General features: G+C 44.6%; 1 protein-coding gene and 1 pseudogene across 3 annotated transcripts in view; one reads left to right on the forward strand and one right to left on the reverse strand.

Annotated features, from left to right (window-relative positions):
* LOC109760844 (putative acyl-activating enzyme 19) overlaps positions 1 to 6,194 on the reverse strand; it is an 8,885-nt gene extending 2,691 nt beyond the window's left edge. For 2 of the 3 annotated variants that reach the window (XR_012205709.1, XM_020319647.4), the window contains exons 1-12: positions 5,847 to 6,189; positions 5,349 to 5,759; positions 4,888 to 5,081; positions 4,055 to 4,255; positions 2,520 to 3,239; positions 1,639 to 2,363; positions 1,358 to 1,433; positions 1,192 to 1,278; positions 718 to 761; positions 343 to 451; positions 196 to 255; positions 1 to 10 (exon numbers count right to left, since the gene is read on the reverse strand). The exon at positions 1 to 10 is cut by the window's left edge and continues 75 nt beyond it. Coding sequence is in view for 2 of the 3 variants with exons in the window: in XM_020319647.4 (XP_020175236.3) it covers positions 1 to 10; positions 196 to 255; positions 343 to 451; positions 718 to 761; positions 1,192 to 1,278; positions 1,358 to 1,433; positions 1,639 to 2,363; positions 2,520 to 3,239; positions 4,055 to 4,255; positions 4,888 to 5,081; positions 5,349 to 5,759; positions 5,847 to 6,081 (2,872 nt within the window). In the remaining variant the exon portion in view is untranslated. Of the gene's footprint in view, positions 11 to 195; positions 256 to 342; positions 452 to 717; positions 762 to 1,191; positions 1,279 to 1,357; positions 1,434 to 1,638; positions 2,364 to 2,519; positions 3,240 to 4,054; positions 4,256 to 4,887; positions 5,082 to 5,348; positions 5,760 to 5,846 lie in introns of all 3 variants that reach the window. The other variant, XM_073511255.1, reaches the window with a different exon arrangement.
* Positions 6,195 to 24,983: 18,789 nt separating this feature from the next.
* LOC109755634 (uncharacterized) lies at positions 24,984 to 59,960 on the forward strand (annotated as a pseudogene).
* Positions 59,961 to 61,690: the final 1,730 nt, after the last annotated feature.

Here is a 61,690-nt window from a genome sequence, read left to right on the forward strand (position 1 = left end):
ATGATGGAACCTGCTACCACCAAAAGAAACCAGTGAAGACTCTAGATACTCACTCGTTGCTAATTATTTTACTTTCTATTACCAGCTTTACTGCAGACAATTCCCATGGAAACAATAGACAGAACGATAAAAAGAAAAGAAAAACATGAACATTTTCTCCTTTAAAGTTATCACGGGGAATATATCGTAAGTCACCTCAAGGGATATTGCAGTTACAAGGCCACTCGTACAAGCAACATAGATCCTGTCGTGTGCCTGCAAGGAGCAATCCAGATGACACAAGATCAATAGAGCCCTTGCACAGATTTAAGGCAGATGCATGCTGTGAATCAGTAAGAATACCATGTCCACAGCAGGAGAACCATAGATGCTTCCACCACAAGATACTTTGTAAGCGCAGCAACGATCTTTGTAATTTAGTGCATATAAATGATGATCATAAGAGCCACACCTGATAACCATACACAGCATATTGTTAACAAAAAAATTAACAGCAGTACAGCCATCTATTATGCAAACTTGTGTCTCTGTATGATTGAAGAGTGAGTAGACAGATCATTGGTTCACTCATTCTAGTTGAAAACACACTATTTTATTATCGCAATAACAAATGTGCTTTCATCTAAACAGAGATAAAATATATATACAGAGAGAACTGTGAAAAGTGGTGGTAGTGTACTATGATGAAGGAACAAAAGAAAGATTATGGAATGGTACCATATTAAATTCCTTGTCCTGTCAACAACTGGTTGCATTTTTACCTGAAAGAAGATTCTTAATTTGGTATATGAAATATCAACAACATTAGATGCTTCTCAATATGTTCCATCATGTACACTGTAACAAAATAATCATCGTTGTAACTTAGTAACTGCATCATCAACTTCCATATGCTAGAAATACTACCATCATGGGTCTTTGCATAACTTAAGCGTGACATTTGGCCCCTTTACTATTTCACTTGCAGCAGTTAAAGAACTATAGCCTACTCAACATGAACATACAGTCAGGAAGATTTTCTTAAAATCAAACATCCCAAAGCTGAGATCTATTATAGTTTTATTTACGTCTAGCACACAAAATAATCAGTCCCTTGTCATTCTTAGTGTTCATCAGAGATGGGATGAAAATACATATGCCATATTTCAAAGTGAGGTTTAAAAGATATTTCAAATAATGCAGCAATTGTACCTCCCCATCTGTTTGAACTGTCCAAGATAGTTTACCAGTCAACATATCATGAAAGTAAATTTTCCCTTTATAACATCCAACCACAACCTGTCCAACAGATTAATGATGAGCTAGACGCAAAATGATTGGGCAGTTGCTATGTCAACTAGTTCAATAGTCAGGTCACCTCTGAAAAATCACCAGTAATAGCAGCAGAACACTCCACACGTCCTTCCAATTTGACACTCCACCTCACTGAACCACTGCATAATAAATTGGAAGTAAATTTTAAAAATATTCAGTATGCATATGTCAGATCGGAACTACTATCTCATTGAATCAAATTCAAATTAACTGAATCAATAAGAGCATGAGAGTATATGTGGCGCACCAAACCGAGGATTTAGCATTCAAAGTAATAAGAAAAATAAAAGAAACAATGACTAAGAACTAGCAAGCGAAACTCACTTGCAACCATCGATGCAGAGAAATAAATGTGAATGGGACCCAATAAATATGTTTATCATCCCATTGTTCAGGACAAGCAAAGGTGAGGCATCAACACATGAATCCAAAGGAATGTTCCAAAGTTCCTGAAGATAACCTCTTTTGTTGTATGAAACATGTAAGCAAACATCTTCAAGTTGCAGCTTCCCTTCATCGTCATGCATAAATCTGTTGCAACGCCCAATAGACCACTTCTTGTGTAAACAGAAGTTCAGGATCCACTGACTCCCTATGACACTGTTTCTGTCCTTCAAGCCTGTATCCAAGTAGAGGTCGTTTACCTGGTATCTATCATCAGAAGAGAATGGATATTTATTAAGCTGGCCATCTGTTTCATCTCCATAACTCTCTGCAATTTGATAATGTGCACGCTTTCCATTTATCTGTGCTTTGCCTCCATGATAACTATCATCCGCATTCGCAGCACTCAGGTCAAATAGTCCATGTATGCTTGTAGATACGTTCAGGTCCTTCTTAGGCTGAGGCTCATCAGTAGGAGAAACCAAATTACTATCCTCCACAACTAAAGCGTGCAAAAGCTTAGAAGGGGTTGGATAGATATAAAGCAGTCGCATGTCAATCTCCAACTTGTGGGCTGCATGGGCGGCAGAAATTGAGTTACCACCCAAGGTGAAAAAATCATCAAACTCGGAAACTTCATCAACAAGCAGGGTGTCACAAAATGCCTATTGTAGATAGAGACGGCATCAGTACAACATGAACATAAATAGACACTATCCAAAAAAAAAGAAGAAAAAGAACACAAATGCCAGATTAAAAATAAACAAGAAGTTTTCAGGCAAAAAAAAAACAAGAGAAAACACTTAGAATTAAGAACAAACCTTTTTAATAACTTGTAAATATGGATTAACTGGACCACTTCCAGACTTAATTTGCTCATTTCCACATGGTTCCAATGCACACTCCAAACTTGATAACTTGACATAGTCAACCTTTCCTGAAGAAGTCAAAGGTAAGGACTTCACGTGGAGAAAGAAGCTTGGAATCATAGCTGGTGGAACCTTCTTGATGAGCCAACTTCGAATTGATGCCATGATATCTTGGGAAGAATTTACTTCTCTATACTGCAGGCTGTCTTTCACAATTCCATCCTTATTCTTAAACACCAGGTACGCCTTATAATCTGGAGACCCTTTACTTTGGAAAGTAACTGCAGCATCACTGACAGCAGGATGTTCCTTTAAAGTGGATTCTACCTCTTCTAGTGAAAAACGCTGCCCATAATTTTTTACTGTACGGTCCTTTCTCCCAAGGAAAACAAGTTCACCAGCCTTCAGCCGTCGAGCATAATCACCTGTTTTGTAGTATGTTGAACTTTCACTGCCTTCAGTGTGATTACTCATCAGAAACTCAGCTAAATAACCATTGAATAAACATGCTCCACTGACACAAATTTCACCTTCATCTGCCATCCCAGCATGCGTCACAAGAACAACTTCACAATTTGCAATAGGAAATCCAATCGGTACACTGGTTATTTCTTCACACTCTAAAATTGCAGGGAGATCTTTGCAATCAAAGAATGTACAATCACCAGAAACCTGAAACACAAGTACAAATTTTGAATAAAGATACATAATAAACACCAACACTTTACTTTCAACCAGTCCCTGTGTGGAGTAAACTGAACAAAAGATAGCACAAAAGAAACAACAGTAATTTCAAGCTCCCAGTGAGATGACACAACGATGCAACTGAGCTCATAGATTGATGGATATTAGGGACAGAAGTATGCTATTTCTGTTCTTCTATTTAACATGTTGCTCAGATTGTGACACTATGTATCTCTTCTGTGTCTTAATTCCAGACCAATTTAACATCTCAGGATGCAAAAAGGGACACAAATTCAGTTTTAAAGTTTTATAGGCACCGGACGTAAGAGGCAGTAGGGAACTCGAGCACTTAATCCTTATGGCATACCAACTCATTACGATGATTCCCCAAAATTTACATTTAATAGAAATAGCACCAAAATTGTGGTCAGTAAATGATGTACCCATAGCAGGAGCAAAGCCCTCCCTGTCACGAGCCTATTTTGGGGGGAGAAAATGTACATCCATAGCAGGAGCAAAGCACTCCCTGTCATAAGCTTAAATTTGTATGAAATCTTAAGAACATTTTAAACTTCTCTGCACAAAGATGGCACAGATAACACTGAACGCGACGAAAATATTTAAACATCCTCTTTATTAATAGTCAAGTCAGAAAAATTCAGCTGGCTGGCCAAAGTAGTGTTGATTTGCACTAGCAGTGTCTAGTGAATCAATGGGTAAGAGTAAGAATGTATTAGAGAGAGAAAATAGACTTGATCTCATCTGGAAAAAAACAGAAAATATTGGGTGGGTAACTTTCTTACCTCTGTTGTTCCATACAGATTTACGACAGTAGTCTCTGGCAGAATTTCACGAACTCTCTTCCACAGCACTAAGGATAGAATCTCCCCACTAAATACCAGGATCTTAAGAGAGTTATATCCACATGAAATATTTTTCTCCATGGTAGGTAGTATCATCTCCATTAGCGACGGAACTATAGTCATCCTTGATATACGATATGTCTACAACAACGTGAGCCAAATGCAAGGGTAATGAATGGCATACCAAAGAAACAAGGGAGTATGATCAATGCTGGACCAAGAAAATCAGGAACATTCTAGAAGCTAATGTTTTGTCAATTATCTATTCATGTCAAACAGGAAAGAGCCTCAGACTATCTTGATTACAACAACAACAAACTATAAATACTGTTTGCTGCCATAATAGTATAGTGCAGTATCTCTGACAATGATAACGAGAAAGAAATCTTATGCTAAAATACATTAGGAGCTACCAACACTTGGGCATACATGAACAGAACAGATGCCTTGAGTTAGGAAGCCGGAAACCCTGACTATCCAAATTATGCAAGTTCAATGGAAAGGTAATACCAGTCAGCAAGCATGCGAACAAAATGTGTATCCTCACTTATATGCTATTTTATCAGTGTTAAATGGTAATTCCACAATATGAAACTGAATACTTGAAACGGTAGTTTTGTTTCTGAGATTACTTATGCAATATTATTCAAGTAATAAGCTCTGGAGATTTTGATCGGATACTTTTTGGAAAAAAAAAACTGGATAAGGAAACCAAACACATAGAAGTAGTTTTACTAGAACAATGGCTAATGCATATATGAAGGCCAGGTAACCTTAATCAAGTTGGCCAACGATGTTGGATTAGCTCTCCAATCAATGGGGGGAATGACCAGTGTTGTGCTAGTCAACACAGCAGAAAGAAATTCCTGAAGATGGTCAACAAAGCTGACAGATGTCTTAAACAACAACACATCGTCCGAACACAAAGGATTCCTTCTTTGCATCCACAAAAAGCGATTCAGAAGACCTAAGACATGATAGTAAAAGAAGCATGTCTTAATACGTTGGTTGCTCAGCCAAACCTAAAATTTAAGCGGAACAACCTAATGAGCAATCCATCATAAAATCGCAGAACCACCTAATAAGTGCAATTACTGAAATATAGTAACCTCGAAGTCTAGAACAAGAGGCTAGCATCTAGAAACATGTCGATCGATCCATTTGTCATTTTCAGAGGCAGAGCAACAAAATACCCTGATGACTTAAGTAATTTCACAACAATATGAACATTTACCTTTCTCCGTTCCACAAACGCCTTTGGGTCTTCCAGTAGAACCAGACGTGAACATCACGTAGCAGAACTCTCGCGGCCTCTCGCGCTCGCACGGCCAAACAAGCTCATCTCCCCCTACTACATCATCGAACCCTTGCCGGATGTCGCCGTTCAATCGCAGAACAGGGCAAGAGCAGCCCTTAAGAACATCGTCTTCATGCGAAACCCCTGCCGATACGACTAGCGCCGCATTAGAGTCAGAGACAGCTGACCAGACCCTGTCCTCCGGCCACGAGGGGTCCAGCGGCAGGAACGCCTCCCCGCACCTGAGCACAGCGAGGACCGCGGCGACGTACTCCGCTGACGGCGAGGCGTACACCCCCACCAACCTAGGCATCGCGCCCGTGCTTCCCCCGTGTCTATCCAAGCAGCCTAGGGTTCCAAATTCAGAGTCAGATTGGGGCGAAATTACAGCGGACAACAAATGTCAGCCGAGCGCATCGCAGCTCACGCACGCACCTGGGGACCCGTCGTCGCCGGGGTGGTCCGTGGAAGGGCGAGGAAGCGCGGCGGCGATGCGGCGGGAGAGCGAGGAGACGGCGGATAGGAGGTCGCCGCAGGCGAAGCGGCGCCTGCCGTCGCCCGCGTGGACGACGGCGAGTCGGGCGGGGTCCCGGCGCGCGGCTCGGTCGAAGGCGTGCGAGATGCAGCACGGCTCATCCACCTCCGCCGAAGCCGCCGCCGCCGCCGCCATTCCGCCGCCGAGCTCGGCGCGCGCCAGCGGAGAAGGAAATTAAGCGGACACCCTAGCGAAAGCGGAACGTGCAAAATCCGCCTCCGAGCTCAGTTTGCGTACCGTGCGGAGCCGTTTCCCCAACGCCAAGACGCGCAAATCTTCACTTTTTTTGTTTCTTGAACCGGCAAATCTTCAGTTTGTTACGGTACATGGTTCGAGTCGAAAATACATTTGCACTTCGTATACTCCTATAGGCGAAGGGCATATCTCAGATACCTTTTGTGTTTCAAATTAAGATTTATACCAAGTCTAAATGGACAGATAAAAGATGCTAAACCTAAGTCCGGTGCCAACTATATCGATGGTGATCAGACCAACAAACTGATGACATATTGTTCCATCCAAAGTTGATCTTCAGCAGTTCCATGTTGATGAGCTCATCTACAGGCTTGTGAACATTATATACCTTGCAGATCGGTTGCATATCACCGCAGTCGATTTTATTGTAAACCATCTTGGACCGGCTGTAGGACTCGCACTTGTAGAACCTCTGGCACTCACACTTTTTTTTAGAACGAAGGCTCAAGAAGAGCCCGCTTTGAATTAACAAAGTCATCAACCGGCCAGGATTACAAGATCACCAACTTACAAGAAAAAGCAAGAAGAGAAACAAGCGGCTGATACAAGGAGCAAAGCGAAACAGACTCAAAAGCAGCAGCGATAGCAAGCACGCCATGCTGCCGCCATCACCCTACAGGACGACCTACACCAACCAGACAAGCTACAGACTTGAGAGGATGCACCACCGCGCAAGCTTCGTGATCGTAGCCAAACTCGAAGGCAGAACTGACACTCCTCTGGAACTGCCACCGCAAAGGGCCCCTGCTCTCTCATCCTGGCTCGAAGGATGCCGCACCGGCAGGCGGCAGCTCGGTTCACCCTAGAACCCAGAGGAAGACGTCCAAGCTGCGCATGAAGAAGGAACTAGGAGCAGACCTGCTAGCACAGAGCACACCATTCCGAGCACCGTCGTCGTCCGCGGTTAAGCCACACCGAAGGGCTAGAGCTGCCGGCCACAGTCGTAGCAACAAGGGTAACAGCGATGAGCCACCGAAGAAAAGGCAGTGAAGCGCCGAGCCAAGCTGCCACCCGCCACCATCACACCCACAACCCGACTCTCTCGTCGCCCCTGCGATCCCCGGACTGCGCCTCCAAGAAGGAACACGACACGGATGTGTCGTCGTCGCCCGAATCAGGGGACCTTGGCTTTCACCTAGCAGGGAACGGGAGGAGGGGGAGAAGGACCCTCACGACAGCCTCCAGGAGGGGTACGGCGCCCAGGGCGTCGCTTGCGATGTGGCTGCGCCGGCCAGGGGTTTCCCCCGGATCTAACCCCACTCGACGAGATCCACATTGCCGGTGCCCGGGAAGAACGGCCTAAGCCACTAGGACCCGGATCCAGCGATGGAAGGAGCAGATCGGGGCAGAGAGGATGAAATGCATCTAGCGGCGGCAACCCCGCAGGGGAGGCCGCACACCAGCGACCGTGGACCGATGCCTCCGCGTCCCCCGCGAGACCGAGGGAGGCGCCTCACCAGCTCCGGCCGGAATGGCCCGCCGCCCGGGCCACCCGACGCTCTCCGCCCGGGGCCGCCGCCCCAGATGCTGAGGCCCTCCACGCTATGTGGAGCCTCCAGATCCCCCGCCGCCACCTTCATCGGTGTCGAGCGCACGCCGGCGCACACCTCTGGCAGCGGCGGAGGGGAAGGGGAGGGGCGGAGGAGGGGTGCGGCGGCGGCGGTTAGGGTTTCCCCGAGTCGCCTCGGAGGAGACGACGCGGGGACGGGGGGCTCCAGAAATGCCTCCGTATTGATAACTACCTAGAAATTGTATCTCGAACCCCTGGCACTCACACTTCTAGAACCAACTCGGTGCATGGTCCACACATAAATGCCTCTCCTTTTCCCGGTGTCTCTTATTCCCTGATACAACTTTTACATTATATTTGTGTTCATCTACCATCTCTCAAAGACTAGCTCCTCTTTCATCTTCACCTTTCATAAATTCGAATGTGATGGAAGAGTGTTCCAACTAGTAGAACTAGATGTCACTGCTTGAGTCACGATGGGGGCGGTATATATCACTAGTAGAAAAAGAGGTTTCCATACGCCCCCATTAGTCCCCAAAACAATCGAACCGCGACAAAAGGGGCCTTTAGTCGCGGTTCGGGAGGAGACCCGCGACCAACTATCTGGGCCCAGCGCGCTCGGTCGACAGCTGGCGGACGGGAGGGGCTTTAGTCCCGGTTGGCCTGGCCAACCGGGACTAAAGGTCCCCGAAGGCCTTTAGTCGCGGTTGGCCAGGCCAACCGGGACTAAAGGCCCATCCCTATATATAGGACTCAGCTCACTTCACTTCACTCAGCTCACTTCACAATTTTCAGAAGGGGGTGGTGGGTTTGCTTTTGGTTCCTCCTATGCACACAAGGTGTTCGATGAAATGCCCGAGAGCCTGAAACAAACATGATATGAAGTGTCCGAGCCACACTTGAGCTTTCTCATTTATTTTTCCTCCGCGATCGCGATTAGCAACTTGAACCTTTCATGTGTCATTGATAAAATACGCATGTGTGTAGTTCATTGTTTAATTTGTATTATTTCTAGCTAGTTAGTTTAACAAATGCATGATGGTTAATTATATACTTTATATAATAATAATGCAGATGAATCGGCAATGGATGTACGGTCCCCGACTCTCCAGCGAGTTCACTACGGGTTTGAAAGATTTCCTCGTAGTGGCAAATGCGAACAAGCAGCAAGGTTTTATTATCTGTCCATGTGCTGTCTGTAAGAATCAGAAGGGTTACTCCTCCTCAAGAGACGTTCACATGCACCTGCTTCGGCACGGTTTCATGCCAAGCTATAATTGTTGGACCAAGCATGGAGAAAGAGGGGTTAGAATGGAAGAAGATGAAGAAGGGGATGATATCGATGACAACTATCATGATCATTTCGGTGATACTTTCATGGAGGATGATGCTGAAGGTGGGGAAGGGTTAGGTGAAGGTGAAGAAGAGGCACATGATGAGCCCGCTGATGATCTTGGTCGGACCATTGCTGATGCACGGAGACGCTGCGAAACTGACAAGGATAGGGAGAATTTGGATCGCATGTTAGAGGATCACAAAAAGTCGTTGTATCCAGGATGCGATAATAGTCTGAAAAAGCTGGGCTGCACACTGGATTTGCTAAAATGGAAGGCACAGGAAGGTATAGGTGACTCATCATTTGAAAATTTGCTGAAAATGTTGAAGAATATGTTTCCGAAGAATAACGAGTTGCCCACCAGTACGTACGAAGCAAAGAAGGTTTTCTGCCCTCTAGGTTTAGAGGTTCTGAAGATACATGCATGCATTAACGACTGCATCCTCTACCGCGGTGAATACGGAAAAAAATTTGAATGAATGCCCTGTATGCACTGCATTGCGTTATAAGATCAGAGGCGATGACCCTGGTGACGATGTTGAGGGCGAGAAACCCAGGAAGAGGGTTCCCGCCAAGGTGATGTGGTATGCTCCTATAATACCACGGTTGAAACGTCTGTTCATGAACAAAAAGCATGCCAAGTCGTTGCGATGGCACAAAGAGGACCGTAAGTCCGACGGGGAGTTGAGACACCCCGCTGATGGAACGCAATGGAGAAAGATCGACAGAGTGTTCAAAGATTTTGCAGCTGACGCAAGGAACATAAGATTTGGTCTAAGTACTGATGGCATGAATCCTTTTGGCGAGTAGAGCTCCAGCCATAGCACCTGGCCCGTGACTCTATGCATCTACAACCTTCCTCCTTGGTTGTGCATGAAGCGGAAGTTCATTATGATGCCAGTGCTCATCCAAGGTACAAAGCAACCCGGGAACGACATCGATGTGTACCTAAGGCCAATAGTTGATGAACTTTTACAGTTGTGGGCCAGACCTGGTGTACGTGTCTGGGATGAGCACAAAGGAGAGGAATTTGACCTACGAGCGTTGTTTTTTGTAACCATCAACGATTGGCCTGCTCTCAGTAACCTTTCGGGACAGACAAATAAGGAATACAATGCATGCACGCACTGCTTACATGAGACTGAAAGTGTACGTTTGGTTAATTGTAAGAAGAACGTGTACCTGGGTCATCGTCGATTTCTTCCCCGAAATCATAACGTAAGAAAGAAAGGCAAGCATTTCAACGGCAAGGCAGATCACCGGCCGAAGCCTGCGGAACGTACTGGTGCTGAGATATTTGATATGGTCAAGGATTTGAAAGTCATCTTTGGAAAGGGTCCTGGCGGACAATCAGTTCCGCGGGGAGTTGACGGGCACGCACCCATGTGGAAGAAGAAATCTATATTTTGGGAGCTAGAATATTGGAAAGTCCTAGATGTCCGCTCTGCAATCGACGTGATGCATGTTACGAAGAATATTTGCGTGAACCTGCTAAGCTTCTTGGGCGTGTATGGGAAGACAAATGATACAAAGGAAGCACGGCAGGACCAGCAACTTTTGAAAGACCCAGATGACCGGCATCCGGAATGGTTTCAAGGTCGTGCCAGCTACGCTCTTACCAAAGAAGAGAAGGTCATTTTTTTGAATGCCTGAGCAGTATGAAGGTCCCGTCTGGCTTCTCGTCGAATATAAAGGGAATAATAAACATGGCGGAGAAAAAGTTCCAAAACCTGAAGTCTCACGACTGCCACGTGATTATGACGTAATTGCTTCCGATTGCTTTCAGGGGGCTCCTACCGGAAAATGTTCGAGTAGCCATTGTGAAGCTATGTGCATTCCTCAATGCAATCTCTCAGAAGGTAATCAATCCAGAAGATCTACCACGGTTACAGAACGATGTGGTCCAATGCCTTGTCAGTTTCGAGTTGGTGTTCCCACCATCCTTCTTCGATATTATGACGCACCTCCTGCTCCACCTAGTCGAAGAGATTTCCATTCTCGGTCCTGTATTTCTACACAATATGTTCCCCTTTGAGAGGTTCATGGGAGTATTAAAGAAATATGTTCGTAACCGTGCTAGGCCAGAAGGAAGCATCGTCAAGGGCTATGGAAATGAGGAGGTAATTGAGTTCTGTATTGACTATGTTCCTGACCTTAAGCCGATTGGTATTCCTCAATCGCGGCACGAGGGGAGACTAAGTGGAAAAGGCAAGATCGGAAGGAAATCCACGATATGTATGGACGGTCATTCTATGACTGAAGCACACCACACAGTTCTGCAAAATTCCAGCTTTGTGGCTCCGTACTTCGAGCAACACAAGAATATTTTACGCTCGGACAACCCGGGGAAGCCTGAATCCTGGATTAGAAAGGCCCACATGGAGACTTTCGGCAGTTGGTTGCGAAAACATTTAATGAATGACAATGATGTTGAAGATCAGCTGTACATGTTGGCCAAGAAACCATCTTCGACTATAATGATTTTCCAAGGGTACGAGATAAATGGGAATACATTTTACACCACCGCCCAAGATAAAAAGAGCACCAACCAAAACAGTGGTGTCCGCTTTGATGCAGCAACCGAGAATGGGCGAAAGGTCACATATTATGGTTACATAGAGGAGATATGGGAACTTGACTATGGACCCTCCTTTAAGGTCCCTTTGTTCCGGTGCAAATGGTTCAAGCTAACAGGAGGTGGGGTAAAGGTGGACGAGCAATACGGAATGACAATGGTGGATTTCAACAATCTTGGTTACCTTGACGAACCATTCGTCCTTGCCAAAGATGTCGCTCAGGTTTTTTATTTGAAGGACATGAGTAGCAAACCGAGGAAACAGAAAGATAAGAAAACGATCAGTACATCATGCGATGATCCAAAGCGCCACATTGTTCTTTCAGGGAAAAGAAACATCGTGGGAGTGGAGGACAAGACAGACATGTCAGAAGATTATAATATGTTTGGTGAAATTCCGCCCTTCAAAGTGAACACTGACCCAAACATTAAGTTAAATGATGAGGATGCTCCATGGATACGGCACAATCGTAAGCAAGCAGGGACACAAGGGAAGAATTGATGTGTAATAATTTATTGTACCAAACTTTGTATTTGGTCGATAAACTGAATGATGTATCAAACCTTTTGTCAAACCTTCAAGGGATTTTAAAATGAATTAGTTTTATTTTTCTGATTTTTTTGATATATATAATTGTATTTTTAAGATTTTAAAATGAATTAGTTTTATTTTTCTGATTTTTTGATATATTATTTGTATTTTTAAGATTTTAAAATGAATTAGTTTTATTTTCTGATTTTTTTGATATATAATTGTATTTTTAAGATTTTAAAATGAATTAGAAACAAAATAATATAAACTTTAATAAAATATATAAGTACAAACAAAATAACATAAATTTTAATAACATAAATAAAATTTATGAAACTAAAATTATCAAAGTATTTTCTGTTCAAAACACTATAAGCAACCTCTAGTATTTTTGAAACTAAGATTATATAAAATTGATTCAACTAAAATTATCGAAGTATTTTCTGTTCAAAATCATTGAAAGCTAAAAGAATTTTCATAAAGAACTTTTTTTGTTAGAAACTTTAATAGCAAAAATAATTATCATAAAGTAAAATAAATAAGTAATTAGAAACAAAATAAAATAAAATAAATAAGTTTTTTGTTGTAAGTAGAAACAAAACAAAATAAATAAAGCAAAAAAAAAACAAAAAACAGGCAAAAAATAAAAAATATGCCACCTACTGGGCGACCACGGCCTGAATACGACTAGAAACCCATCGACGGGCCAGGATTCAAGCCCGCAGAAGGCCTAGTAGGCCCATCAGGCATAGCAGTGACAATTAGGCCCGTAAGCCTGCAATGGAGAGGAGCTCAAGAGGGGAGCGGCAGTGGGGCTTATAAACCACTGCGCGCCCCTCTCAACTAGCGAGGTGGGTACCTTTAGTTGCGGTCCGCCTCCCCAACCGGGACTAAAGGTATGTGTATATATACTGCACTTAGCAGTTTCCGCCACTTCCCATTCTCCTCTCTCGACGCCGAAGCCCTGCCCCGACGCCGATCGACGCCGAAGCCCTGCCCCGACGCCGACGCCGACGCCGAAGCCCCGCCTCGACGCCGATGCCGACGCCCTGCGCGCCGCCGCCCCCGTCCCCAGTGAGCGCCGCCGCCGCCCGTGCCCTGCCCTTAGCGCTTCGCCGCCGCCGCAGCGTGCCCCTGCCCTTGCCCGCCGCCCGACGCCCTGCGCGCCGCCGCCCCCGTCCCCAGTGAGCGCCGCCGCCGCCCGTGCCCTGCCGCCCGCCGCCGCCCGCCCGCTGCCCCTGCCCGCCGCCCTGCCAAAAGAAACCAAAAAGAAAGAAGAAAGAAAGAAGAAAGAAAAAGGAAGAAGAAAGAAAAAGGAAGAAGAAAAAAAGAAAACAAAACAAAACCAAAAGAAAGAAGAAAAAAAGGAAGAAGAAAAAAAAGGAAGAAGAAAGAAGGAAGAAGAAAAAAAGGAAGAAGAAAAAAAGAAAGAAGAAAGAAAGAAGAAAGAAAAAGGAAGAAGAAAAAAATGAAAACAAAAGAAAACCAAAAGAAAGAAGAAAAAAAAAGGAAGAAGAAAAAAGGAAGAAGAAAAAAAAAGAAGAAAAAAGGAAGAAGAAAAAAAAAGGAAGAAGAAAAAAGGAAGAAGAAAGAAAGAAATAAAGAAGAAAGAAAGAAGAAAGAAAGAAGAAAGAAAAAGGAAGAAGAAAAAATGAAAACAAAACAAAACCAAAAGAAAGAAGAAGAAAAAAGGAAGAAGAAAAAAAAGGAAGAAGAAAAAAGGAAGAAGAAAAAAAGGAAGAAGAAAAAAAGAAAGAAGAAAGAAAGAAGAAAGAAAAAGGAAGAAGAAAAAAAGAAGAAAGAAAAAGGAAGAAGAAAAAAATGAAAACCAAAAGAAAGAAGAAAGAAAAAGGAAGAAGAAAAAAAGAAGAAGAAAGGAAGAAGAAGAAAGAAAGAAGAAAGAAAAAGGAAGAAGAAGAAAGAAAGAAGAAAGAAACCAAATGAAAAAAGAAGAAAAGAAAGAAGAAAGAAAAAGGAAGAAGAAAAAAGGAAGAAGAAAGAAAAAGAAAGAAGAAAAAAAAGAAACAAAACAAAAGAAACCAAATGAAAACCAAAAAGAAAGAAGAAAGAAAACCAAATGAAAACCAAAAGAAAGAAGAAAAAAAAGGAAGAAGAAAAAAAAGGAAGAAGAAAAAAGGAAGAAGAAAAAAAGAAGAAGAAAGGAAGAAGAAAGGAAGAAGAAGAAAGAAAGAAGAAAGAAAAAGGAAGAAGAAGAAAGAAAGAAGAAAGAGGAAGAAGAAAGGAAGAAGAAGAAAAAAAGAAGAAAAAAGGAAGAAGAAAGAAACCAAATGAAAACCAAAAAGAAAAACAAAGAAAACAAAACAAAATACTTGGCAGTGCTCAATAATCTTATTTTTTAATTCCTCCTCCTCCATGTCCCCTTAATCTTATTTTTTAATTCCTTTATACTTAAAGAATTTTTACTACATGCAGGAGTGACATATGGCGGACGATAGAGCTGAGCCGCTTAGGGATCCGGAGGCTGAACGTTATTTAATGGGCATCATCAACAACGAGATTCCTTATGTGCCGGGCTCAGAATATGAGCAAGAAGAGGATGTAGTCTCTTCTTTTCTGAACCTTGACGGTGGAACAGAGATTGTCGATGATCAAGAAGGTGAAGGAACGGACATTGTCGACGGAGGTCAACCGTCAACAAACGACGACCTCGAATTGCAAGTAGCAACCACCTCCGGCGAGGTATATATATACATTGAGCCTCTCGTGATACAAACTTACTGAAATGTGAATACATATGTATTAACGCGCGCGACTCTCTTTCTTTTTTTAGCCCTCCGGATCGAGTACGACAAAGCGTGGCAAATCCAAGGCGATGAAAACAGGAGAAACATATGCCATTGAGTTTGTCAGTGAAACCGGCAAGCCCCTACAGCACACCTCAAAGTTTATCAACCAATGCGGAGTCGTTGTTAGAGACAACGTCCCGATCACCGTCCAGGAATGGAAGGAGCCAAAGAAGGCACGTCTTGGTTTCAGTTTTGTCGACAAGAGAACGAAAAAGGATTGCTGGAGAAAGCTTATGGAACATTTCATTCTACCTCCGGAATACAACAAAGTCGATGAATTCGGTAACGAGGTTCCGGGTGGACGTCAAAGGAGGAGGCTAGTTAAAGAGTTCGCTCTTCAGAAGATGGGCGAAGCATTCCGGAACTTCAAGAAAAATTTAACCCGTGACTATGTCAACAAGGGCAAGACTCCAGATTTCAATGGACAACATGAGAAACTGAAAGATGATTGGCCAGAATTTGTGAGGCAAAAGCAATCGGAGCATTTCAAGGAAATATCGAAAAAAATAAGGATAATGCGAGTAAGAAAAAGTTCCATCATATTATGGGGCCAGGAGGATACCGCCTTTCGGAGCCTAGGTGGCAGAAGATGGAGGAGGACCTGAGGGTGCGAGGAATCCCTCTAGGTACAGAGGGATGGGACCCAAGGGCCAAAAGCTGGTGGTACGGGCATGGGGGATCGCTAGACCCGGAGACAGGGGTGTGTGTTCACCGGCAGAGACAGTTTGCTCCCACCCAAGCCCTTATTGACGCAATGACCCAAGTTCAAGAGGGCTTGATCAAGTTCAACAGAGAGAAAGACGCACTGACAACAGCCCTCGGGAATGATGAACACGGAGGACGTGTACGAGGCAAAGGCAAAGTTCCGTGGAAAGTAGGGTTTTCCCAGGACAATGACCCGTACTGTTACAGAAGCCGTAAGAGAAAGACGGACCGGGATGCAGATCTTATGACGAAGTTTGCATCGGAACTCCATGAGTTGAAGCAGACCGTGCATGAACTAGTAAAAGAAAAATCGGCTGCAGGGCCGCATGAAGATCATGAAGCGGATCGCGGAAGCCAGCAGCGGAGAAGCAGCGTGGCTTCCACGGATGCCCTGCCTGGTGCTAGTGCACCGATAATCGAGATTCGTGCACCGGAGCCTCACTACCCCGTGGATGATGTAAAGGAGATGAAAGAATGTGATCTGCATTATCCCGTGGGGAACGTTTCCACGAAGGTAGCTAGCGGCAGTGCTTTACCCTGTACACCTGGAGCACTCCACCACAACAACCCCATTGCATATGGCTATGCTCGTGTCACGGTGGAAGACATAGTCCAAGGGTTTGAGGACCTGGAGATTGACAAACCTACACCCGAAGGGGAGAGAAGACTTGGAGATGTCAAGCGCCAGATCATTCTATGGAAAAAGAAGTACATAGTGTTTCCAGGCGAGGCGCCAAGGCTAGCAAGTCCACCCCCCTCCGATGGTGGTGGTGGTGGTGGTGGTGGCGGTGGTGGCGGTGGTGGTGGTCGTGATGGTTCACCTACACCTCCTTCACGCCATTCGACGCCGTCCCCCGATCCACAACCTCCGGCGGGTACGACGCCCCCCAATCCTCCTCCGGCGAAGAAGCAGAAGCAGGCGGACAACAAGGAAACCCGCTCCTGGACTATTAACCCGGACCCTTATGTACCTAAGACCACAAGGGTACCGGAGCCATCACTGAAGCCTCTCCTCCCAAGGCCTGGGGAACTTAGTGAAGCTGAAACCAAATTGGCCGCGTCTGCTGATTATGAGAAATGGAAGGCGGATATGAAGGCGATAAAAGAGCCTGAGCCCAAGCAAGTATTCACTGAGAAGCAAAAGAAGTGGGCTAAGGATTTTTTGACGACACCGTCCCAAGCCGAGCTGAATATGCCTGACGACTATGGACATGAACTTCGTAGGCAAGCAAAAATATTGAAGGAGGAGAAAGAAAAAAGTAAAAAAAGCGGGAAACAAGTTGACCAGCTCGGGATGCAGAAGAAACAATCGATCCCCCCGCTCATAGTGAAAGCCGGTCCGGAAGAGGACCCCGAGATCATAGCAGCTGCGGCAGCACTTGGATTGACTGTAGCGAGTGCCATGAAACAAGCGTCCGAGATGGGTTTGACTCTTCGTGCCTTCTTAGGCCTTGAGGATGCGCCAGTATGTGAGATAGCATTACAATATGTGCGGAATGGGCCTCTCGTCGAGCCTGCGCGGGAAAAGAGTCTACCACCACAAATGCGAAATCTGCTACGTTGGTGCAAGCAATTCATAACATGGGCCGACAAAGAATATGTTTATGCGGATGTTACAGATGAGCATCACACCAAACGGTACTCTGTACAAGTTCATATGAGTGAATTGTTCCAGCTGTTCAATCTACGCGACCTCGACAAATCTATGCTGAGTTGCTACGTTCTGTAAGTGATTTATTTCTACCTCATCTCGTTCTTCATTGCCTGCACTATATATATATTGTCCTAACTATATTGTTGCGTACGCTATTATGCAGATTGAAGATTTGGGAATGCAAAATAAGAAACATCCATGATGTTGGGTTCATTGACCCACATATCGTTAATGGACATGTGTTACAACATCACCCCGAAGACGTGGAGAAAGACTTGTACAAGTTTCTTAGAAAGCATCAACTCAAAAGTCATATTCTATTTCCTTACCATTTTGGGTGAGTGTTTCCCTCTTGTGCCCATTCTCTTTTGTTTACTCCATGCATGGTATGTCTAATCGATGAGTTATGCATGACTGTGCATGTAACGTGTCCGCAGGTTCCACTGGATTCTGCTAAATATTGAACTTCACACCTCCAGAGTTCTAATCATGGACTCTATGGATTCGGATCCAAAGCGTTAGGCCGACATGAGAAAAATGCTGCAAAAGTAATTATTTTCAATCATTTGAGCTCTATATCGATCGGTCTCTTTCGTTCATTTCCTAATATCAAGTAACTAATAACTCCCTTGTTCATTTAATTTTCTTTGCCCTGTAGGGTTTGGAGACGGTTCTCAGAAGAAATTGTCGGTGAATTCAAACATGAGCTAGATTTCAGAAGGTTAGTTAATGTGGATAAGCAGCCACCGGGGACCAATCTATGTGGATACTATGTTTGTGAGAACATCCGGAGACACACCTCTGAGCGGAAGGCATCGGATAGCGTGCGGAACGCGACGGATAACTTGCGGAGGAGGCTTAGTCCAGAAGCTCGCTTCCGACCAATTCAAGAAGAATTAGCAGGATTTTTCATGAGGGAAGTCATCAATCCTAAAGGAGAACACTATACCGAGGACGAAGAAATTTATATGCATACCCGAGATTGAAACTTGTTCAAAGTTGTATATGGTCATCCATCCTAATTGTGTATGGAAACTTGTTCGAAGTTGTATATGGTCACCCGAGATTGAATATATATTATATATTCCTCTTGAATTCTTCTTGTTTGAAATTTCATATGCATGTATATAGTAGCGTAGAATATGTGTACTGAAACTTCATCAAAATTAAAATAAAACACAAAATAAAATATAAAAGAAATAAAACACTCCAAACTAAAAAGAAACCAGGTTTAGGGGGGCTAAAACCCTAAACCTGCGGAGGAGGCCTTTAGTCCCGGTTGGCCACGAGAACCGGGACTAAAGGTCCTCCGCCCCGACGGACCACTGGCGCCCACGTGGACGGGCCTTTAGTCCCGGTCAGCCACAAGAACCGGGACTAAAGCCTTTAGTCGCGGTCCGTAAGAGGCGCGACTAAGGGGGGGGGGGTCTTTAGTCGCGCATATTTAGTCCCGGTTGCACAGCCGGGACTAAAGGCTGTTGCGAACCGGGACTAAAGGGCTTTTTTCTACCAGTGTATGCACACGCACATACACACACCAAACATCATGATGTTCATGGTTGGAAGTTGTTGGCTCGGTACAATTGTCTATTTATATATGTAAAGGTCTAAATGATATATTTCGTAGCCGTCCTTATTTTTCAAGTTAGACGTGATATTTTTCAGCAACCATGAAGTAAAGCCTAAGTAAATATAGTAGTACATGCATCGCGGTTGCTATGCGACCTTTTCCAGGGTGATGGCTAACAAGTTTTGACCGATATTTTTCTTTGAGAGCTCATGTATGGAGTTTGGCATTGTATTGTTCATACAAGTTACAATTAATGTTTGGAGATCTTATCTTCTCTTTTATGTAGGACAATGCGTTTACACAATACTATTAAAATGAGTATTAATGGCATAATTTTGGTGAAATTGTGATGCATAATTCTTTGTAATTCACATATATAAACTGAAATATCAAGAAAACAATGACTGGGTTTGAACACACTTTAAGTAAGGGATATGTCTAGGGCACATTTTGTTTAGGGCACATCCAGATGTGCCCTAATTATTGCCAATTTAAGTGACTCAATCATACTATAAAGAAAAAAATAAAAATTATCAAGACAAATCTTCATGTAAAATCAATGGCATATGACTTAGATGTGCAATACTTAGTGCACATCTAGATGTGCTTTAGCATAACTGTCAAGAATAACTAGTAAATGCACCTGCAATGTCCATTGATATTTGGTGAAATATTAATTGCACACTAATATTAGCTAAAACAATAATTACATGTTAAATATGGGATTAGAGTTGATATTAACATTTAGTATGACATTAATTGCATGCTAAACATGTTGAGAGCAATCCAAATTGTTGAATCGGGCCGAGATTAGGTAATACTATCTCCATTTCAAAATGTAGTGCCTATTTGTTTTCTAAAAGTCAAACATGTCTTTGTTTGATCAAGTTTAAGGAAAAAATTGTCGACATCCATAATACAAAATTAGTTATTCCATTCACTATGAAGTGTACCTTTATATTTTATCTATTTAATATTTCAGATGTTGACAGGTTATCCTAAAAACTTGGTATAAAAATATGGTGTGAATGGTACAATAAAAAAGGGACCTTAGGCGATTGTTTTTTTATATTTTTTTCAGTTACACCACGGATTGAAAACAAGCCCGACATGGCTTCTTCTTACTCCAACCCGCCTGCCTCACCTCCGGCGAGTCCTCATCCGAACCCTCGCCGGGGACGCTGCGTCAACCCCTAACTCGGCCTTATACGCTGCCTCTCTTTCCTACTCAAGCAAGCGAGTAAAAACAAAGCCAGTAAAAACATGAACAGGTGGGGCGAACATCGCTTCTCTTACCAAAAAAAAAATGGACGTTGTCAAAGATACCAGACACATTGGAATTTGGCAGCAACAGAATTTTGTTAGAATAATATGGCACGCCATGCACAAACACATGCGGAGCATAGGCATCTGGGAACACATTTTATCCATACATAATTTCGGACGACGAAATCAAGCGAATAACAATAGTTTTCTTCTAGAGTTGATCAATCACATGGAAGTAGTGGAGAGAATACTAACTCCCGCACGCACGCACCTAGGGGCCATCATTGCCGCGGGGGCCCGGTGCAATGGCGAGGACGCACGGGGCGATGCGACGGGAGACGACAGAAGGCCGAGATGTGGTCACCGCAGGCGAAACATGGACGGCGACGAGTCAGGCACGGTCCCGGCACGCAGCGCTATCAAACGCGTGCGAGATGCAGCACGGCTCTTCTGCCGCCACGAGCTTCTGGCTCGGCACTCGCCAGCAGAGAAGGAAAGCAAACCAAAACCCAAAATGGAAGCACAGCCGCGGACCTACTTTCGCGGCTTCTCCGGCGCATAGAATACGCCTTCGAGTCTCAGTTTGCGTAACCGTTTTTCCCAGCACCAGGGGACGTGCAAATCTTCATTGTGTTACATAGGTTGAGTCGAAATTTGCAAACACATTTGCTCTGTCATCTCTGACTGGACTACAACTAGGCCATCCCAGGTTGTATACTTAGTAAAGGAAGAACTTCTTAGTTCACGCCATGTAACGTGATGTTACCGTATGAATGATCATTCTTGGAAGCCCTAACATGCTCATCCATCAGCCCACTAAAGGATCGTTCAGTCCAAGGACACAAAAATGGTAGGAACATCCATAGATAGCTCCGCAACATGTTGTGTTGTCCCTTTTCTGGCTCCCTTCATCTATATCTCGTCCAAGACCTCGTTGAACAAGGAGCCTTCACCCCTGGTCGACGACAAGTATGCGACAGTGATCTCGAACATGAGTTCAGGAGCTCACCCTTGTGCCACCCAAAGAAGTCCTTCTATGGGTCGGCGTTTGTGAGGTTACCAACATGCTTGAAAACATGATATGCCTCACTGATCTCTTGCATGTCACCATACGGAGTAGTGGTGTGCACCATCTTGACAAAGATTCTAGATTCACCCTTCCTGAAGCAACTCGATACATGGTCAGCATAGAAACGTTCTTCCTTTTCCCGGCGTCTCTTATTCCCCAATACAGTTTTTATACTCTATTTATGTTCAACTCCTATCACTCAAGACTAAGTCATCTTTTTTCCTCAGCTTTTTCAGTTTTGAATGTTCCAACTATTAGATCAAGTGGATGCTACTGCTTGAGTGATCATGGGTTGCTATATATATGCGTGAGAGCGCGCGCGCACACACACATACCAGATGCCATGATGTTCATGGGTTGGAAGTTGTTGGCCTGTATAATTTTGCATTGATATTATTTAAAGGTCTATGACATGTTTCGTCACCGCCCTTCTTCTTTAAAATTCAAAATAATATTGTGCAGTAACCATGATGTGAAACCCAAGTAAAGATAGTACATGTAATGTGTTTTCGTGGCACTTTTAAGATAGTTTTGACTGATTTTTTTTTCTTTGAGAGCTCGTGTCTGGAATGTGGCATTGTGTTGCTTTTAAGCTGGAATTAATGTTTGGAGATCTTATCATCTTTTTTACATAAGACAATGTTTTTCATATGCAATGATACTAAAATTGGTTATTATAATTTAATAATTTGATACTGTGATGCATAATTCTTTGCCATTCACAGGTCGAACATAAACCAGAATATCAAGCAAAACATTGACTGATATATTGGACGATACGTCTAATTCTAAAACACAATTTAAGAACAATTTAAAGGGTTGATTTTTGCGGACCGCTGATATTTAGGACATTGATTTATTTTCTTCCTAAAATTCAGTAGTTTTTTCTTTTTACTTTCCTCTCTCTTCATAGTTAGGCACCAAGTGCATTATTCACCGGCAAGGTGATGCTTCCTTGAACGAGTTGCCGTTTCCATATTTTCTCTACCCAACCATGTAACCTAGAAGGAGGTTTCCATCCAGATAAAATTATTATTTTTGCTCTTTTGTATGATTTTTCGGCAGCATTTATTGGGTGCAGTATTGGATGATTGTTTGTATTTCTTATAGCAGAGGTTAGATGCTTAATTATTCATGAAAACAGATGGTACACGACTGTTACACAAAACAGGCGATTATGCAATTCTCCTAGGAGAGCATGCATGGTTAATGATTGGTGTATGAACCGAAGAAAGCAAAGGCCATGAAGAAAGAGGAAGCCTGAAGGGACACGAAGTTGGTGCTCTTGGGTGCCAGCACACCCTATATGCGCCAAATAATTTAGTAATTCCAAAAAAAGTTAAAAGAATCAAATGTGATCAAGTATTGTACTCGTGTAAAATGTTTGGCCTCCCATGGACTTCAGGGAAAAAAGAAAAAAAAATTATGATGACAATATAGCATGAATAGTACTTGTATGTAGCTTTTTTTCACGAATCTTTAACCCGCGATATAATGAAAGTCATTCTCCAGCGAATCTTTTTATACGAGTACAATACTTGATCATGTTTGATTCCAAAAAAGTTTCTGAATTTTTGAACTTTTTTTGAATCACTAAATTATTTTTGCATATAGGGTGCTCTGGCACCCGAGAGCACCGAAATTGGTAAAGCTATCTGGATGGCTGATGGCACACATGGGCTTGGTCTCTGAGCTATTCTCAGCTCCTCTTAGATCAGATCAGTGTTGAAGGCCGAGCAGAGCAGCAGCTGCCTCAGCTTCTTCAGTACCAGAACAGGTGTTCAGTCCTGCAGCAAGCAGATCACAGGACAAACGGCTTGAACGTTACCAACGGTTTTTGCCCATCCATCGCCAGGCCTCTATCTCCTTGCTCTTTGGTATTTTGAGACTTCGGCCACATCTTAGCAGCAAACAGAGGCTGTTTGCAGCAGCCACATCTAATATGGATGGACGAGATTCTTAAGCAATTAATTGCCAAGAACGCCATGACAGAAGTAGGGTACTATTGTGGTTCTTGCATCTTCACCAAGGAAGATAGTGGCACCAACAGCCAGTCCGGTCCTGCAAACCCAAGGTAAAATCCCATGCTTTGTGCATTGCATCCCCGAGGGCAGCGAACAATGGCAATGGCATGGTGAGCATCTTCAGTTTCATGGCCACAAATCTTGCAAATAATCGGCGGCGGTGGCGAGGCGGGTGGGTGATACGAACCTCGATCTAGGATATATGGTTCACTCAATCGCTATGAATCTGGGATACAATATAAAGGTAGTAGCAGCAAGAAGGGGATCGGGGAATCGAGAGCCAGGGGGTGGGGGAGGGGAAACGCCCAACGGCGGCCGGTTCAGTCTTCCGTTCTTCGATGCCTCTCTCAGAAATGAAGCGCAATATATATATGCAGGACACTCTCCCCTTGGGCCTTGTGGGCTGGTCTTGGGCTCCTCGTGGCAAGTTATATTCCCGTGACAGTGGGGTGTGGTCAAATGCATGTGAGATCCCATCTGTTGGCTCGGGCTGATTAAGGGGCGATCCTGGATCGCTTCCCGGCCTTGGCTAACGCGTGAGGGTTGAGAGGGGAGTTAGGGTTCCTTCGCAAGGCCCGATTCTGTTTTTCGGGCCAGGGTTCAAGGAAGATAGATGGCGGCGGATGGATCGAAGTCGGCGACGTCGGGCTCGGGATCCGCAGCTACAGAAGAGATTGACAAGATGATGGAGGAGCTAGGGCTCCGTGATGAGGATCTGGATGATGTGGTGTTTGACGAGAAAGAAGCTCCGGCCAATGCTGCACGTTGGATGGCTGTTGCAAGGGTACACATCGATAAACCCTACAGCCAATACTGGTTCTTCAAAAACATGCGTGCAGCCTGGGATCTAGCGCATGACGTGAAATTTAGGCCTCTCGAAAGCTATCTGTATACGATGCAATTTTTCTGTTTGGGAGACTGGGAGCGCGTGATGAATGAAGGCCCATGGAACTTTCAAGGAAACGCTGTCGTGATTGAGCCGTATGATGGGATTACTCAACCCACAAAGATCCCTTTGTACTTTCTGAACATCTGGGTCCAGATCCGCGACGTCCCTGAATTGTATGCTCACCTTGTGCCGGCCCTTGGAGGGAAGATCGGCGAGGTGCTATTCACAGAAACCCACTCGCAGGATTTTGCCTGCAACTTCTTCAGGGTATGGGTGAGGATAGACGTCCGCAAACCTCTGAAAGACGATGTATCAATGATCAGGAACTCCAAGCGCTAGATATACAGAGTCCGTTATGAGAAACTGCCGGACTGGTGCGCTGTCTGTGGTCATCTAGGGCACATGTATAAGGAGCACGGGGATGGTGTTCACCCTCTGTCTGCGCTGTACTTCAAGGACCTCCGTGCATCATGGGCAATGCGCACAGGGGAAGGCCCAGGTGGAGGCTGAGGTCACCGCGGTGGAAGGAGAGGAGGACGAACGGCTCATGTTGGTGGGCGTTCAGAGGGAAACAGGAACAAGGGGCTGTTTGGTGGTGAGGAAGACATGAATTCAACATCACTGGATGTGGAGATGGAAGAGGCCAACAGGAAGAAGTCTGATCGAGTGGATGTGGACCCCAAGAATCAGCTGGCATTGGTTCCTCATGTGGGTAACCCGGTTAGCCCTCCCCCGAAGAGGGATCCGAAGAGATCGTGCACTGATGGCAAGGAAGGCAAGGGTAGTAGCTCAAGCGTCGCAAAACCAGAATTGGCGGGCTCCCTGGAGGAGCGCCGCCAAGCACAATGAGTGCCCTTTGTTGGAACTGCCGCGGCGTGGGCAAAGCCGCGACAGTTCGAGAGCTTCACGACCTCGCGAGGAAATTTGCCCCTATCGTGCTATGTATTGTCGAAACCCAAATAAATGGTGCATGTGTAGAAGCGCTAGCTAGTACTCTTGGTTATGATAGAGCTTATGCTATTAATAGTAGTGGTAGAAGTGGAGGCATTGGTATTTTTTGGAATAATACAGTGGATGTTGAAATCTTGGGTGACTCGGTGTACCATATTGATGCTAAGATAACTGAATCAGGTACCGATCCGTGGAGGCTGTCCTGCTTTTATGGAGAGGCTCAGACACAGTTGAGGCACCAAACATGGGACCTCATGAGAGGTATTTGCAGTCTGAGCACCCTGCCATGGTTATGCATAGGAGATTTTAATGAGGTGTTATGTTCGGAAGAACATCAAGGAGTTGCTAATCGGAGTAATGCACAGATACAAGGATTTAGAGACGTTGTTGATGATTGAATGCTTATGGACGTTGGCTATCAGGGGAGATTTTGGATCTTTGAGAAAAAAGTCACCGGAGGAACTTATACTCGGGTGCGACTGGATCGGGCTCTAGCAAACGCGGATTGGGTGACCAGGTTCCCAATGGCAGAAGTGACACATCTAACTGTTGCTACATCTGACCATGGCCCAATACTGCTGCTTACAGAGGGCGGACAGAGCCAAGGGGTACCGAAAAGAAGCTTCAAGTATGAAACAATGTGGGAAACGCATGAGGCCTGGAAAGAGACCATAACAACAATGTGGGGTGCGGGAAACCCGGCGATTAATATTCGAAGAATAAGTTGGCTGCAGTATCTCAAGATCTAGACCGGTGGAATGTTAATACTTTCGGTAGTGTCAGAAAGGAGATAAAGCGTATCAAACTTGAACTGGAGCAGTTGAGGAATGACCCTTTGCGTGACAGACCTAGCCATCAGGAGCTGAAAATGAATGAGAACTTGGTAGAATTGTACCACCGCGAGGAGCTTATGTGGAGGCAGAGGGCCAGGTTAGAGTGGCTAACCGCAGGGGACAGGAACACCAGATTTTTCCATATGAGGGCTAGTCTCAGGAGGAGAAAGAACATGATTAAAGCCCTCTCAAATGCCTTGGGGGTGCAGGTTGATGATCCAACGCAACTCAAGGCTATGGTCCAAGAGTTTTATGAAAATCTATATACCACTGAAGGGGTGCAGGACATAGAAGAGGTGACGAACCATGTACCTTCCAAGGTAACTCCAGAGATAAATGCAATCTTGTGTGCTCCCTACACAGGCGAAGAGGTGAAAGTTGCTCTCTTCCAGATGTTCTCGACAAAGGCGTCTGGGCCCGATGGATTTCCTGCTCATTTTTACCAGAGGCACTGGGACCTGTGTGGAGATGAAGTAACCAATGCTGTGCTCCGGATTGTCAAGGGGGAGGAGAGTGTTGAAGCTATTAATGAGACTTTGTTAGTCCTCATCCCTAAAATAGCAAGTCCGACATTGATGTCTCAATTCAGGCCAATAAGTTTGTGCAATGTTCTTTACAAAATAGCTTCTAAGGTGATAGCTAACAGACTGAAACAGATTTTGCCTGATATTATCTCCCAGGAACAATTGGCCTTTGTGCCGGGTAGGCTCATCACCGACAACATCATATGCGCGTATGAGTGCCTTCACTTCATGAAGAGGAACAGGTCGAAGAGCAATAGCTTTTGTGCACTAAAGCTTGATATGATGAAGGCCTATGATAGGTTGGAGTGGCCATATTTGCAGGCCGTAATGGTTAAACTGGGTTTTGACCAGTCATGGATCAACACAGTGATGGGTATGATTAACTCCGTATCATTCTCTGTTTTATTTAATGGAGAGAGGTTAGAACAGTTTAAACCTACGAGAGGTATTAGACAGGGAGATCCCATTTCCCCTTATCTCTTTTTGATTGCAGCAGAGGGCCCCTTTCGTTCCTTTTGAAATCTCGTTCTCAATCATCAGCTCTTCAAGGCATTAAGGTGGCACCTACGGCTCCGGCAGTAAACCACCTATTGTTCGCAGATGACAGCCTGTTGCTTTTCAAATCGAGTATTGAGGGTGCTAATGAAGTATCAAACCTGCTTAATGCTTATTGTGCCGCCTCGGGGTAGATAATCAATAATGAGAAATCATCAATATTTTTTAGCACAGGCTGTCCTCAAGCAATGAAAGAAGGCATTATGAACTCCTTGAATGTACACAATGAATCCCTCAGTGACAAATACCTGGGACTGCCTACAGATGTTGGCCAATCAGTCAATGGAACATTTAGATATCTCCGAGATAGAGTTTGGGAGAAAGTCAGAGGGTGGGTGGAGAAGTTATTATCTGCGGCCGGAAAAGAAGTCTTGATTAAGAGTGATGTTTATTCTGTTAAGTTCATTATAAGGAGGCGATGGTTTGTGGCTGGGACATATGATGGTTTCATCCATGTGTATAATTATGAAACAAGAATGGACTCCATAAAGAGATTCAAAGGTATTACCTTCAATTCCATAAGTAGATCCATTCAGTATTTCTTGGTTTTATCCTAAATGGATATAGTCTTACAACCTGCCAACAGTTCTACAATGTTTCCCTCCATTAATTCCATTACATAATGAACTATTTTCTCATATCTACAGTACGTACACCAGTCTAGGATTACAGACACTGGTATTTACTCGTCCAGAGCACTGGTCGTCCATCCAACCAAACCATATGTGCTCTCTACTTTTAACAAAATGAAACTTTGGGACTGGGACAAAGATTGGGAGTGCATACAAACATTTGATATGGAACACTCTGCTTCCATACGTCAAGTAGCATTTAGTCCAAAAGACACAAACACTTTTGCTAGTGCTTCAAGTGATCACACAATAAAGGTTTCAGTCTCTCTCTCTCTCTCTCTCTCTCTCTCTCTCTCTCTCTCTCTCTCTCTCTCTCTCTCTCTCTTCTACCACAACATTGATGGTATATGAAGGTAAGTTTAATTTTCTTCTAGACATTGACTTCGAATTCGTATGCTATGCGTGCTGTTCAGCTTTGGAGACTTAATTCTTCCAAATCTGAGTATACGTTGTGTGGCCATTCGGACAAAGTGAACTGCCTGGAGTTCTTCACTGGTGATGGTCAGCAATATTTGATTACTGGCTCTCAAGACTGTACTGCCAAGGTATATGCATGCCATTTTCATTAAAATATACTACAGTACGCGCATAGCATTTCTAGTAATCCATGTTTTTGTTTTTGCCAATTGAGATACGGAGCTTGCAGGAAAAGACATGTGTTCGTACAATAGATGTTTTCATGTCGCCAGTTGTTTCTGTCATTTCCCTTCCAGATACTCCATATTTAACTACAGGTTCAGAAGATGGCACTGTTCATTTGTGGAGCCGTTCTAGTTTCAGGTATCTAATCAGTGAAATATGATATTATGAGATATGAGTCAACTAATGTTGTCAGAAATTGTCGCACTGAATGTACATTTATGCCTGTTTTACATTTGTCCACCTTATTGAGAGTTTCCCTGTGGGTTAATAACATTTTTATGAAATTCGTACCGATTGGTTTATACTCAGGCTTGAGAGAATATTTAACATTGGCTGCGGTGGACCTGTTCGGAGTCTATGTTTGATGGGGTCAAATAGGTAATCAACACTATCCTATCTTATTTTGATTGAATATATTTGTTGAGACTGCCTAAGATCATTACTGTTGAAACCAAGAGAGTATTAACATATTGGCTGAACCTGGCTTATGTCCCTTCTTTTAAATTCATTTTTGTCCTAAACTGTCGATGTTAGAGCATCTCCAGCCGCGCCCCCAACAGCCCCCCAGGGTGACTTTTTTCGCGCTGGCGCCGAAACCCCCCCCCCCTCCCCAGTCGTGCCCCCAAGACGCCAAAATCCGCCGGCTCGGCCCGTTTTTGGGCCCGGCGACCCTAGGCCGAACCCGGCACACTGGGGGGGGGGGGGGGTGCTCGGGGGCTTCAGCCGAAAGGGAAAACACACTTGGGCCACACTCTCAGGCGAAAAGTCAAGGCAATCGTCCAGATTCGCCCCCACCCCCGCGCGCTCGGCCACCCCCTGCCGATCCCGGCGTAGCCCATCGCCTAGCACAGCTAGATAGGCCATTCCCCGCCGGAAAAGAAAGAAGGTTTCGCCGCTGAAACGTCTCGACCACATTCTGGGCAAGTTTTCCGGCGCTCCGGCCGCGCAGGGCGGCACACCGGCTGCTGTGCACCCACAACGCCTGCCAAGTGTTTGGCGATTTGTCAGCTCGGTGATGGACTCAGACGACGAGTAGGCGCTCGCGGCGTTGCTGGAGGAGGAAGCCGATGCCGACGTCCAGGATGAGGAGCATCTCATGGTCCTCGCCGGCCTACTCGCGAGCAATGAAAAGCCGCGGCGAGGTGGCTCGGCGCCGGGGTGGATGAAAGCAAAGATCCCGCACCGTCTGGAAGGCTATTGCATGCTCTACTCCGACTACTTCGCCGACGCTCCATTGCACGGCGAGAAAGTATTTCGGCGCCGTTATCGGATGAGCCGAAAGCTTTTCCTCAGGATTGTGAATTCCACTCGGGTGTTCGACCACTACTTCAAGTGCAAGAAGGATTGCACCGGCAAACTTGGATTCACCTCAATCCGGAAGTGCACGACAGCTATGAGGATGCTTGCATATGGAGCTCCCGGTGATTCAGGCGACGACTATGGGCGCATGGCCGAGTCCATGACCATTGAGTGTTTCTACAATTCTGCAGGGCACTAGTGGTAGTGTTTGGACCAAATACTTGCGATCACCCAATGCTGAAGACACTGCTCGAATCCTAGCACAGAATGCAGCAAGAGGATTTCCTGGGATGCTTGGAATCATCGACTGCATGCATTGGAAATGGAAGAACTGTCAAAGGCGGTTGCAGTGTGGTACTTGAGGCAGTGGCCACACAGGACCTCTGGATTTGGCACTCCTTCTTTGGTATGCCAGGAACTCACAATGACATCAACGTGCTGCAGTGCTCCCCTGTCTTTGCCATGCTTGTTGAAGGTCATTCTCCTCTAGTGAACTTCGAGGTCAATGTGCGGCACTACAACAAGGGGTACTACCTAGCTGATGGCATCTATCCGAGATGGTCTACATTTGTGAAGACTATCTCAAATTATGTGCCAGGAGGCAAGAACTCCCACTTTGCGAAGGTTCAGGAGGCTTGCAGGAAGGATGTCGAGCGGGCATTTGGTGTGCTCCAATCTTGATTTGTTGTTGTCCAGTACACAGCTCGGACCTGGTCGAAAGATCAAATGTGGGAGATCATGACTTGCTGTGTCATCTTGCACAACATGATCATTGAGAGCGAGCAGGAAGAGCCAATGTTTGACACAAAACCATATTATAGGCAGGGTCCTCTTGCGCAAGTTGATCACCAGCTACCGGCAACCTGGACTGCCTTCCTCAATATGCGTCAGGAGATCCGAGACTCACAGGTGCATCAACAACTGCAGCAAGATCTGGTGAAGCACCTATGGAGGCGCAAGGGCAACGCCTATCTCGACGTGTGATGAAATATGAGTTTTTATTTGTTGAACTATATAATTTGTATTGAACTATTTGTTGTTGAACTATTTGCTGAAAAATTTGATTTCTATTGATTTTCTGTGATGAACTACGTGATAAAAAATTTACTTTTGTTGAATTTGCGCCGAACCACAGTGAATATAGGCCGATTTGTGCCGATATCGGGCCGATTTTGCTCGGAAAGTGGGCCAAAAAGTGGGCTCATTTGCGCCAAAAATGAGCCGATATCGGCGCCTGGGGGCGGCGGCTGGGAACCCAATCGCCCCCAAAGCCGATTTTAGCGTCGGCTCGCCCCCAGGCGGCGATTTTTAAGCCTCCTAGGGGGACCAACGGCTGGAGATGCTCTTACAGTTGACGACTTGATCCTGTGCCTATATACACATGAACAAGGTCCTGGCTACAAAAATGACTTTGTTCCTAACTAAGTACTTACTAGGAACTAGTAACCGTGTACATGCACACTCGTCCAGTTTGACGGTAATATTGTTTCCAAGATTAGCCACAATTATTGTTGATTTCAAGATTAATTGTGTTTAATGCAATTATCACGTTTCAAAATTATTGATGATGTGATAGATACATCATTGAAGCAGCGTGAGACGTTAGATATAAGTGGTTGGATGGCTCGTATCATTTGGATTCACCAAACTCATGCTTTTATAAGTAGTGGTAGAATACTAACACAACTACAACACTACCGTAACCAGCAGCTAGCTAATTACATAAGCACACAAGGCTCTGAACCAACCAGTCCTTTGATTCTGTCCAAAGCACTACACTTGATCAAACTGGTACGAATTCTTGTCTAGTATCGTGTTTGCCTAATCCAACTTTGCCACGTGTGACTCTAGGACTCAGCTAGCATACTGACTCTTATTTCAGTACTAAATGAACATGAAATTAATCCTGACTTAAGATTGTTTCCAACTCTTATTATGAGTATGTAAATGCAGTATGGATGTATAGATTACCAGCTTTCTAGAATAGTTATCACTTCATATTATGCCAGACTTTTGAACTGGTCTTTTTATCTTGTAGGGTTGTAATTCAACAGGAGGGTGAAATATCAATCATGGATATTGATGCAATCTCTGAGGTAAGTCCACTAAAATGAACTTACATAGCTGCTAACCAAAATTTTGAATTCATCATGTTGATAAATTTTGCTAGCCCTATTACGTGATGTATATGATGACACAAACAGAATATACCAGTTATTCTCATTTTTTTTATACTTCCATTCATACTACATATTTATTGTTTTGCTTTTAGGAGGTAGTAGGTTTAAAAAATAACCAACAAATTCCGTACATTATAAGCCCAAGTGAATCTCTGATGGTGAATAATAAGGCAACAAAGACATTTTAGAGTTAGAAAAGAATGGATCAGGATTTATGGTACAGGGAGTTTAGGCCGACTTAGTATAGGGTGGTGCATACTGTAAGCGGGTCTATATGCTGGAACCACCTCTGATATTGTATGCCACAGTCAAGGTTGTGGTTTTCGGAATAAAAAAACATCAGTCCCAATAGAGAAATTTGGCGAATCGCGTCTGTCCCCAACCGAATCCCAAATAGAAAAAATTGAGAATTTTAAAATTTCGTATTCCTTATCTAGTTAAATAGAATTTGATTGCTTATTAGACGTGAAATCATTGGTCTTGCGGTACTGTGCCAGCTACAATGGTCTAGTTGAGGTTATGTGTTCGATTTCACTGTGGATTTTTTGTTTTTTTAATATATGTAAATCCTATTTTTTTCACGATAACTTGGTTTCAGATCCCACCAAAATTCGCCCAGATTTCAGACCGAATCCCAAAACTATGGTCATCGTGAACTTACTCGATTGTGGAAGCCCCCATGGATGATATCTTGGTAACTTTAAGGGGTGGGGTCACTTTGCATGGCCTAAATAGATGGGCTTTCTCTTGGCACACATTTCTCTTCTTTAGGTCAAGTTGCATCCTCTCTTTTATTCTAGTTGGCGTTGGCAACATTGTTATAGAGTCTAAAAGGACATTTTGGATTCACCGGTTACAAACCTTGATGACATGGTACTCACTATGTCTTTGCGAACTTGCCTCTCCTCGTGCTCCCGTGTTCAAATGTAATTGCTATTTTTATTAATCGAAGTGGGCACACTCTCCTCATTATAGGTAATAACATGCTTCAGAAAAACAATAAGTTTCTTTGTGTGGAAGAAAAACAATAAGTTATGTGAAACCAAATATATTTATGATTGGAGGGCTCGTGCTTACACATTACAGTATAGTTCTATTAACTTGATAGAAGTCATTCATGTTTATCGTTACATAATCTTAACATAATCATTTGAAGTGTTTTTGAAAACTGGTCAAGATTGTCATGTATAGCAGAATAAGTTAATTTTCACCCGAGATTTTCTTACAACGTTTCGTTAAAATTTTACGTTTAGTTTACAAAATAGTTACGCACTACGCTAAACTTTCTTATAAGGAAATCAAAACGTAAGTCATCAGAAATCAAATGAGAACCTAAGAAAAAAATATAAACTAATTTTCTGTACTTCTGGGTGTATGTACTCCCATCTTCGATATACCTTGTGCACGTGTTGATTATACCTCTTTATCATTCTCAATATACTTCATTAAATATTCTAAGATACCCCAATTTTGTCAAGAAAATAATATTTACGATGTACTTTTGGTAATATACACTTTTCATGTACGAACAAATCACTATATACATAAACCTTTAGAAAAATGTAGACTCACTTCAATTTTTTCATGAAACTCATTTTTGGGTCTCTAGTAATTATTAATCAAGTATATTAAAAATAATAAAAAGGTATAAAAGATTCATCAATGTGGTATATACTTAAGCATTTTCCTGGTGATAGTTATCCTCATGTCTCATATACTACCATGTGCTATATATACTAAAAAATAATGTACTACCAAAAAGTGCTATATATAGTAGAAAATATTCTTATATACTACTCCCTCCATCCCGTGATAAAAGATGTTATTATATAGATGTAATAACATCTTCTATTCTTGGACGAAGGGAGTACACCGCCAGCCAGCCAAACTAGTGCTTGTTCCACCTGGTCGTAAAGGCTCTGCTAATTGTATAAAGTAACTCCAGGTAGTTACCACCTGATCATAACGGTTTTCCTAATTGTGGTAAAAGAAAACTCCATCTAGTTACGACCAATGCCTAGGCAAAAACTAAAGATAAAAAGATATAATTTTGTACTAGTAAAAGAGGGCACGTGGTGTGTGTAGTGAGAGACTTAAATAACAAAATTAGCATTTGCTTGTAGTAATTACCATGTACTCTGTAGTTCCTTACTACACATGCCGTGACTCTCCACACCATCCAACTATGATTGCTGTAAAATGTAAAATTTGTGTAGTAACAATGTGTAGTGGTTTAGAATTTGAATAGGACATCGTCAACAATCTATCTCTCGATAGTAAAAGTAATATGAAAGATCTAAACCAACACACGATATTATTGTGTTCACATTTTATATTTTACGGTAATATTACCATGTGCCCCATTTTTTACTATAAAAGTCTATCTATTTACTATTGACCTTTTGCCTAAGCACTGATGGTCACTAGCTGCACTTGTTTTACTACATTTAGTAAAGCTCTTTACGGCGAGGTGAGAATAGCAGTGATTTTTTTAACACAAGAATAGCAGTGATTTGGCTGCCTGGATGTGCACGTTGGGCTGTCCGGAGTGTAGAATTAGTATTCTGCGCTCTGGCTAACTTTAGCGCATCCATATATATATGTATATACTAGCACAAATGCCCGTGTGTTGCAATGGAAGAAAATATCGCACATTTCAACCCTAATAAAAAATCTAAAAATATACACTACATGTCGGCTAGCTTACAGAAGGTAAATAAGAATTGTGATAAATTTACAGATCAGTATTTACAACCCGTCTCACGTCAAATTGTTATAACCAGATGTAAGGAAACATCCTTTTGGAAAACATTGCATAGAGTACAAAAAATAAGTAAATTGGAATTAGCAAGTTGAAATAAAATTGTACACTGTAATTTCAAATCCAAATTAGACAGCTCCATCAAATATATATATATATATATATATATATATATAAATAATACAGGGTTCAAAGAAATAATTATGGTATGATTTTTTTCAAATACAAGTTAGACGGACGACCGTATTAATGATTGATTTAGCAAAAAAACTCCCTCTGTTTCTATTGGAATCTCTAAAAAGTCTTATATTTAGGAATGGAGGAAGTAAATGATAAGAGAACTTACAGAGTAGACATTTTAATTCTACAGCCCAAGATCAGTTGTCAATCATGAACCCTAAAAGAGGGGATCATCGAATAGATGAAACATTTTGGTACGTGCATGTAGCTGCAGGAAACCTCTGTACCTCTCCGTAGCACATAAAACCACCCAGAAGCAAACGAACCAGCTTTGAGCCTTTGACCAGTCAAAATTAGATCCCAGATGAATGCCCTGTAAATCAAATACGTATATGCATTGAGCCCATGACACCGCAGCAGAACACGCTCCACTGAAGTTAGTAGCAGGAGCCCTTGCATCCATACTTTGGGGAGGCTGCGAGGAGCTCGTCCACGGGAAGTTGTCCCTAGTCCCGGCTGAAGAATGTATTTAGTCATTTAGTGTCGATGCAAGGCAGTAACCATTTCTTGTCTTCATCCTCGTATTGTATAGCATATAGAGGTACAAGGGAGAGAGAGAGAGAGAGAGAGAGAGAGAGAGTTACACTGTAACAACATACATTTGGGATCCTATCTATCAGGGCGCGGGCACGTAGTCATACTGCATGGATAGGGACGTGCGTTTAGCATCCAGGAGAAGTTGTTTTCAGCATAAAAATATTCAGTCTAACACCGATGACCACGACAACAATGTCCTTCTCTTCTTCCCCTACTTCTCTTGGGCGTCATCATCGGCGGCTGGCGAGCACGGCTGAGTGATATATGGTCACGGGCTCACGGCCTAGTTGTTGAACTTGAGGCATGGGCGGGAGTGGTTGCAGGGAACCGGCGGGCGTGTGTATCCGAGACCTTGCCCAGGAGGAAGTTGGACGACACGTAGAAGACAATCAGCTCGCCCTACGATACCTGTTGTCCAGCAGCTCGCCCCGTGACCTGCAGATTATCCTGGAGCTTGAGCACCCCGAGTGCGGGGAGCACCACCACGTGTCGGAGCGAGACTGGGCCCAAGAATCAGATTGCTCAATTACACGATGAGTGATTGTTGGATACCGTAATCAGGCAGGAGTGCGCCGCATGATATGAATCCCGTCGAGCGTGATGCCCACCATGACGGCTCCGCCCAGATCGAGTACATGTCCTTGATGATCAACCACAACTTCGTAGCGGATTGATGCGGTGTTGGTCACGTAAAGCGGCGCGACGACCACCACGGTGGCTCCGTCCAGATCGAATACATGCCCTTGATGATCAACTACAGCTTCGTCCTTTTGAGGAGAGAGTCAGAGTCTTTTGTCTAAGTCTAATGATGATGATGGGCCAGGTTGAAGCAGGCACATCAAGTTTGCAGAAACGTTTCTGACCAGATAAAACTCCACGTGGGCCAGATGAGATGATGGGCTTGGGCTGATCGACCCTATCGAGTCCACCTGAGCGAGATCAGATCAATCGATCGATCCGGATTCGTCCAGCCATCGGAAGAACAAACGTAGGAGAGAAAAAAAGTAGGAGACAAATCTCAGCCATCAATCTTGAGGTTAACACAAAATTGACGGATAAAAAAGGATGACATATGAAGAACTATGAAAGCCTCTGTCCTTTAATATTAGGTAAAGATGAAGGTTGTCTGCAGAACTTGTCAAGACTCATTAAGTTTTTAACGGTTTAAGAGTTCTCAAATAATATAAAATAAATAGTAGAACATCACTGCAATGATATAAGATGATCCAACAGAACGATTGTGAAAATATGGTTTTATGTGCCCTCAGCAAAAAAAAATCATCTTAGCTCAGTGTGACAGACTCAAATATTTGTTTTTTTCCTTGGTACATACCATCGTATTTTCCCAATCCCTCCATTAGATCATCTTACATTATAGTCCTAGTGTTACCGTATCTTTTTCCGTAATTTATGGAACCTTCCACACCATCAAAACTTCAAACGGGTTCCATGGTTACTATTGATAAAAAGTCCTCCTCCTATATCCACACACACACAGGGGGATGAATAGTTCGACCCTAATCCAAAAATGCTCAAAGAATTATGTCACAACTTTGTACCGCATGGTAAATATATTCCACAGAAAATTATGTCACAACTGAAATGCTCGAATTTTTCCACTTATCCAAAAGTGCTCGAAATTTTCCACAGAAATTAAATTTAGCAACTGAATATGTAGTTGTGTAAGTGTGAGCTAAAGTGTTTGGAATGCATGTGTATCTGCCTCCCATTAATCCAGCGCTTTCTTCTCATTATGTTATAGACAAGCACATCAGCCCCCTCAAATGAACTGATCCAAGTTGACCCCCCAGAGTTGCGGTTCCTAGTTGTCCAAGAGGTGTCAAGCCCACTGAAGATCACCAATATTACTGATCACCACGTAGCTTTCACTATATGGTCATCAACCAATAGAGCGGACTACAATGCATTGCCTACCAAAGGAGTTCTATCACCTAATGCGACGGTACAAGTTGTTGTAACAAGAGTTGCACATGACTGGGTACCAGCAGACCTCGCACCTGAGGAGGTAGTCTACGTGAAGGGCATCGTCGTGGTCGAGGGTTTAGATGCCAAAGATGTCACTTATGACATGTTCAAACCAAAGACAGGCCGAATTGTGCATGAGGTGGAGCTGGATGTTGTTTCTGTAGCCTCGGAGGTATGTCCAACTCTTGCCCAATTTTCATATGTATCTACCTATATATGGACAATTTTGATATGTTTTTAACCGTACTGTTGGGTGTTTGTCATCAGATTATACCAAACATAAGGTTACCCTGGACCTTAGATGTCCATCCAACAGAGCCATGGTGAGTGCATATTTCCCAAAGAAATTGCACAATATGAGCTTGTTGCTAGCATATGACGGTATTTGCAAGAAATTTCTTCACTGCCATCACAGGATAATGACCACTCAAGGAGATTACCACGTTCATATATGGAACTATGAGACACGGGTAAGTACTAAGCACATAGTTAATAAAATATACTATGCATGCAGGAACGAATTATGTGCTCCCAAGAGTTTTAGAATAAATTCATGTATTTTGGAAGATTACACCAGCGCGTAGGAAATTTGTAATTTGTTTGTGATATACGTATAGCTAGTACCAACTATATGTGTAAAAATCTATATGATTAACATATATTATACAATAGAGAAATGATCCACATTACAACCCTTACCTTGCTAGGTGGTTTAAAACTAACCACCAAGCTTCAAAATCGGTCGACATACACCCCAAACTAACCACGTAGTCCAAAAATCAACCCTCGTCTATGTTTTGACTCAGTTAAGGTTTTTTTGACCACATTGACTGCTGACTAGCCATGCCAACTCAGCAGCCCATGCCAACTAAGCCCAGTGCTGGGAGTAAAAAGGTATTTTTGCCTTTTGCAACTCTGTTTTTTATTGGCAACAGAACCTCACGTTCTTCTTCCATGACATGTGGAGATGCATTGCAACCTATTGAACTTCTGTACCCACATAATCTCTCCTTGATTACACCTCTGGTCAGTAGAATCTTTGCAAGGAAGACAAGTTAATAGCTTCGCGCATGAACAGAGAACGAAAGGCAAGCATACTTCGTTTTCCCTCATTGCAACCTAACCATCAGGGAGCCGCAGACTAAGACACCAGCAGAAAAACTCGCTCGTCCTCTCGTTCAGCAGCACAACCATGACCCCGAGCTACTCAGGACACAGCAGCCGCCGCCGGTGATCGGCAGTGCTGCTCCTCTGCCACCCTCTCTCCTGTCCCTGCAGGCTAACACGAGCCCAGCCCACCTCACCCCACCAGAGCCGCCTCCCCTAACAACCTCGACACCTTCTGCCATTGGAGACCGAAGAACGGCAGCGCTGCACCTCACCTCTGCCGGACCCCGACCTCTCATGCTTTTCCAGTAGCCTCCTGGACCCCTCAATTACGGAAACCGTGCGCCAATTTCCTTCATAGATCCCTTCTTCCCCATCTCCGGCTAAGATGCCAATCCGTGCAGTACCGACAACCCCTGCTCAATTCCTCATCTATTGAACCTTCCCAGGGTTGGGTTGGGCTAGAGATCGAGTTCAGTTGGCTGCCGTCGTCTGTCGGGAGCAAAGCCGCTGTCATAGAATAGAATGCATGCGCCAGGGAGAAGAACCAGTACTCCTCCGGTGAGTAGGGGACACAGAACAAGCACCTCCCCGGTGCCAAGGACCGCAACGTGCCAAGTGTCGCTGCTGGTTACGATGTCCTTGCTCCCTAGTTTTTCGGCGCGCTGCAGGGTTGGGTTGGCATGATTGTGTCGACCATCTACTTCTTGTGCGGGTCCCTGTTGTCAAAGACAGCCAAAAACCTCTCGCTGTGCAGCTTCCACTCTCGAAGCCCCATCTTCTCGGGTCGCCGGAGTGGCTGCTAGGGCTTGGAGTGAACAGAGAGCGTATGGACTGAAGGAGCTACGGTGTGTGCTCGTGTTGGCTTTGCTCATGCGAGCCGGTCGTTGTCGGAGAGAGGGCGGTGGAGGTGAAGCACCGTCGGTCTTCGGTATGTAGTGGCATACAGAGTCAGGAGTGGCAAGGCGGTCGCGGGACTTCTGTGTCTTGACGATCTCAGGGCAGGGTCATGCCAGTGAAGGAAAAGAACAGAGTTGCAAAAGGCAAAAATACTTTTTTACTCCCAGCACTAGGCTTAGTTTGCTTGGCCTGCTGAGTTGGCACTACCTAGCTAGTCAATTGTCAAAGTGGTCAATACCACTCGACTAAGGCAAAATCGGGACCGCGTGGTTAGTTTGGGGTGTATGTCGACCGGTTTTGAAGAGTTATGGATTACTTTCACAGTGTATTAGCTCACAGATTGAAGTTACATATAAAGGGGAGAACCCCAACGGGCTCCCTGGAGGTTAGGCACAACCTGCCTAGGCGTGCGGGACTAGTACATCTAGATCCTACAGAACAGGGAGGAGAAGATTACAACGAGTCCATGTCATAGAAGGGTTGTTACAACAGAATAATATACAACACGCTAACACCGTCCCGCAGCCGAACTCCTTCTGGAAGGATGTTGAGGCTGAAACGGAAGTCTTGGAACACGACGGTGGGAAAGCCTTTGGTGAAGACATCTGCAAACTGTGAGCTCGATGGTACATGAAGGACGCGCGCTTTGCCAAGAGCCACACGATCACGAACGAAGTGCAAATCAATCTCCACATGCTTTGTCCGTTGGTGCTGCACAGGGTTCGTTGACATGTATGTGGCACCGATATTATCACAATAAACCATGGTGGCACGAGCGGGCGGTCGATGCAACTCATAGAGGAGCTGGCGCAACCAACATGACTGCGTGACACAATTGGCAACAGCTCGATACTCGGCCTCGTCACTGGAGCGAGAAACAGTGGGCTGACGTTTGGATGACCAAGAAACAACGTTTGATCCCAGGAAGATACAGAAGCCCGATGTGGACTTGCGAGTATCGGGGCAACCAGCCCAATCAGCATCGGAATGGGCAACGAGATCATGAGTGGTTGATATATAAAACCGGAGCCCATAGTGGGATGTGCCCTTGAGATACTTCAAGATGCGTTTGATGAGGTTCATGTGAGAGGAACGGGGATCATGCATAAACATGCATAATTGTTGAACGGCATAGGACACATCTGGCCTCATCAGCGTGACATACTGGAGGGCCCCAGCGAGGCTGCAGTATAGAGTTGGATCGGAAATGGGAGGACCATCTGTGGCGGACAACTTGGCTTTGGTGTCAATGGGTGTGGCGATGGTGTTGCAATTTAGCATGTGTGTGCACGCTCTAATATCTCTAGGATGTATTGTTGTTGTGACAAAAAGAGGCCGTCGGAGGAACGGGTGACATTGATCCCAAGAAAGTGGTGGAGATCCCCTAAGCCTATCATGGAAAATTCGGACTTGAGGGAGGAGATGACAGAGTGGAGGGTAGTGGTGGTGTTGGCCGTGAGTATAATGTCATCGACATATAAAAGAAGGTAGGCCACATGAGGACCACGGTGGTAAATGAAAAGGGATGAGTCACATTTGGAGGCAATAAAACCTAGAGATAGAAGAAAGGACTTGAAGCGAAGAAACCAAGTCCTAGGAGCTTGTTTGAGGCCATAAAGTGATTTCTTAAGGAGGCACACATGATTGGGATGGGTGGCATCAAGAAAACCTGCCGGTTGAGCACAATAGACTGTCTCACCAAGGTTGCCATGAAGGAACGCATTTTTAACATCAAGTTGGTGGATGGGCCAAGAGTTGGAGGTGGCAATGCTGAGCACAATACGAATGGTGGCCGGTTTGACAACCGGGCTAAACGTTTCGGTGTAGTCAACACCCTCACGTTGTGTGAACCCACGGACCACCCAACGGGCCTTGTAGCGAGCCAACATGCCATCCGAATGGAACTTGTGGCGATAGATCCACTTCCCGGTCAACACATTAACACCTGCGGGTCTAGGTACCAAACTCCACGTCTCATTCTTTAACAAGGTATTATATTCATCAAGCATAGCAGCATACCAATGGGGGTCCTTGATGGCAGACCGGTAAGAAGAGGGAATGGGAGAAATAGAAGTGGTAGAAGTGGAGACAGAAAATAAACGTTTCGGTTAGGCAAAACCAAATTTTGCACGCATTGTCATTTTATGTGAGTTATGTGGGGGAGGAATGGGGACAGTGCGGGGTGGAACACGAGGCCTAACAGGAGCTGAGTTCGAGACATATTCGGTGGGGCTGGGCGCGGCAGAGCCAGTGGACGCTGGTGGGGTCCACGGGGAGGGAGAGTCATGGTTGGTGGGTGGGGAGGCGGACCCGGGGTGAGGGGAGGGAGCAGACCCGCTGGACGCATGGGAGGGGGTGGGAGGCTGTGCGGCGGGTGCGGGATCTGAAAACGATCCGCTGGATCCGGGGGCGGCCAGTGGACGAGGTGGTGCGTAGATCTCGGAGCGGATCACACCTGGGGGCGGGTCAGACGCGGGATCAGATGTGGGAGGAGTCCGTGTGGCCGGTGGTGTGGGTGGTTCATCGGGAAAAATAGTTTCGTCAAATGTAACATGACGAGAGACAATAACTTCGCGTGAAGTGAGATCGAAGCAGCGATATCCTTTGTGTTCGAGAGGATAGCCGATGAAGACGCATCTAGTGGAGCGAGGTGCAAGTTTGTAGGGACTTGTGACATATAAATTTGGAAAACACAAGCAACCAAATACACGGAGATGATCGTAGCGAGGGTGATGACCAGTGAGAAGAAAGTGGGGTGTGAGGGAGCGGATGGCCGTGGAGGTACGTCGGTTGAGCAAATGCGTGGCGGTGGGGCTTCAACCCAAAATTGGGGAGGAAGATTGGCTTGGACAAGGAGGGTGCAAACTATGTCGTTGGTGGTGCGTAGCAAGCGTTCGGCCTTGCCGTTTTGAGGGGATGTGTGGTGGCAAGAAATACGAAACGAAATCCCATAATTAGAGAAAAAAGAGCGAAGGGCCGCGTTGATGAACCCCCCCCCCCCCCCCCCCCCCCCCGGTGTCACATTGCATACATTTTATAAGAACATGAAATTGAGTGAGAATGTATTGAAAGAAGCGTAGGAGAGTGGAGGAGGTGTTTGATTTTGCACGAAGGGGAAAGGTCCAGGAGTAATGCGTTTAATCATCCAAAACAACAAGATAATATCCAAAGCCTGAGAAGCTTGTGACCGGGGAGGTCCAAAATCACAATGCACTAATTGAAAGGGAGCAGTGGTTACATTATTGGATGAAGGAAAGGCCAAACGAGGTTGGCGCCCAAGGTGACATGCCTCACAAAAGGAGGGAGCAGAGTTTATTACAATCTGAAAGAAAAATGCTAATAGTGCTGGCTAATGAAGATTTGCCTGGATGCCCGAGCCACCGGTGCCACAGATCGCTTGTGGTGATGGAGAAAGCGCGACTGCCGGTGGAGTTATTGCTGAAAATAGGGTAAAGGTCGCCGGAGCTACTGGACGTCATGAGTACCGTCTGAGTGCGAAGATCCTTCACAGAAAAGCCATAGGGAGTAAAGGTTACAGAAACATTGTTATCAATAGTGAATTGTCGAACGAATATGAGATTAGGAACAATGGAAGGAGATGCTAGAACATTATACAGGGGAAATTTGGTGGGGGGAAGGGAAACAGAACCGGTGGCCACAATTGGTAGGTGCAGCCCATTGCCAACTATTATACTTGAAAATCAGGCCTTGGAAGAGAAGGGGACGAGAGGATACCTCGGTTCCCCGTTACGTGAGACGAGGCGCGGGTGTCCATATACCACTCGTTGGAGGGGAAGTCCGGCTGATTGGCAGCGTGATTGAAGAGAGCAGCATGATCGCATGAGGGCGCAGGCAGGTGGAACTGCATCTGTCCGGCCGGCGCGGAGTATGGCGGCGAAGGCCCAGAGAGCATGACAGGATAGGCTTGCGAGTGGACGCCTGGGCGAGGACCGAGCACGCCCGCGGCGTTGGGTGCAGACCAGCCGGGGCAGGGAGACGGCAGTGCCATGCCGTACGGAGCGAAGTAGCCCGTGAACGAGGCGGGGGACGCCGGTGGAGCGCGGCGACCGGACGAGTCAGCGCGCCCGCGGCCACGGCCACGGCCTCGGCCATGGCCGCGCTCATCGTTGTAGCCACCAAGGGAGCTGCCGCCACGCCCATGAGCGCCGTCGGGACCGGCGCGATCGCCAGGAGGAGGGCGTGAGCCGCCGCGGTCACCGGAGCCACCGGAGCCGCCAGAGCCACCGGGACCACCGGGGCCACCCGATCCGCCGGAGCCGCCGTGGGTGATGGAAAGAGCGGTGGCGCCATCAGTGGCCGTGCGCAGGGAGATATTGTACTCTGCCAGCTCGAGGCACGAGCGGACGACGCCGAAGGGCGGGAGCGGGTTGGTGTCGCCCAGCACGATGCAGATCATCTCGAAGCGAGGGGCGAGGCCGTGAAGAAGTTGCATGGTGAGGTCGTTGTCGCTGACGGCACGCCCACGTCCGCCAGGGCCTTGAGGCGGCAGGCATACTCGACAATGGGAAGATCATCTTGCTGCAGGTTCCGGTACCGGTGAGTGAGATGGAGGATCTGGGCGCCCTGGTTGGCCAGAAAGTAATCAGCGATGCGCTGCCAGGCAGTGTAGGCGTCAAGAACACGGCCGGAGATGAGCTCCAGAAGGGGATCGTCCAGCGTGAAGAGCATCCAAAGGACGAGGCGCTGGTCGACCGCGAGCCAGTCGGCGTCGGCATTACGCGAAGGAGGGCGGTCGACATGATCCTGGACGCGGTACTGAAGGAGGACGATGCGGAAAAAGGTGCGCCACTTGGAAAATTTGTTTTCGGCTGGATCCAACTTGAACTTGATGTAGTAGGAGATGTGGTCATTGTGGATGTTGAGGGAAGACTGGCCAGAGGAGGGAGCAGTGGTGGTGGAGGGGGCAGCGGTGGTGGAGAGAGCAGCGGTGATGGCAGAGGAAGTAGCCGGAGCGGTGGGGGAAGTCCCAGAGGAGAGGGCAGCTAAGGAGGAGGAGTGGGTCGCCGGAGAGGAAGGGGAGCCGAAGATATCCTCGAAGGCTATGGCTAGCGACTGATACCAAGTTATGGGATTACTTTCACACTATATTAGCTCAGAGATTGAAGTTACATATAATGGGGAGAACCCCAACGGGCTCCCTGGAGGTTAGGCACGACCTGCCTAGGCGTGCGGGACTAGTGCATCTAGATCCTACAGAATAGGGAGGAGAAGATTACAACGAGTCCATGTCATACAAGGGTTGTTACAACAGAATAATATACAACACGCTAACATGAAGTTCGGGGTTGAGTTTTAAAGCACATGGTTAGTTTAGGGTTGTAATGTGGACTTTTCTCAATACAATAATGCATGTTGCTGCTGGCAGTTGGCAAGAGAACTAACACTAAATAACCACGTGAGCTATACTGAGTTCTTATGTATTTAGTTTTCTTGATTTATCATTCCTCTAAGTAAAATTATGCATTTGTATACAAGGACTAACCAATTAATGAGTGACCATATTCCTGCAGGAAGCTAAACCTATTGCTATCAAGGGGAGAGAAGGCATGCTTCGGACATTTAACAGTGTTGCTCTCATGTTTTTTATCACTTTTTTTAGAAGACAGGCTTTTTTCACCCTAATATCACTTTGATTGCAGTTACTTCGGCTAAATTTATAGCATTCAAGCAGTGGATCATGGCGGGTTGTTCTAGTGGACTCATCTATGTGTACAGTTACAGTCCGGTAAACAAGAATCCAATGAAGAAAATCCGAGTGCTGCAACGACCCTCAAAACCTGTCCATTCTTTGGCTGTTCATGCAACTGAACCTTCATCAAAATCTGTCAATTCTTTGGCTGTTCATGCAACTGAGCCTTACGTGCTGTCAGCATTCCAAGATGGCAAAATTTTGATCTGGAATTATGAGAATGACTGGGAGCTAATTAAAACAGTTAATGCCAAAAGCCTTCCTGTAGAGCTTGTCGAGTTTAACGACTATGGAGAGTTAATGAAAATATTTCATGCCAAAAGCCTTTCTGTGGGGCAAGTCGCGTTTAGCCCAGAGGACACTGATATGTTTGCTAGTGCCCAGGAAAATACAATAAAGGTTTGTTTAGGTCTCATCTACATGTGTTGGATAAACGAACATTCCAATCAATATCAGTTTTCCTGATACATGTATTTGTTTGAAACTGCAGATTTGGAACCTGCATTCCGGTGAATGTAAGGACATATTGTCTGGGCATTCTGGTTTGGTGGTGTGTTTGGATTACTTCCATCTGGGTGATAAGCTACACTTGATCACTGGTTCACAAGACAGAACTGCCAAGGTATGGCATTTCCACTGAAGAATAGGCTAGCCCTTTGTCATACGTACAGAATATTTGTTCAATCATGATTTTTTTTTCTCTTGTGGAGTTAGATCTGGGACTGCGAGACTGGAAGGTGTGTTCAGACCTTGAAAGGGCATATGGATGTTGTTAAGAGTGCTTGTTGCCATCCGGATCTTTCAATACTAATTACAGGTTCAGGGGACGGGTCAGTTCGTCTGTGGGACTCCAACACTTTCCGGTAATTATTAACTACCTTGTAGCATTACAAGTCTGGACACGTGCACGATGCATGATCTTATTCACCCACAACTTAAATATGAGGTGTATGCATGCTAGTTACCATTTCATTATTCCCTCTACGGTCATTTTACAATGTTACTGTATCCTATTTGAATTTGGAATATAGATTGATTGAAATCTAAATTTGTCAATATTCTTAATTCGTAACCCAATTTGAACTGCCAAAAAGGCAAGAATATTATGGTTTGACCTCTATTGATGTTGTGATAGTTCCCATGAAAATGCATGCTCTTTGGGAGGCACTAATATCAAAATTCAGCTTTAGCTGTTTAGAAGTCAAAATCTTGGCAGGCTCTGATCTTTGTTATATGTCGAAGGTTCCATTATGTCAATTTTAGCTCTTATCCTTACATTTTGCTTTCTTAAAAATATTTAACACCTGATCTGGAAAATGCCTTTTCTTTGGGAGGCACTAATATCCAAATTCAGCTTTAGCTGTTTAGAATTTAATATCTTGACAAGCTCCGATCTTTGTTTGGATGGCCAAGGTTCCATTATGCCAATTTCAGCTCTTATCCTTACATTTTGCAATCTTAAAAATATTTAGCACCTGACCGGGTTACAGTTAGGGCCAACGAAAACTTAAAGATTTGAACTAAATTAGGGTTGTAAAACACTACAATCAAAGTAATTGTTGGACCAATACCTTACACATAAAGTTCTAACTAGCTAATAAAGGAACACATCGGACCCAATCTACCTAAGTATTGTTTAATAAATAACTACTCCCTCTGAACCAAAATAAGTATTGTGGTTTTAGTTCAAAGGGAGAACATTATTCCACAAGACATTTTGACCAGTTTGGCATTTTGTGGTAGTTGATCATCTTTAAGGTAAAGTCTACAACAGATGTTTTAACAATGTGCATCACATTCTTCCAGACATGAGCGTACACTCAGCCTTGACCTCGGAGAAGTGTATGCCATAGCAAGTTTGAAGGGAACACCAAGGTACATGATCAAAAGTATCATGTTTTCTATACTTATATTTGGTTACAAAGAAAGTTGTTTTCCTACTACTGCATAATTTTTAAGTAAACTAGAGGATACTCCTTGTGTTGCTGCGTGAATTGGTTAATAAGATAAGAACCAAAATTAAACATACATACGACTTATTATATTTGATTATGTATAGTTGTAAAATATTTTTTGAATATAAGTAGAATAATTTAATGGAAAATCTTAATCCATGCATGATTGCATCTTAAGGTGGGCCCTATCACATTCATAATTGTATGGTGATGTGACATACTTGTATGTTGAGATAAATTAGTCAGTGAAGATGACTCTCTTAGGTATATAATATTACATATAAGTACCAAAACTGGACTAGGGTTGCTACAGTAAAGGATTGGTATTTTTTTTTTTTTGCAAATCGCTGCTACTTCTCGGGTCTGGCATTGCAGATAGCACTGACTCTAGCTTGATGACACTTTGACAATGTTTTTGACTCGTGGGGGCCATCTATTTGTTGTGATGTGGCATCACAAGTGGAGAACTCGATGACGTGGACATAGACCCACTCTCATCTCCATCCTTACATCTCTCCCGCCTTACTCTCTCACTCTCGATCTCTCAATCCATCGGTAGCTATTGTCGACCTTATCGCCCCTCCGCCGATCTCGACGGTAACGAGCGTGGTGCTGCAACTGCAAGTGTTATTCATCGACGAAAAGTAGTGCATTGGCTAGGAAACTGATGGAGCAGGAACAAGAAGAAGTAGAACTAGCGGGGAGCACTAGTGGAGCATCAACCTCGGGACCCAAAGGACCAGCAACGACTAGCAGTGGAAGCGATGTTAGGGGACGACAATGGTAAGCCACTGCACTTCATGGTGTCATCCTCCCATCCTTCATTTGCTAGAGCAGTGACTTCATCAACGACAACGACACCGACGCTGACAGTGAGTCGATCTTGGGTGCTAAGTTGGCCGGCTAGAACTTTGAGCTTGCCACCAACACTGAGCCTGCCACCAATGACCCCTAGTTCATTTGCACCGTGTGGAAGCCCCTGTCTTGATGACAAGCATGTCGGCTTCGGCCAGGTCATCAATGTCCACCCTGCTAATCTCAGGCTGCCTACCGGGAACCCATCCGATGAATGTCGTCAAAGAACTAAAAATAGAATATACATCGCCCTCACCTTAGAGCATAGCTTTACCTGTACCTACACCTATTGTTATTGTGGTATACATGAGTCACTGAGACTCAGCAATAACATTACCAAGGATATCAAGACGAAGAATATTTAATGGTTTGGATATGGTTAAGTGGTGAGGTTGCAGCAAGCACTAAGCATTGGTAAACCAACTATTCCTATGAGTACTAGAACAAGCAGAGTAAGTTCTACACATAAAGGGGGACAACAAGTAGTATGACCAAGAAAGTGATCTTGAACGCCTACTTACATGTCATTCATAACCCCATTGTGTTCTCTTCTTAATCCCAATCTCACAAGAAGAGGCAATCACAGTTATACATGTGGTTGGCAAATTTTTGTTAATTTTAGTTTGAAGGTCTCTACAAACGAAGGTGATAAATTTCCAAGTCGGCCTTCACCACGGACACGACTTTCCAAAAGATTTAACCATCCAGGGGTGCTCCAACTCATTATAAATTATCAGATGCATACATTGGAAACCTCATCAACATGTTGCCACGAAGCATCGTAGGAGTTCGGTGTAACATGTACTTGACCTAATGTAAAAAAAGTCCAAAGAGACCTCCCCGTGTGTCGACCCTGCTCCAGAGCCAAACACACTCTTCCCTGAACGGCACCGGATGGGCAAAGGATACAATAGCCAAAACCTCGAGTTCCCCGCGGTAGCACCGCATCCCGCCTTGTTTTGGACCAAACACCCTTGGCGCTAGCCCACCTGCTTATGTTGTATCCAAAATCCACAAGGGGGCAACCCTCTATGCATTAATTATTATTACAGTTTTATGTTGGCAAATTTAGAACCAATGTTGAGGTCTCTCTGGAAAATTTCAATGGTAGACCAAGTGAACAAGGGGGCCCAAAGACCCTGCACATGTTAGGAGCGCTCATCAAGGACCATAACTCCAGTATTATGGAAACAAGGATGGCAAGAGTGGAACAAAACATCAAAAAAAATGCCAAGCTGTCCACCCGTTACTAAGTATGTAGATGGATTAATTAAATATGCATGATATAATGATATCCCAATATATCCATGTCCCAAACATGGAATAACCTGCACCTGTAACTAGCAAAACTATAAGAGGGGTTGAGCAAGCTGTAACATAGCCAAGCAAATGTTTGCATAGGAGGTGGATGTTAGGGACTTTATCATGGAAATTGGGAGGCTTTCAAACAAGTGGTAGGTAGCGAAACCAAACTCTAGCATCGAGACATCTAGGAAAGTAAAGCTACCAATTGTATCCATGGTAATGATCATCCTTGCTTGAAATCCTGCTTTGAATAAGATTGAATCCATGAAGCGTAGTTGAACGAATCCTCGCACTCTGCGGGAACCATCAAGAAGAAGAGAAACCGGAAAGAAAAAAATGATACAACAAACAAACATAAGATGTCCATGGCATTATGCACAGTCAAGCATGGCGCATGTCAATTTAAAGATGTATGGCATGGCAAGGTGCAACAAGCAAACACTACACATTGCATATTGATGAAACTCCACATTCAATTATTTAGTTTAATCTTCTTTATGTACTTAAGAAGTTTAAATGTTGTTAACATGGCAATAGGTTAAGCCTAACTAAACTACCTATGTAGGCAATTTAAATGAGGCCGGAAATAACATATATAGACTTTCCGGAATGACCCCATATGCAATTTACGTATTTTCTATTGTTCTTCCCTAAATCAATTTTATTGTTGTCAAGGAAAATTGGGTGCAACATCGTATTTTATGCCCTTTTCTAGTCCATTTACATATATACTCCTTCCACTTTCTAAATATAAGCCCGTAAGAGATTTCAATATGGACTACATATGGATGTATATAGACTATTTTAGAGTGTAGATTCGCTCATTTTGCTCTGTATCTAGTCCGCATGGAAATCTTTAGAAGGTCTTATATTTAGAAACGGAGGGAGTAGTTCATTTAATTCGGAGTTACAGTTAATTAGTTATGAATTAAACCATTTTAGAAAGTTATTAGAGCAAATTAACGCAAACAACAAGCTAAACATTTTTAAAATGAGTGAGTTGCATATTATGAATGTACACGAAATTTTAAGAATTTCTCATATATAATTTGTTTTAATCCAATGCAATGGTAAGAAGTTATTATATGCTTCAAGTTTAGGGTGTTTTATGTAAATCTATAGTTCCTGGACAAATAGCTAAGTCCGCAGAACCCGAAAAAAACATATACATGCGAATCGGCTGGAACTGGGCTACATAGAGTGGGCACTGGACAACAATGCGATGCACATGGCACGAGATGGATGGGGCTTCTCACCTTGGGCCTTGGGCGATTCGGTGGATAGGTGGGCCGATTGGGATATTCGCAAGCAAGGCCCATGGCGAGGTTGCGGGGACCAAGCGCGGAGGCGGGAGGCGGTCTATGCGGGTGCTTACTCCTCTCCTCGTGCAGGAGACCAACGCAGAGGAGGCAGGACACGATGGCACCGGTCAACGGTGATGGCATGCAGTGCTTGAAGTAACGACGATGCCGAGGATGGATGGATATCGTCATGGGGTGGCCGATCTGGCGGCGGGCGATGGTGACAGAGCTCGGGTCGCGGCTCCATCTAGATAGGCGACGTCGGTTCCCTTTGGTGACCATGGCGGTGCGAGTACCTGAGAGTGATAGAGAGGAGGAAGATGATAGTAATGGGGGGCAGGGGAAACGGAAGGAGGAGAAGGAAGGCAAGGGCGGTGGCACTCGGGTCGTCGGAGATGGTGGAGGTGCTCGGGAGGAGCTCGTGTGGCGATGGGCTCCTCCTGTATCGAGGGTACTCGATCCTTTGGTCTACAGGGAGGCTCGGGAGGCTTTCTGCGCGTGAGCTATTGGATGGCCGATTTGATGGCCCAGATCGCTGCGGGCTGGCTAGATTTCAGAGGGAGCTAGAGGTTGCTGGTTGGGGGTGGCGGTGGATCCCGAGGGAACTGGTCTTGGGCTGTTACACTGTGGCCATAGTCGGCAGAGCCACCAACGACGGAGACACGATTGTTGCTCTCAAGGCAGCCCATGACACATTCAACCGCCCGCCGTGGCACCCTTCCACGGCGCCCAAACTCTTCAATAGTGCAACACTGTTGGCCATGTCACCTAGCTCGTCCTCGAGGGCCTCAACCTCATGAGCGCCCTGGCAGCACTCCTGCTCGCGCTGAAGGCGCATGCTCAGCTTCCAATCGAACGTGCTCATGGGCCCGTCCCTGCCGGCCTTCCTGCTATACTCCCCAACCTTAAGCTGCTCTACCTCATCAACAACCCCCACTCCGGTGAGTTGTTGGGGCAGCGAGCCCAGATGTCCCGCTCAACGCAGTGCTCCTTCACATGAACCTTCTGACGGGACCCGTCCCGCCGCTGCCGCCACCCACACTATGGTTGTTTGACGGCTCTGAGAACCGTATGTCTAGTCAAATCCCGGTGGTGCTCGTCGCACCGTTTTCCACCGCCGCTAGGAACGACTCATTGGTTGTGCCAGCTCCGGCATTGAATAGGTTGAGCGAAGCCACCGCACCAAGATGATTTTGTCCTTGTTACCACGAGTGGCGTGTGCCTCATGTGCCCTGTCAGTAGCGACTAACGGGCCCCACCAATTATTATTTCTGTTGGAACGTGGTCAAGCGGCTATCAATGCGATATGTAATGCCATGCTCAGGAAGCGGTAGTGATTTGATAAGAAAACGATGCGGTACCAATCCATTACGCTAGCCCCGATTGTGGTAGTTTTGTGTAATGTACTCCATAATCTTTTAAGTGTGTAGCTTCCACTTTTCAATATATTTAATTCTGGATTTTGCTCCTCTGAATGCCGCTTGTAATAGTCCTTTGAAGGCTTGCAATCTTTTGATGCTGGTGGAGTTCTAACATTATTAGACTTATTGTTTGCATGAATAGTCATTTAATTATTACACATATATTTATATGTATGACCTCTGCGTAACAATATGGGTCGTTTATGATAATAACTTGATCTTTATTGTACCAATGTGTTTTCAAGAAAATAAGTGTATAGTAGGAAAGTATGTTAAAAAATGGAATAAAATTGATTTGGTGGTGTAGATGTTTATTATAGTTCTACACTCATGGGAGTATGTACTCCCGCTCCTCATATCCACACAGCTACAATTGTTTCTAATATGCTTCATTAATAATTACTAGATATCCCAAAATGAGTTTTATGATAAATTCTATTCGGGTCCCTATATTTTATATTACTTTTCATATAAACTACTCTTTTGTAAAACAAAAAGGGGGTAAATTCCATTTGAGTCACTATATACTCATGGTCAAACCTAAAAATCGGTGTTTTGGAAACCATCTGAAAAGATAGTTTAATGTGCACAATCGTTAGTTCTCTGTTTGGCCCTGTTTATTTCAATGTCGAAAAAACATATTTTAGAAAATGTGAGTTCTCTATTAAGCCTCTGCATCAGTTATCTCCAGTATAAAACTCCAAGTAATGTGCAACATGTTAATTTATTGTAGGATCGTGATTGGAAATGAAAAAGCTTTAGTACTGGTAGATATAGACCTGGAAGGCAGGAAATATGGTGGTGTGCAGAGCACCAAAGGATTAGCACGGCTAGAAATAGACCTGGAGGACAAGGATCGCAGTGCGGAGAACACCGTCGCGGTCATGGATTCCACGAAAGACACATGTCAAATGAGCGAAGAGGTGAGTTCTCTAATAACTAAATAAAGTCTATTAAATTTATTTTTCAATAAAAAGTCGGTTATATAAATTTGAAGAGAAGAGTATGAACCAGATAAGAGGGGCCAATTGGCCAGACAGACTTAAGTTTTTTTACAAACTACTCCCCCAATTCTCCAAGTGTTTTTACAAACTACTCCCCTTAATTCTCCAGAAGTTGTTGTTTTGGACATGTACACAGTCTGCTAAGTGTATTTTCTTATTTTTAATCTCCTAGAAAACCTATACTTATTGTGTTTGTGTAACTGATATAAATAATTAAAAAGAGACTCGTAGTAAAAGTTTGACTAGGCCTATGTCCAAAACAACTGCTTTTAGGACACCCACACCATTAGATGTTTATGGATGGATGCTTGAAGTATAAGAGTGTACAGACATCATTAAGCAAACTATGTTGGAGAAGATGACTATCACGAGGCCTGTTCAAGAAGCTGGCCATGATTTCTTTTTCTTTTTGTTTCTGTATGCCAATTTTGGTCGGTATCTATGCTTGGCTTTGCTTGACATTGGTTAATAATTAATAATATATGGTTGTGTGCATCAATTGATGCACAGGGCAGGTTTTTTTTTTATTCTACAAAAAAGTTTGATCTACTAGAATGCAATTATCTTTTTGGGCTATGTACATCAGCACCTCTTAAGCAGCCGTACTAAAAGGTAAGCATCCATGATATCTATCTATGAAAGGAAAAACGAACCTGTGTAAAGCTAAGCACCACCCCATACACCTAGATGCTCTTAGGGAACTAGAAGGGAGAAAAAATTATTTAGATTAACTGAATGTATAGCTGGCGCTCAAGTATAGAATCGACATATATTGCGTAGCAAATGCAACTTTTCCTTGGGGCTTAAATCATTTTGATACAACAGAAGAATGCGCTATGCACTATAGATGTTTCTTAGTGTCATCTCTAGTAAGTGATACTTGAATGCATCTACGAATATGTGGTAATTAAAACTTAATAGGCACTATAGCAGAGTGAGCATCTATTGGCGGCCCGCAAACACCCTTCACTAACGCGTTTTGGCTCCTGTCGTTACTTGCATGTCAGTGGTGCTAAAAGAGCCCACTCACTGGTGTTAGTACAACACAAGAAACTAGAAAAACATGGGCTGGCGCGCCGGCGGCAGGGAGAAGCACCGCCGACTGCCGGCGATCTGGTGTGGCACCCTCGATCAGGTGTGGCACCCTCTGTTAGATGATGCCTCTAGCTGACCCCACCGACATTGAAGCTCCTCCTGCTCCCTGCCACGTTCGTCTCGGATGCGCCACGCCGGTCCTGGGCGGCGCCTTGTCCAGTTGCGCTTTGGTGTGCCTGCGCAAGAAACTGTTCGTGGTTGCCCCATGATGCAGCTCTTGCCAAAGTTGAATCCAATCCAACAGTACGGATCACATGATCTAGGAGATGACGGAATGGGTCTGGGAGAAAAGGAAAGAATAGAGCAAGGAGAGGAAGGGAATAGGGAAGGGTAGATCGTTTAAATGGTCAATGCTATCAGTTTTCTGTGCCCTTGATTTAGTGGTCAGAGTTACATTTTGCTGAGCCTTGAAAGCTGGCATTAATAAATGTTGTGATAATGGTCAGAGTTCCATTTTTTTCATTGATGAGGTAAACATGTTGGAACTAAATAATGATGTACATTAAGCCGAAGTTCTTCAATTGCATGTCTATCCTGCTCCCACTAATTGAGTACTTACTTATCGATTTGTTTTAGATAAGCTCATCGACTGTCCCAAGTGAGCTGATCAAGGTTGACCCCATCCAGTTGCGCTTCTCCGTTGCACGAATCGTGTCAAGTACATTGAAGATATGCAACGTTACTGATTACCATGTGGCTTTCAGTATAAATTCAAATAACAATAATACAGCAAAGTGCACCATATTGCCGAGCAAAGGAGTTCTGTCATCACAGTCAACGCTAGATCTTCTCGTAACTTATTCTTTTCCAAAAAAACCCGCAAAAGCTTAGAACCCAAGGTGCTCACTGTGAAGAGCACCGTCGTAGAGGAGAGTTTTATGACCAGAGATATCATACATGATTTGTTCAAAACAAAGAGGGGCCGAAATGTGCATCGCATGGAGCTGGCCATAGTGTTTGTAGCCTTCAAGGTGGGTGCAACCTTTGCCTTTTTTTCCCTTTTTGCGGGAACTTTGCTCTGTTTTCATTTGTATCAACCTACGCCCAACCAATTCTGAAATGTTTCTGACCATCTCTATCCGGTGTTTGTGAATAGACCATATCCAAAGTAAAGTCAGTGTCGACAATAGACGTGCATCCAACAGATCCATGGTGAGTGGATACATTTCTCGTGCTGGTGCAGAAATTGAGTTCTCTGTTTGCACTATGATTGCATTAATTAAGAAAAGTTCTTCTCTTGTGATACAGGATGGTCATTACTCAAGGAGACAAGTTTTTCCAAATGAACTACCATGCAAAGGCAAGTGAACGAACTCACTTGAGAATTTTCTACGAGCAATACAAAATTTTCAGTATATAAGAACAGAAACAAATGTTGTACTCAGGAAATTTTGATGCATTTTTATACATTAGGTCCTCGGACTACTTAGCCACCTGACCTTGTTTTCTTGTATCCTCTTGATGCAACATTATGAGTCAATAAAAGCGTGTTTTATCAAAGTAGAAAACTTAGCCGGCTGACCTTCAAAACCGATTATTTCATCCCCAACCTCTACTATATTGTTCAAGCAATCTTTAGCTGCTTGTTCAGGAAGGTGGTTTTGCCCACTTACCGTATGGCGCATCTTGCTGAATCAGTTTTGGCTACGCAGATTACGAAGTCACCGGAATACCAAGAGTATGTGGGAGTTATTGGAGTGTGTACCCCAACACTCTAGTTTTTTTCCCGTTACTCTTGTTGTCTTACATGTGTCCTCACTCGTTAACCTCCCTGATGAAACCTTGACCAGCACCACAAACCAGGGTTTTTTTTCAATGCGGGAGAGCTGCGTGTATATTCATTAAGAAGAAGTTTATACAACGCAAAAGAAAGGCATGACCACATACAAGTGACACGACACAAACTAAAACAACAGAAGGATCACTAACCCAAGACTTGGCGATCCACGACCTGAAGACGGCCAAACCAAACCCAGCCTAGTTTAGAACAGTAGTACGCCACACGGCAAGAAAGCAAGAATCATCCACCGCAAGAGCCAACGCGACCTCAACTCAACTACCATGACGATAACAACGGTAGCAACTGAAGCACAAGCATCGAAGGGACGAATCCACCATCAGCCTTGAGATGGCACCACATGCATGAGACTAGGCGTAACATCGCCGAGCACCAAGACCACCAGACCAATTAGCTGGAGGGGATGACCATGAGGGGACGAGCACCAACCTAGGGGAATAGGAGGTTGCATGCAGGCATTGGGGACAAAGCCCACCAGGACCAATGTTGAGGCGAAGTAGGCACAACACGGAACGAAGCCAACAGAGGCCCATGCCCCTCACGACCAGATGACCTCCAAGGCTCCAACCAAAAATAACCAATGAAAGTCTCCTGCTGGTTGGAGACGAACCGACGGGAGGCATCTCGGCCAGATCCGGTAGAGCTACCGTCAGATCTGGGCAGCTGGCCGAGGACGACCAACTGGGGGGGGGGGGGGGGGGGGGGGGGGCGGCACGGGGGGGACCGTTAGATCCTAACACATTATAATCTGTTAACGAGCGCTCACGAGCTTAACGAGCTTCAAACAAACCGAGCCGAGCAGGTTTTTCTGCTTGTTAACCTTAACGAGCCGAGCTGCTCGTTAATCCACCCCTAGCATAATGATTGGGGGACTGGGTATAATATCCCAAACCAACTTTCCCCTCCAGCTTTGGCGACCATCCACGCCACCTCTTGTTGTCATCGCAGTAGAACGAAACACGTCATTTTATAATTGAGTTAAATGTATACCCCCCCCCCCCCTCCCCCCCCCCCCCCCCCCCTAAACTTTCATATTTCGGCCACATTACCCCCTCAACACAAAAACCGGTTACTTAATCCCCTCAGCTTTCCAATATCGGGCAAAACAACCCCTGAGAGGCCACCAAGCTGGTTTTGCGGGTTACTTCAGCCACGTGGCACACTGACCATACTTTCTTCTTTGACTCATCCTAGGACCCACATGTAAGTCTAATAAACCAGGACGCTATAAGGAGACACAGACCCTTCTTCTTCCTCGCTTTTCTAGGATCCCAATGTGGCGACAGACACGGGGAACCCAAGCGCCAAGGCAGTAAGGTCTGGGAGTATGGGAAGGTGGTCGTGGCTGCGCCCAACAGCTCCGGGAGCAAGGCGGCGGTTGCGTCTTGCTCTGGTTCACACCTCGCCGCTCCCATCGTCGATGAGTCGGGGCAGCGCTACATCGACGCCATCAGTTGTGTATCCACCAAGGCCGTCGCGGTCATGCGCCAAAAGGACAGTATCCCCATGGATGGTCATCTGCGCATAACTCCGAGGCCTCCAAACAAGTCGCCGGTGTAGAAGGTTGCCTCTTATGCATAGTCACTGCAGGTCTGTAGCCTCATGTTACCTCTTATCAGTACTGCCCGTTATGCACCGTCACAGCAGCTTCAAGTTGCTTCTTATGTGTCACACCAGCTGCCTAATGTTCCTTCTTACACATCGCAAATGTCATCAAACCCACTTTACCAAAGCAAATTGCATACTTGCAATGTTCAGTTAAACGCAGATTACTCACATGAACTGGACTAGGTGAGAGTATCCATTGAGGGGCGTGTGAAGCGTTGTACTAGAAGTGTCCACTGCCCATCATTCAGCATCCCGAAAAGGGACTCATTTGCTGCAGATAATTACAGATTCTATATAGATATAGAGCCTCAACAAGTTCGCTACATCAGTGCTGCTCCTTTCCTTTCCCATACCGCTGATGCTTAAGTGGGTTTGCTGATAGGAAAACACCATGCAGAACGCGGTGGCGAGGGACACAGTGTTTGCTGAATGCACACACCTAGACGACGAGGGGCGGGGGCGCAGACATGGGCACCGACCACTTGCTGCTCGTGCTCATGCATTGAAGTTGTTGTACTCGAGCAAAGATATAGGGTTGGAGCTGTGTGCGCGTCCTCCATCTGGTAATACGAAAACGGTGTTTGCACAAGCGCGGAAGCGTTGATCAACATGTACGTGGATGCTGGCCTCCATGCACATGAAGCGTTTGATGGAATGCCCGGCATAGTGGCGTTTTCCCACCTTGCCTCGCCAACACGTCAAAGTTAGGGGGATTAAGTAACTGGTTTTTGAGGTGAGGGGGTAACGTGACCGAAATCTTTGGGGGGGTGGGGGGTGGGGGTGTTTTGACTGGTATTGCATGGTTAGGGGGATTAAGTAACCGGTGGGGTATATATTTAATCCTTGCGTAATTGTTGCCTCTAAGAAGTCAGACGCACTCACTACCCCATGCTACCAGATATAGCTCAATGCCGGGGAGGCTATTTCCCGCTGGGCCAAGCGACCATGAGCGTGGTATTGTTTGCGTGACCAGACCTTTTTGCACAAGTTTAATCCTGGTGGATCCCTTGAAGGCCATAGTGGTTAATTTGGAGCTTCTCCTAAGGAACCAGGCATGGCATCAATGATACGTTTAGCCCGGTAACCATACTGCCTACCATTGGGACCAAGCTCTCCCTCGTACTGTCTTTCAGATGGATTGTTCATTAGATCAAACATGAATAACACCTTCACACATGAATTCTTGCTGATGAGGTGAGAACGTTGGGGACTGAAGGCGTCTAAGTTGGAGAAGGCCTATTAACTCCAGGTCTTGATGGGCGGCGCACGGTCATGAGCGTGGTGACCTCAGAGTCCATCAATCTGGTGTGGCAACCACTTGGCATGGTGATGTCGTGGTAATCTTGTGCATATATATCAACCATATGTGTAGATTTTTGCTGGTGTACATGTACAAATCAACAAATCATTAAACTGGTATTACTACTACTCATACGGTACTGCTAATATGTTGATTTCGAGTAGCACTTCGTTCGATCTTGGCTACTCCAGCTAACCATCTCAGTTTTGCTCAGTTGCCATGCTTAATTTTCTTGTATGTAAGAAGTAATTGACTTCTGTGCATATATCTACCTGCAGGAAGTGGAATTGGTTGAGTTGAAGGGGGGAGAAGGCATGCTTCTGACTTCCAGCACGTTGATCTAATGTTTTTCTTTTTGTCATCGCACATTTCGGCAATATAACATTAGATATCTATTCCATTGCAGTTAGTTTGGCTAAATTTATAGCCCGCGAGCAATGGATTTTGGCTGGTTTTACTAGTGGACTCCTCTGCGTGTACAGTTGTGATTCACAAAATAGACTCCATGTTCTACATGAACACTCAACATCTATCAAGTCTTTAGCTATCCATGCAACTAAGCCATATGTGCTGTCAGCATCCCGTGATGGTAAAATTTTGCTGTGGGACTATGGAAAGGACCGGCAATTGATAAAAACATTTGATGCCAATAGTTGGCTTGATAAAGGCGAAATTGTGGAGCAAGTTGCATTTCACCCCAAGGACAACGATTTGTTTGCCAGTGCCCAAGGCAATACAGTAAAGGTTTATTTAGATTTCCTATGCATGCATTCGTTAAACATCATTTTGGACGTTCCAAGTTTTCGTGATACATGTATTTGCTTGAAATTGCAGTTTTGGAATCTGCATTCGGGTGAATGTAAGCACATACTGTCTGGCCATTCAGATTCAGTGGTGTGTTTGGATTACTTCAATCTAGGTCACAAGCTATACTGGATCACCGGTTCACAAGACAGAACTGCCAAGGTATGGCATTTCCACCAAAGAATAGACTAGCCCTTTATCATACTTACAGAATATTTATGCAATCATGAGTTTTGCTTCTTGTGGGGTCAGATCTGGGACTGCGAGACATGGAGGTGTGTTCATTCACTGAAAGGGCACATGGATGTTGTTAACATTGCATGTTGCCATCCGGACCTTCCAGTACTCATTACAGGTTCATGGGACGGGTCAGTTCGTCTATGGGACTCCACCACCTTTCAATAACTATTAATCATTAACACCCATGATGCTTCAATATGAATCAATACAGGACTCTGAACACCCGGGTGCCCCTGCACCCTCCATGAACAGTAAATTCAAAAAAAATTGGAAACAAAATAAAAAAAATTCTGAAACTTTGGGACATCAAATATGATCAAACATTGATGTTCTTGCCAAGTTTCAGCCACAAATAACATTCAAGGAGCCCTCAACAAAAAAGCAAAATCACTGTTCAAAGTTTATATGCACTTTTGAGCAGTGATTTTGTTTTTTTGGTGAGGGTTCCTAGAATGTTATTTGTGGCTGAAACTTTGCAAAAACGTCAAATGTTTAATCATGTTTAATTTGGTGCCTCAAAATTTTAGATTTTTTTATTTTTTCATTTTGTTTTGAATTTACTGTTCATGAGAGTGTAGGGGCACCCGGGAGCTGTCACACCTTAGAGAATCAATGAAAATCCTCCTTTATCCAAAAATTCTTAACACCTCGGTAGCATAATCTGGACATTTGCATAGTGCACGAACTTATTCACCCACAAATTAAAGATGTTTGTTTAGATGACTAAGTTTTCATATATACATATAATTCATTAACCCCATTAAGCTTTGATCCGTATGCAATCCTGAAAAAATTGACACTAGGTGGGGCTTCACAATTTCTAGTTCACTACCATTAGCCATATATGATGTTGACACAGGATTGACAAATGTATAAAGGATTTAACAGATTTAAAAGAGAGAGAAATAAAGGATTGGACTAAATTAGTATGTGGACTGTTGAGTCGAGGGGAGAGACATACCTCGCAGCTCTCTCTCTCTCTCTCCCCCTCTCTCTCCCTCTCTCTCTCTATCTATCTATCTATCTATCTATCTATCTATCTCTCTATCTATCTCTCTATCTATCTATCTATCTATCTATCTATACCTATCTTATGGTCGCTTCAGGACATGGGTGGACTCGATGCGCCTCTTCTAGGGCTTGGGCCCTAAGAGACATACTAAGATGTGTTCAGGCTAATACCGGTTCAACACTCCCTTTCAAGATGGGTGGTAGATATCTATCATTCCCATCTTGTCACATGCCAAGTTACAATCATTTGTTCTCGGTCACTTGGTCAAGCAATCTGCAACCTGCTGTTCAAAGATAACATGAGTGAGGCTAATAATCCCATCATCAAGTTTCTCCTTAATGAAGAAACGATCAATTTCCACATGTTTAGTCATGTCATGTTGAAGTGGGTTATTACCAATGCTTATAACCGATTGATTGCCTCACCACACCCTTAAGGGTCCCTTTCTCAGAAGTTTAACTTCGCTCAGAAGGTGCTTCATCCAAAGCATCTCACTCAACCGCTGAGATAAGGCTCTATACTTAGCTTCTGCTGTTGATCTAGACACAATTGTTTGTTTCTTGCTTCTCCATGACATCAAATTTCCTTCCACAAACACGCAATAGTCAGAAGTTTGATTGTCTATCATCTTGACAACTGGCCCAATCAGATTCACTATAGCCATCTAACTCAATCAGACATCCAAAGTATATTTCCGTTGACATAAAGATATTCCCTTCTCTGTTTGATCCACTTCAATGCCAAGGAAGTATTTTAGGTTGCCCAAATCCTTTACCTCAAATTCCCTGCTCAGACACCACTTCAATCTCTCTATTTCCTCCTTATCATCTATAGTGATAATGATGCCATCCACGTAGACAACAATAATGGTGATCTTCTGACCATAGTACTTGTAGAACATCGTGTGATCACCGTTACATTGACCATACTCCATACCATAGATAGCTCGTCTAATCCTATCAAACCATGCCCTCGGCGATTGCTTCAGTCCATACAA

The sequence above is a fragment of the Aegilops tauschii genome, chromosome 3, assembly GCF_002575655.3.
Source record: "Aegilops tauschii subsp. strangulata cultivar AL8/78 chromosome 3, Aet v6.0, whole genome shotgun sequence".
Lineage (NCBI taxonomy): Eukaryota > Viridiplantae > Streptophyta > Magnoliopsida > Poales > Poaceae > Aegilops > Aegilops tauschii.